This window comes from Leopardus geoffroyi, chromosome B1 (assembly GCF_018350155.1).
Source record: "Leopardus geoffroyi isolate Oge1 chromosome B1, O.geoffroyi_Oge1_pat1.0, whole genome shotgun sequence".
NCBI classification, from domain to species: Eukaryota; Metazoa; Chordata; class Mammalia; order Carnivora; family Felidae; genus Leopardus; species Leopardus geoffroyi.
Window position 1 is genome coordinate 26951673 of NC_059327.1, and position 72089 is coordinate 27023761.

General features: G+C 42.5%; 1 long non-coding RNA gene across 1 annotated transcript; it reads right to left on the reverse strand.

Moving 5' to 3' along the window:
* Positions 1-26496: 26496 nt before the first annotated feature.
* On the reverse strand, positions 26497-46109 carry LOC123582683. The gene is made up of 2 exons (XR_006704515.1): positions 45106-46109; positions 26497-26614 (listed from the first exon to the last, which is right to left on the reverse strand). It is a non-coding gene; the product is annotated as an uncharacterized LOC123582683 (long non-coding RNA).
* Positions 46110-72089: the final 25980 nt, after the last annotated feature.

Sequence of the window (72089 nt, forward strand, 5' to 3'; positions counted from 1 at the left end):
CTGTGGTCAACTGTTTCCAAACATCTGTATTGCTGGTAATTCAGATCTCTCATACTCTATTCTTTTGAACTTGAAGATATGTTACATTCATAACCATTATCTTGCTGTTTTGCTCATTATTCTCATCTATTCCATCAGTTAAAAAAAAATTGGTCATGCCTTCCTACTTCATGTTGCATATGCATCTGATGAACACACGTCATGCAAATTATTAACAGTGGAACTGGACAGGTCTGAATTATCCAGGCAGGAGTGGCCCGTGTATACACATCGCTAACATGGAGGAGACTTCTGGAATCAATGAATGTTAAGCCCATAGCACAGAACTCCTAAGTTGTGTGATTTTCTTGGTATGGAAATGAAGTGGTAATGAAAGCAGGGAGGAAGACAAGGGTGGGGCATTATATTTGTTTTATAGCCCATGTAACAATCACCCACAGGCTTGGTGTCTTAAAACAACACATTCATTATCTCAGAGTTTCTGTGGGTCGGAAGCCCAAGTGCGGCTTGGCTGGTTCTCTGCTCAGCATCACACAAGGCTGTGTGATGAAGAGGTACTCTAATCTGGAGGCTTCACTGGAGGATAATCCTCTTTCAGACTGATTCAGGTTGTCATTGGGATTAATTTCTTGGTGACTATATAACTGAGGGCCCATTCTTCTCCTGGCTGGCTATCAGATGGAGGCTGCTAGCCTCCTGGAGGCCACGAACAAGCAGTTCCTTAACAATCGCATTACCTCAACATGGCTGCTTATTGCATCAAGCCAGCAAGGAGAAGCTCTCCAGTGCATGGCAGCAAGATGGAGCCTCATCCATGTAGAACCTAATACAATCATGGTAGTGACATCCCATCACCATTGCCACATCCTATTGGATAGCAGCACCAATGGATTCTGGAGAGAAGCAAGTCCCAGGCACCACCCATATGCAAGGGTAGGGGATTATAAAAGGTATGGACATGGGGGTGACCCCAGTGTCTGTCCATCATAGGCACGGAGTTTTCCAGAAGGACTCCTATAGGACACAGGCCTGTATTTTTTTTTAAAGATGGAAAATAATGAAAGGGAGATGTGAGATTACCTAGAGCCCCAGACTGAAGAATGATGGGAAATAACCTTGGCTGATGTATTAACTCCTATAGCAACAGGCTTAAACCGAATGGTGTGTTAGACTGGATGCATCCTGGCTCACAAGAACGGAGTACTGAATTTTCAGGAAATTTGCAAGTCAGTTTTAAAATACAGCCATTATTATGATTCATTTTTTATTTTTATTTTTTAGGTTTATTTTTTTTTTGAGAGAGAGAGAGAGAGAGAGAGAGCATGTGAATGGGAGAGAGAGAGAGAGAGAGAGAGAGAGAGAGAATCTCAAGCAGGCGTCACACTCAGAGCAGAGCCTGACGCAGGGCTTGATCCCATGACCCTGGGATCATGATCTTACCTGAAACCAAGAGTCAGATGCTCACCAGACTGAGCCCCTAGGCACCCCAATACGACAATTATTAAAATTAAGTGGTATAAATGTACAATTATATTACAAAGATAATAAATATACAAAAATCCTTACATCCTAATTATTTTAGTACATTTGCCATCATCTGTGCTCCCATATTATTTGCATCTATTTTATTTTCTAGTTAGAATACTATATACCAGTGTGGTATTATGTATCTCTTCTCATCTTTGCATTCAGGGACATCACATTGGTAGCTTGAAATCAGCTTCAGTGGGAGAACTTATACAACAGAAAATAGCAAATGCTAAAAATCTGGGCTTTTTCTCCCCTGGGGGAGCTGGAAGTTATCATTTACTAATACTCCAAGCCCACAAGTTTGTTTATTTTGATTCCTCATGCATCAAGAAATCTGGGCACAAGTGATGGCTACTGTTAGCTCAATGGCCCAAGGATGTCGGGGCCAAGGTCTCTGCGAACTCTTGGGTTTTCCTTCATGGTTCCAAGAAGCCTCTGCAGTGCTTAACATCATGTCCACATTCTAAGCAGGAAGAAGAAAGGAATAAAGTGGAAGAAATAGTACCCACATTTATGAAAGCAAACATCTCCAAGAAGACTTTTGAGATTCAAGGAGGGATAGGATGTATAGCTTGTTTAGCTGAGCACAATGCCTTTCCCTCCCCAACACACCTGGGTATCTGTTAGTAAATGCAATGGAGACAATAGATTTTAGGTAAATGGTGGTCAGTCTGCCACAGTTGGGTTGTTGAATGGACAGATCATACTTCACAAGAGTGTAATGCTTTATCATTTACATGTATAAACACATTCTTCCTTGTGCAAGCCCCCCGCTTGCCCCATATTGCCACAGAATTTCAGTCCCATATTGTGAAGGATATTGAAATCTAGCAAGAAGAACTTATAATGAGTTCTTAAAAATCTGACAAAAATTAGAAGGACAGACAAAATATCAAAAATGGGAGGGCAGTAGAATGAAGACCAGAGGACATGTATTAACACTTTGCTCTTTTTTTGTGCCAATACTTGATATTTATAGCTTACTCTCTCACAGTTACTTCCTGCTGGTAGAATCGAGGCCAGTGGTTTGATGCAATTGCCTCAGGGCTTTCACATTTGCTTCCTGAAATTTGTTCTAGGTAGTTCATAGTTCATGGTAATTACCTAAGTCCTATTTCAATGCTGGCCTTACCAAGTTCTGCTTATTCTGTGAATTAGTTAGGGCTCATTCCTTGGTCACCCGTAATTAGAAACCTAGATACATGAGGAACTGACAAGATCAGTTGTCTTCACAAAAACAGCAAGGTGAAAAAAAAAGTAAATTTTGTTTTCCATGGATACTTACTTTCTCTACTATGAAACAGTATTTTAAGAACTACTTTTAAAGGGGTAAAGCTGTGCTATACCCCTAAAATATTTGGTTTAAGAGCTTAATCTCTTAACCACTGAACTATGTTGCCTTTCAAATTAGTGCATAAAGTGCCAGTTATTTATTAGTATGGCTATGCAATAGTTCATTGAATGAGGGGTACCTGGTTGGCTCAGTTGGTTAAGCGTCCAACTTCGGCTCAAGTCACGACCTCACGGTCTGTGAGTTCGAGCCCCGCATCTGGCTCTGTGCTGTCATGACAGCTCAAGAGCTGGAGCCTGCTTCATATTCTGTGTCTCCTCTCTCTCTGCCCCTCCCCCACTCACACTGTCCGTCTCTCTCTCTCAAGAAGTAAATAACTATTAAAAATATTTTAGGGGCGCCTGGGTGGCTCAGTCGGTTGCGCGGCTGACTTCGGCTCAGGTCACGATCTCGCAGTCCGTGAGTTCGAGCCCCGCATTGGGCTCTGTGCTGACAGCTCGGAGCCTGGAGCCTGTTTTGGATTCTGTGTCTCCCTCTCTCTGACCCTCCCCCATTCATGCTCTGTCTCTCCCTGTCTCAAAAATAAATAAACGTTAAAAAAAAATTAAAAAAAAATTTTTTAAAATAGTTCATTGAATGGAACTGAATATATTTACCAGTTCCCTATTGATGGATTTGAGGTTGTTTGCATTTTTGCTAGTGCAAATAATGCTTCAATGAATAAACTTGTATAAGTGTGTATCAACCACGGTTTCTTATTTTCTGTATTCTTGATGCTTGGGCATATGGGGCCTTACCAACTGGGGCAAGCCCCTCCGGGGCTAGCCAACTCTCGGAGCGAATGGCCCACTTGCGAGTGTGCTTTTCAACTGCAAGCCCAATAGTCCAGAGTCCATATCTCTCAGCCAGGTCCTTTCTTGAGCTCTCGTTCTCCTGGGCTGCTACCCATCTGCCCTAATCGTGCCGGGGCCAAGTGTTAGACAACTAGGGGTCGTCTTTATGCCCAGAGCCCACAGAAATTACTCACACTAGTTGATCCTAAACCTATCTATCCTACTTACCTTGCCTCACCCACTCTTGCCCTCAAAAACCACAACAGAGGGGCTCCTGGGTGGCTTAGTCGGTTAAGTGTCTGACTTCGGCTCAGGTCATGATCTCGTGGTTTGTGAGTTCGAGCCCCGCGTCGGGCTCTGTGCTGATAGCTCAGAGCCTGGACCCTGCTTCGGATTCTATGTCTCCCTCTCTCTCTGCCCCTCCTCTGCTCACACTCTGTCTCCCTCTCTTTCAAAAAGAAATAAATAAACTTTAAACAAAACAGCAGCCAAAAAATAGCCACAATAGAGACTCTTGCTTATCTTAGCCTTCACTCCTTCTGCCTCCTGGCAGATGCTAGTGCCTCTCCATATGACCCTGCATGGTGTGGTGTGCCTCCTACCCGAAGCCCCCGGGCCTAAAACCTTTCTCCCTGACAGTCATATTTGCGTCTGCACGTCTTAGCATACCTGATAAAAACAACATGCTATTTTGCACACGGGTGAGTAGGATAAATTCCTAGACGTGGAATTTCTGACTCAATAGGTAATGTGCATTTTCAGTGTTGACAGAGAATAGATATGGCCAAATAGCCCCTCCAAGAAAGTCTATCAGTTTACCATCCTACCAGTAATACATGAGAGGCCTTGCTGACAAAGGGCGATCAACTTACTGATTTGTCCATTACGAGAGGGGTAAGAAAATGGTGTACCTTTATGATTTTAATTTGCATCCTCTCACTTTGAGTGAGACTGAGCGTCCTTTCATACGTGTAAGTGCCATTTGTTTTCCTTTTCTGTCAATTTTGTTGCCCTTCTTTGCCCATTTTTTTTCTATTGGGTTATTTGTCTTTTTCTTCATGGTTTGTAAAGACTGTAAAGCAGTCTTTACTGCTGATATGGATAGTGTCCTATCAGTTTGTAGCAGCCCTCTGTGATACAGGGTCTAAAGACAAATGCAAAATCTGAAAAAGCCTGGAAAAAGACACAGAGACTAATTCCCCTATGCAGAGCAACAATTGGACTGACAGCTGGCTTCTCGGCCACAATACTGGAAGCCAGGGGACAATGGAATGATGAATTCAAAGGACAGTAAAACCTTGGTTTGCAAGCATAATTCATTCCAGAAACATGCTTGCAATTCAAAGCACTTGCACATCAAAGTGAATTTTCCCATAAGAAATAATGGAAACTCAGAGGATCCGTTCCACAACCCAAAAATATTCACATAAAAATGATTACAATACTGTAATATAATACAAAATAATAAAGAAAATACAAAATATCAAGAAAAATAAGCAAATGAATCTGCACTTACCTTTGAAAACCTTCGTGGCTAGTGTGAGAGAGACAAGCGAGAGGAGGGTTATCGTGTAGGAGGACTTTCACTATCGCTAATGGAACCACTGGTATCTATTAGCTCAATGGAATCTTTTTCTTTTTGTGCAACTTTCATAAAGAACCTATCCAACGACCTAGAATGAAGCAAAGTTTTTGTAAGCTTACTCTCGTATGGAAAGGCAAAGGCCTGTCCATAGGTGCTTTAAAGTGACAAAAAACACACTAGGTGCCGGCTGTGGGCACCTTCAACATCCTGAAAAACCACTGATTTCTGCCAAACACCATGGCCTGAGATCAAGCATCTGAGCATGAGAGACAATCACCCACAATCCCACAGTGAGAGAGAGAGAGAAGAACCATTGGCTAAGTTGTGATCACGTGACAGTGTCACCTACTACTCCTATTGTAAGACATTGCTCGTTTATCGAGTTAAAATTTATTAGAAATGTTTGCTTGTCTTGCAGAACACTCACAGAGCAAGTTACCTGCAATCCAAGGTTTTACTATACAGAAAGTAAATAACTGAACTTGGAATTCCAGACCCAATGCCAATGTCATTCAGAAACAAAGAAAAAACAAGCCATTACTTTTAAGAGAAATGGAAACAATCCATCATCAGCAGACCTGAAGGAAATAGGAAAGGGAATTCTTTTAGGCAGAAAGAAAATGATCCTCAGCTTAAAGCTAAGAGATGCAGAAAGAACAACCTGAAAAGTAAATATATGGGTAAATCCAAATAAAAATGGAATATATAAAATAATAATTAAAATGTTTCACAGATTTGTAAGTAGGTATAACTCAAAAGGCATGAAACCATGGTACAAAAGCATGAATAATTGAATGGAGTTAAAATGTCCTAAGGTCATTGCCTTGGCCAAGAAGTGACAAAGGAGTGGTTTACATTTGACCTAAGTGAAGGGTAGATGCCTCAATCTCTAGAGTAACTGATGAAAGACTGGTTTTTTGAAAAGTATAATTAGAGAACAAATAGAGCAGAAAACTGGAGTAATGCAAAGCACTTAATACAAAAGAACATATGAAAGAAAAGGAAAGGAACGTAGCATAGGTAGGACCTGGATGCCTGGGTGGCTCAGTTGGTTAAACGTCTAATTTTTTATTTTGGCTCAGGTCATGATCTCACCATTCGCGGAATGGAGCCCTGCGTAGTAGGGCTCTGCGCTGAGAGCATGGAGCCTGCTTGTGATTCCTCCTCCCTCTCCCTCTGCCCTTTGCCTGCTCACATTCTTTCTCTCTCTCATAAAAATAAATAAACTTAAAAATAAAAAGGAATAGGTAGGACGAATAGAAATTAATGGTAATGTAGTATGTTAAAATAATCAAATGTGTCAGTAATGATAGTAAATGTAAGGAGATTACTCCAATTAAAATACAAAGCTTATCAAGATGGATGAGGAAATACTCAAATTACATGCTGCTTATAAGATACTAAATATAAGGATACTGAGATGTGAGATGTAAAAAAATACAAAAAAAACAAAAAAAACAAAAAAACAAAAAAACAAGAAAAACCCACCAGGCAATCCTATTAGACAAAGTGCTGTATCAGACAAAATAGGCTTTAAGGAAAGAAGCATGATTAAATTAGAGGGGATATTTCAGAAAGAGAAATGTGCAATCATGGAGACATAATAATTCTAAATTTGTAAGCACTAATAACAGTGCACACACACACACACACACACACACACACATACATATATATGCAATTGACAGAACCGAAGGGAGAAATTGACAAATAATCATTGTGGAAATTTTAACACTCCTCTCTCAGTAACTGACAGAAGTAGCTAGCAAAACCAAAACCAAAAATTCAGTAATGAAAAATAAGATTTGAACAATATACTGAACAGAATTGACCCAATCAAGATTTCACTCAACAAGTCCAGGAATTATATTCTTTTCAGAAATATCTAGAACATTTACCACAATTGGGCCATAAAGTCATAACAAATTTAAGAATGAAATGGGAAAGAATTTCAGAACACTGTAGAGAAGAACACTCTTAAGTCACAGGGAGATTTAGTAACAACAACGAGAAAAGAAAATCCCTGAGCACTTGGACATTAAGTGATGTGTGTGTACATAACCCATGGATTTAAGAAAAAAGCATGTATTTTTTTCTTTTTTAAAAAAAACTTAGTTATTGGTGTGCCCGGGGGGCTCAGTCAGTTAAGTATATGACTTTGGCTCAGGTCACGATCTCACAGTTTGTGGGTTTGAACCCAGATTGTGGTTTATAGCTCAGGGCCTGGAGCCTGCTGTGAGTTGTGTGTCTCCTTCTCTCTCTGCCCCTCACAAGCTCGTGCTCTGTCTCTCGCTCTCTCAGAAATAAACATTAAAAATTTTTAAATTATATATATATATATATATATATATATATACACACACACATGTATATATATATGTATATATATTTGAGAGAGAGAGACCTCAATCCCAAGACCCTGGGATCACGACCTGAGCCGAAATCAAGAGTCAAATGTTCAACCGACTGAGCCACCCAGGTGCCCCAAGAAGAAGGTATATTTATAAGGAAAATAAAAATATTTTGAAAAGAATTATAATGCAAAATGTATCAACACTTGTGAGATGCACAAAAGCTGTGTTTAAAGGAAAATTCACAGTTTTAAATGTTTATATTAGCTGAAAATCCATGATCTAAGCTGATATACAGGAAGTTAGACAAGTAACAGAAAATTAAAGTGGAAGGAAGGAAGTAGGGAAGAAAGCAGGTAAAAGGGAATAATAAATGTAAGAGCAGAAATCAGGGCAACAGAAAACAATGTACTTAGGATCAAAAAGCCAAAAAAGGGTCTTTAGAAAAATCTAATAACGTTAATAACCCCCGGGTGAGACTGATTAAGAAAAAGAAGAGAAGGCAGAGATAAACAATATTAAGAATTTTTCAAAGCAAATTGTAATATTCTACAGAGAAAAATAAAGAGATGAAAAAGAACATCATGGACAACTTTATGCTACACTTTTAGGAATTTAGATGAAAGGAATATTCCCAGAGAAACATCACTTGGCAAAATAGACACACACAAAAATTGAAAATCTCAATTGTCTTGTAGCTACCAAAGACTGAATCTCTAATTCAAACCTTCCTTCAAAGAAAGCATCAGGCCTGGATGATTTCACCAGTGAATTCTTTCAAGTCTGTTAGGAGTAAGGAAGACTAGGCTTTTTCAGAGAATAGAAAAAAAAGGAAATACTTCCCACCTTAACACCAAAACCTGACCAGGACGTTACAAAAGAACAAAAGAAGTAAGTATTGGTCAATATCTCTTAGAAACAGAGATGCAAAAATTCTAAGCAATATACTGGAATTTGAAAATGAAATTCAGAAATACATAACATAGCTATCATGACCAAACTGGATTTATCCTAGTAATACAAGGAAAATCAGTGCAATTAACCACATTAGTAAAATAAAGAAGAAAAATCATACGATCATCTTAATAATGCAGAAATAATATATTAAATTTAACACTCATTTAAAATAAAAACTCTTGGGGCGCCTGGGTGGCGCAGTCGGTTAAGCGTCCGACTTCAGCCAGGTCACGATCTCGCGGTCCGTGAGTTCGAGCCCCGCGTCGGGCTCTGGGCTGATGGCTCAGAGCCTGGAGCCTGTTTCCGATTCTGTGTCTCCCTCTCTCTCTGCCCCTCCCCCGTTCATGCTCTGTCTCTCTCTGTCCCAAAAATAAATAAACGTTGAAAAGAAAAAATAAAAAAATAAAATAAAAACTCTTAGCAGAGTAAGTGTAGGTGTATTAATTGTCTCTCTTTTTTTTTAAATGTTTATTTATTTTTGAGACGGAAAAAGACAGAGTGTGAGCAGGGGAGTGTCAGAAAGAGGGAGACACAGAGTCAGAAGCAGGCTCCAGGCTCGGAGCTGTCAGCACAGAGCCTGATGCGGGGCTCGAACTCACGGAGTGTGAGATCATGACCTGAGCCGAAGTGGGATGCTTAACTGAGCCACCCAGGTACCCCTGTATTAATTGCCTTGGCTTGGAATAAACCAAGTACTCCAAAACTCTGTGGCTCAATACAACAATCAACACTTATCCTTACATTTTCAATGGCTTCAGAATGTGGGAACATCTTAAATTGGGATTCTCTCTCTGGATCTTTAATAAGGGCTCAATCAATATGTTGGCTGGGGCTGCAGTCGTATTGAAGAATAGCAGAATATGACACCCCAAAATAAGACCGCAGGGGTTCACGACATGCCACCCCCAAATATGCTGCTTTGGTATAGTGATTACTGTGAACTGTAGGCACCTGGAAAACAGCAAATGAAGGGAGAGGCTTTCATTGAACTTCCCTTAAATGCCCAACGAGAGATCCTTCAAAAAAAGCTCACCTGTTGTAAATCCCCTCCCTGGAAGTATTATCCACCGGGGGGGGGGGGGGGGGGGGGGGGGGGGGGGGGGGGGGGACTGACTCCTGCCACTGGAGAGGAGACTAGAAGTCAACACCACACCCACACACTTTTCCACAAACTACCACCCCTCCTCTTTATTATTCAAAGGGCCCATTCATCTTTCCTAAAAATCATTTCCTCTCCCCTAAGTGGCCTACATCCCTTCTTTTTCCCTATTAAGATGATATTTAAGCCTGAATTCCAAGCCACCTAGGGGAATTACTCATTATTTCCTGGGTACCTCTCACATATGCATAAGGAAGACATGATCATACATTTCTACTTGTTTTTCTCTTTTTAATCTGTCTTTTATTAAGGGTCTCAGCTAGGAACTCAGGTTGAGGGAAAATCATTTTTCTTCTCTGTCAATATCAAGACTTGATTGGGAAGCTCTGCTCTCATGGTGTCTCACATGGTTAAGAAGTTGGTGTTGAGGGGCGCCTGGGTGGCGCAGTCGGTTAAGCGTCCGACTTCAGCCAGGTCACGATCTCGCGGTCCGTGAGTTCGAGCCCCGCGTCGGGCTCTGGGCTGATGGCTCAGAGCCTGGAGCCTGTTTCTGATTCTGTGTCTCCCTCTCTCTCTGCCCCGCCCCCGTTCATGCTCTGTCTCTCTCTGTCCCAAAAATAAATAAACGTTGAAAAAAAAAATTAAAAAAAAAAAAAAAAAAGAAGTTGGTGTTGATTATTAGCGGAAGCATTCTTCTTATCATTATTATCACATGTAAACCTCTTCACATGGCTGCTTGAGTCTTCTCAGGAAGTAATGATTGGTTTATTCCAGGATGAGTGATCCAAGAGAGATTAAGATTTCCAAGAGGTTAAGTGGAAACTGAAATGCTTTTTTTGTCACTAATTTTGGAAATCACTCATTATTTCTGCCATATTCTACTGAACACACAGGCTAGCTATGATTCTATGTAGGAGAATACTATACAAAGACTTGACTACCAAGAGGGAAGAAGAATTGGGGACCATCTTAGAAGCTGGTTTCTGCAAAAAGGAACTTCCTTAATCTTACAGTGTGTGTCTACAAAAATCCCATAGCAAACATTATACCTGACAGTGAAATTCTGGAACTTCCTCCTGAAATTAGGGCTGAGACAAGAATGCTCAACTGTAACCACTTCTACTATACATTGTCCTGATGCCCTACCCAAAAAAAGGAGAAGGAAAAGATGTCAGAGAGTGACTATATTAGGATTGGTTCAACAGGAAGAAAAAAAATGTCATTAATCATAGGTAATACAATATTACATAGAAATTCCAAGTAATCTACAGATGTACTTTTAATATCAATGAGTGAATTAAGATCACTAGATACAAGATCCATATATAAAAACTAATAGTTTTGCCAGCAATAAACAATTAGTAATAATATTGAGTATTCTCATTTAGAATAGTTAAAAAAAATCAACTACTTAGGAATAAATTTAAGGAAGACATGCAAGACAGCTATACGGAAAACTACATTATTGACAGAGGGGCACCTGGGTGGCTCAGTCAGTTAAAACGTCTGACTCCTGATTTCAGCTCAGGTCATGATCTCACAGTTCATGAGTTCAACCCCCACATGGGGCTCTGCTCTGACTGTGCAGAACCTGCATGGGATTATCTCCCTCTCTCTCTGCCCCTCCCTTGCTCGAGCTCTCTCTCTTGGTCTCAAAAATAAATAAATAAACATCTAAAAAATATTTTAAAAGACATTACTGAGAGAAATTAAGGAAATTTAAGAATACTGGAATAAATGGAGGACATCATATAAAGATGTCAATTCTCCTTGAATTGATACCTAGATTTAGTGCAATCCCAGTAGCCTTCTTTTGTGCGTGACAGAATGGACAAACTGATTCTAAAATTATGTGGAAATGCAAAGGGACAAGAATAGCCAAATAATCTTGAAAAATGAGGTTGGAAAATGTATGCTACTGATATCAAGACTTTATTTAGCTACAGCAATTAATACAGCATGTAACTGGTGCAAGGATAAGTAGGTGAAATTGATGAACGGAGTCCAGAAAGAACTGTACATAAATGGACACTATATTTATGACACAGGAACACTGCAGATCAATAGGGAAATGACAGTCTTTTCAACAAATGGTGTGGGGTCAATTGGATATCCGTGTAGAGAAATTGAAACTTGACCCCTACCTCCTACACATAAAAATCTATTTCAAGTAGACTATATCTTTTAATGTGAATGGTAATGCAACACATTTTCTAGAACACAGCAGAATATCTTCATGACTTCGACGTGAGCAAAGATTTCTTAAACAAGACACAAACCAAGTATTAACGGTCAATTGTATTCATCACAGATGTCTCCACAGAAGGGAAGGGCCACTAACACTGTGGGCGAAAGTATTTGCAACACATAAAACTGGCAAATGACTCATATCCAGAATACACAAATTATTGCTTACATGTCAGTTAGAAGAAAAGACAGATAACACAACAAAGGAGCAAAAGAACTGAAAAGTCACTTTATAAAAGAGAATATCCAAATAATATAAAAATATTATTAACATTTGTATTCATTATGTAAGCCATATATAACCAGAATACATATGAAAAACATCTAGCCTCGTTAGTTATCACTCGTCACCAGGAAAATGCTGGTAATGCTTTATTTTATATATCGATATGGGTGGTGGTTCCATGGGTATGCTCACTCTGTGACAATTTATAATTTTTTTTTTCAACGTTTATTTATTTTTGGGACAGAGAGAGACAGAGCATGAACGGGGGAGGGGCAGAGAGAGAGGGAGACGCAGAATCGGAAACAGGCTCCAGGCTCCGAGCCATCAGCCCAGAGCCTGACGCGGGGCTCGAACTCACGGACCGCGAGATCGTGACCTGGCTGAAGTCGGACGCTTAACCGACTGCGCCAGCCAGGCGCCCCACTCTGTGACAATTTATAAAGATGCATACTTACAACTTATGCATTTGTATATTTGTTGTATTTCAATTAAAACATTATTTTAAAAATCGCTTTCCAGTTGAAGGGGCTTTAGATGGCCTTGGTCCTTTTCAGTACAAGAAGTGACAGAGGTCTCACAAACCCGCCGCGTGCACCTACTTACCTGTGTCATAACAGGAGTGCAGACAAGCAATGTTAGGAGTCTTCTTTTCTTGGTATGTTTCTGACTGTTTTCATGCAAATACACTGCGTCCATGAGCCAGAAGCCTTCCCAGATTCTCAGGAGAATGATCTACACTGGGAGCCCAGGGGAAGCTTCCCCGACTGCTGGTTTGCTGGCTTCAGCCGGAATCATAGCTTGAGTAGTGTTGCAGGGAGACTGTCATCTAGTTCAGGGAGCACCAGGTTGATTTCTTTCCTTTCCTTTCCTTCTTTCTTTCTTTCTTTTTTCCTTTCCTTTCCTTTCCTTTCCTTTCCTTTCCTTTCCTTTCCTTTCCCTTTCCCTTTCTTTCTTTCTTTCTTTCTTTCTTTCTTTTCTTTCTTTCTTTCTTTCTTTCTTGGCTTTGTTGATTGCATTTCCATTTCTCCATCTCACAGTAGTAGTTCCACAACTACTACTTTTTGGGTCTTGGAAAATCTGATGAGCTCTCTGCAACCCATTCCCAAGACAAAAAAGTGCACATCGGTGCTTTCAAAACAATTTTGCCACAGTTTGGCAGATGGGGGTGGGGAGAGACCCCAGGAAGTTAAAATAGTAGAGGATTCGTGTAATTGGTTTCTCTGCTAGGCAAAGAACTCTTTGGGATTGCTATTTAAATTCCAGCCATCACTTTTTTTTTTTTTCCCCCAACCTTTTGGGTTGTAAATGAGGCACTTACAGATCCAGCTAGGCAACACCATGTGGGCCGGGGGTGGGGTGGGGTGGGGGAAAATGATGAACCGGAAGCTACCTTCCAAACACAAACCCTAAGTCCTGGGTGTGTCCTTTTGCTGCTTTTAGAGAAGAGAGACAATTGCTACTTCTGGCCTCAGAAGCGCACGTTCATTAATGGAGAAACTGAAACAGAGAGCCCTGAGGCTTTTTCGGGTGGAGGCCTTGGGGGTGTTGGTGTCTCAAAACTCGGTAGCTTTCTCAGAGGATGCTTTTCTTTAATAGGATGTGGGAGGAGCATCTCGGTGCTCAGATCTTCCCTTCTGTGAACCCACCCCAGGCTGGCCCTCTGGAGAAGCGTGCCGGCTTTCCAGAACCCGAGAGCTACCTGACCAAAGGCCAGGGGCCCGGCCGGTGCCAAGTAACCATGTGTATTGAGCTGCAGGACCAACCCCCTTCTCCTCTCCCCTAAACCCTTTGCTAGCAAAGGGTAGCTGAGGAGGGATTCATTTGTGTGGTCACTTCGTACTTAAATTTAAGGACGGGTCTGCTTTTTCAATTTTATCCCGTATAGCTAAAGAGGAATTTTAGTAAGGGGGGGAAATCCATCGCGAATAATTAAAATAACAACACAGTCCTCCCACTTACGTTGCCTCATATTAAAAGATAAACGGAGACATATTAAAAGTTTTAGGAGTGTATTTGAGCCAACATCAAATCGAATCGGAGAGTTCTAGCCGGAAGTGGGTAGGGGCACGACTTTTATAGAGAAGATGGGAAGCAAAGCAAGGAAATTATTTGATTGGCTACAGTTTAAGCAGTTGCTTGATTTGAAAAAGGCCTAGTAGGCTGTTTGTCCTTGGTTGTCCTTAGATTTAGATTTCTTAACCTTGAGGCATTTACCGACTTCGGTTTTAGTTTGCTTACATGGGCTGCTAAGGTATTAGAACCACCTCAGTCTAACGGTCTCCTTGTTTAATTAATTTAACACCCTGTACTGAGTATTTAATGCGTAAGAGCTTTAGAAAATGCTTTTCCTCACCTCCCTGTTGGAGAGTGAATTATGAGCCTACTTCTAATATCTTGAGGTGCCGCCTTAACAAAATACCCGGATAGAGTTAGTCATGAAGCAAATCGACAGTTCCTGATGCTGGTGAGCCAAATTGGTTACAGCATGTTTGCTTTCAAATAGTGTCTGTAATCAGAAGCAGGTTCTCTACCCCAGACAGAGTAAAGGGGTATTTGGGCAATTTAGACACCAATCAAGCAGCTCATTTGGGATGATTCCAGCTGGTTTAGCCTTTCCTCATGATTCTATAACCTGAATACTTGTCTATGTTTGTATGTTTTAAAATCTAGAGAGGCTTGAAATCCAAAGGCATCTTCCAAAATTAGTTTGGGCTTCAAAACACGTGAAGAAAATGCTGTTGTTTTAAAAAATACATTCTTTGAATTGGTCATAAATTCTTAGAATTTGAGATGAGCACACACACTCCCTATTCATATTTGCATTTTATGACCTGAATAATACACTTTGCATGAGGTCGCAGATACATAGGAAGTGGCTGACAAAGATTATGAAAATCAATGGTAATAACAACCAGACCAAAATCCTTAAACATCAAAAAAAAAAAAAAATCTATCACAATGACTTAGAGACTTTTAATGATACTGGACGGGTAGTTTTCATTTTTAGAGAAATAAAAAAATTTCTTTTGTATAGATGCAAATTTAGACATTCCAGGAATGCAAATGACTTCATCCTTAGTACCTTGTTGACTTAAAAAGTTATTTTCTCTATTTCTGTATAGGAAAGTCCAAAAAGAAGCTATGACATAGTGAGAACTCTCTTTTTAAGCATTAGGAGTTCAGCAGTAACGATATTACTATCTGTGCTTTGTAAAACCAAACCCAAGCAGGGCGGCAGCCCATGGGCTCAGAGGGAAATGGTTGCCTCAGAAAGGCCCTTTGCTGGATCATGTTTTAGGCCAATGCAGATACATTTCTTACTAAAGATACTGCAGACACTAAATGCAGATACTAAACCTCCAGTGTAATGTGCAGTATAGCATGAATCTGAGAAGAAGGAGAGCAAGAAAATTCTTGGTCTAAGGCTATTCCTGTTGTAGGACACTGTAGGAGAGGGGAAAAAATCTTTTTCCTATACCCATCTTAGGTTTCAGGCAGTGGCCCTGCAATTAGACTAACAAACTACAGATGCACAAGAGAAAAAACGAGCTGAAGTTTATTAACAGGTGCATTGATCATAAACGTGGGAGCACCCAGTGGTGAGTAACTCATAGGGCTGGTTAGAAACCTGCTGATACAGCATCTTCACAAAAGAACATTTTCGAGAAGTGACAAGACCAAAGAAAAGGACTTTAAGTTTCTTTAGAGCAACAAATTGTGGGAAGAAAAATACATGAGGAAACTAATGGTGGAGACAAGGGCTAGTTTTACAAAGTTTGTTAGGTGGATTCCTCTGCTGTTGTCTCTGGATGGATCAGGGTCTAGAGCTATCTCTGGAGATTGATTTCTGCCCTTCCTGGTAGAGAGGGGAGAAGGAACGGACACCTTTGTAAATTTCTGTCCTGCTTTTAGGGGAAGAGGGGAGAGCAGAGAGCTTTTCTTGTGTCTGCTTCTTCTCCATTGTCTTCAGCTCAAAATAATCTTTATGCCCACATGGCATGCCACCCTTCACCACTCCCTTGGTTAAAATATTTGTCCAGGGCAGCCATGACAGGGGAAATGGCAAAATAGAGCAGAAGTTTACGTGTGATGAAAGGAAAATAGAGGGCTCTAGTTAAAAAGAAATTACATTTGAATCCTGATGCATATGCTGACCTGGAGCAGGTCGGCTAATCTCTCAGAGGCTCAATTTTCTCACCTCTAAACTCTAGATAGGATAATGTCTGGGAAAAGCCTTTCTAGACCTTAAGTGCTGTACGAGTAATAGTACGACGGATTTTTATTTAATTGTATTTTGTAGGGAGGTGGAAGAAAGTTGAAGAGGTAGATATGGATGGATTTTCACATCTGTGTGTGTGTGTGGGTGTGTGGGTGTGTGGGTGTGCGCGCGCGCGCACGCGTGTGCCTGTTTTCATGAGTTTGTAAAATATACACCAAAGAAATTAAATGAGATAATTTGTTGTGTATAATTTTTATTTATAAATGATTGAAAGTAGTCACGTTAGTTTTAGAATCATCCGTCTCTATTCTTTCTGGCAATAATTAGATTGTAGGGCCAGATGTCCATTCAAACTATAGTTAGGAATGTGCATTTGTATACAAATAAGTATATAATGACACTAAAGGTATTTTTAGCTTTATGGGAACATCCTTTCTTTCTCTTCCAGCCTTTTTTTCCCTGTTATTGCCCAGTCCCTCCAAACCCAAGCCTCAGATAACTGCCCTTATTCTGGCACCACGCATGAGACTGATTCCTAGGGGAAAACCTTGATCCAAACCACCATGGAGCAAATAATAATCCAAGTCTGTGGCTTCCATTTTTAGTTACTTTTAGCTGGTACATTTGGATGAATCACTTCACCTACGGTTAACCCTATGGAAGTTTGTCGAAGAATATTTTCGTTATGTTTATAAAAGACATAACTGAGTGTTCTTAGAAAATCTATTTTGGACTCTTGCCCAGCTACATTTCACATTGCTGCTTGAAAGAAGAATTCTTCTTCTCACATGGCCTGGCATATTCACGGCATCTGGAGGAAATAGTGGGTTTTGGAAGCTCTATGATTCTCTAATATTCACGTACAATAGATTCTGTTTCTTATTTCTGCCCAATAAATTTAGAAAGCTAGGGGAAATTCATAGGTTTTATAATCTGGCACTGCTGTACTGATGAGCCAGCCTCCCCCCCACCCCACTGCCTCCTCTACCCACAATTAGTCCTGATTTGTGCTACATGCCAATTTCCCTGGTACAAATACTTTCACCATGGCTAATTTCAAGCTGACATCAGGTTAACAATGGACTGTTCAGAGCAGGTACAAGCTGGTTTCAGCTTCACCATAACATTTAGTAAGACATCACTTCTCAACAAAGAAAGGCCAAGTGAAGAGGAACGGGAAGAGTGGCTGTTTTTGGTTTGAGCTCTTTGGCCTAGGCTGTACGCATTGGGAAGATGTAAGAGTCACTTTTCACAATAATTAGTTCAGGAAAAGTCAGTGTAGTTCACTCTCTCCAAATTCCCCATTATTTTTCCTTCCCATCACATCTTTTCAAACTTTAAAGAACCTCTAAGAAAGAACTGTTTATTAGAAATGATAATATAGATATGGTTTACTTTTTTTTTTTTTTTTAATTTTTTTTTTTCAACGTTTATTTATTTTTGGGACAGAGAGAGACAGAGCATGAACGGAGGAGGGGCAGAGAGAGAGGGAGACACAGAATCGGAAACAGGCTCCAGGCTCTGAGCCATCAACCCAGAGCCTGACGCGGGGCTCGAACTCACAGACCGTGAGATCGTGACCTGGCTGAAGTCGGACGCTTAACCGACTGCGCCACCCAGGCGCCCCTATGGTTTACTTTTTAAAAAAAAAAATAAAAAAGCAGACTACTTAACACATAGATGTGTATAAAAATACAAATCCTCAAAATGTGTGTGATGCAGCAAAAGCAGTGGTTAGAGGGAACTGTATAGCATTGAATGCATATGTTGGAAAAAAAGAAAGATCTAAAATCAATAGTATAAACCTTCACCTAAGGAAATTGGAAAAAGAAGAAATCAAATCCAAAGTAAGCAGAAGAAAATCAATAATAAGAATTACAGCAGAGATGAGTGAAATTGAAAACAGAAACTCAACAGAAAATATAAACAAAACTTAAGTTGGTTCTTTGAAAAGATTAGTAAAATCGATGAACTTCTAGCTGGACTAACCAAAGAAAAAAAGAGAGAGGATACAAATTACTGATATCAGAAGTGAAAGAGGGGCTATCACTACAGATCCCATGGACTCTAAAAGAATAAGAAAGAAATACTATGAACAGTTCTATGCCTCAAAATTTGATAACTGAGATGAAACGCACCAATTCTTTGAAAGACATAACTACCAACACTCACACAGGAGAAATAACTTACTGAAAAAGCCTATAGCAGTGAAAGAAATTGAACCAACAATCAACAACTTTCCAAAACAGAAAAGATTAGGCCTAAACGGCTTCCTTGGTAAATTTATTTTTTTTTTATAAAAAAGATACTAAGTCTGTACAATCTCTTCCAGAAAACAGAAGCAGAGGGCACACTTCCTAACTCATTGAGGAAGTAGACCCCTAATACCAAAACCAGACAAAGACATTACAAGGAAGAAAACTATATACCAATGTCTCTCATGAACATTGATGCAAAACTTCAGCAAAATATTAGCAAATAGCATCCAACAATGAAAAGATATATAAAAACAAAAAAATTCTCACCATGACCAAGTGGGATTTAACCCAGGTATGCATGGCTGGTTCAACATACAAGAATCAATTAATAAAATCTTTTACATCAACAAGCTAAAGAAGAAAAATTATAAGATGATATCCAATAGATGCAGAAAAAGCATTAGACAAAATCCAATACCCACTCATGATAAAACGTCTCTGCAAACTAGGAACAGGGAAACTACCTTAACTTGAGGAAAAACAGCCATAACAAAACCCTACAGCTAACATCATGCTTAAAAGTGAGATACCAGATACTCTTCCCCTGAGATCACAAATAAGGAAAGGATGTCTCCTTTCACCACTCATGTTCACCATTATACTTCAAGTTCTAATTAACACAATAAGACAAGAAAGTGAAACAAAGGTATACAGATTGGGAAGGAGGAAATAAAACTGTTTTTGTTCATAGATAACATGATTGCTTATGTAGAAGATCTCAAAGCACTAATAAGCATCTTATGGTAAGGTTGCTATATATCCTTGTAAATATCCAAGGTTAACATACAAAAACCAATTGCTTTCCTATATATCAACGATGAACATTTGGGATTTGAAATAAAAAATATGACACCATTTACAACAGCACCAAAAATTAGCTACACAGGTGTAAATATAATGAAATATGTACATAATCTATATGAGGAAAACTAAAACATTCTGATGAAAGAAATAAAAAATAAATAGAAAGATATTCCATGTTCATGGATAGGAACACTCAATTTTGTTAAGATGTCAGTTCTTCCTAATTTATCTATAGTTTCAACACAATTCCAATCAAAATCCCAGCAAATTATTTTGTGGATATTGACAAACTAATTTTAAAGGTTATATGGGAGGTAAAAGACCCAGAATAGTCAGCACAATATTGAAGGAGAAAAACAAGGTTGGAGGACAGACAGTACCCAACTTCAAATCTTACTATGAAGCTCCAGTATCTAAGACAGCATGGTGTCAGTGGAAGAATAGACAAATAGATCAGCAGAATAGAACAGAGATCCCTGAAATAGACCCATACAAATATAATTAATCTTTGACAAAGGGGCAAAGGTCATTCAATGGTGAAAGGATGGTCTTTTGAACAAATGGCAGTGCAACAACTGGACATCCTTAAGCAGAAAAAAGGAACCTAGACACAGAATTTACATCTTTCACAAAAAATATCTCAAAAGAGATCATAGACCTAAATATAAAATGCAAAACTACAAACCTTTAGAAGGTAGCATAGATAAAAAATCTAGATTACCTTAGGTTTGGTGATGAGGTTTTAGACATCACACAAAAAAAGCACGGTCCATGACACAAAAAATTGATGAATTGGGCTTTATTAAAATTAAAAATTTCTGCTCTGTAAAAAATAACATTAAGAGAATGAAAAGACAAATCACAGACTGGGAGAAATACTTGCGAGCACACATCTGATAAAATACTTGTGTCTAAAATATATAAGAATGCTTAAAACCTGATAATAAGAAAACAACCCAACTTAAAAATGGGCAAAATATTTGAACAGATAGCTCACCAAAGATCTATGAATGGCAAATAAGCATACTCAACATCATATGTCATCAGAAAATTGCAAATTAAAACAATAATGAGATGTTCCTACATACCTTTTAAAGTAGCCAATAGCCAAACACTAACAACATCAAATACAGTGAGGATATAGAACAACCGGAACTCTCATTCACTGCCAGTGGGAAAGCAAAATGGCACAGCTACTTTGGAAGACAGTTTGATAATTTCTTACAAAGCTAAACATATCTTACCATAGGATCTAGCAATCTTTGGTATTTTCTCAAATGAATTGAAAATTTACGTCCACACAAAAACCTGCACATGAATGTTATAGCATCATTTTTCGTCATTTCCAACACTTGGAAGCAATCAAGATGTCCTTCAATGAGTGAATGGATAAACAAACTGTGGTACATCCATGCAATGGAATATTATTCAGTGATAGAAAGAAATGAGCTATCAAGCCACAACAAGACATGAAGGAATCTTGAATACATATTGCTAAGTGAAAGAAACCAGTCAGAAAAGGCTGCATACTGTATGATTCTAACTATATGACATTCCTGAAAAGGCCAAACCACAGAGACAGTAAAAAGATTAGTGTTTGACAGGTGTTTCGGGAGAAGAAAGGGAGGGGTGAAAAGGTGAAACACAGGAGATTTTTAGGGCAGTGAAACTATATGCTGTATGATACCCTAACGGTGGATACTTAACACTATGCATTTGTCAAAACTCATGGAACTGTACGACAATAAGAGTGAATACTAATGTAAATGATGGACTTTAGTTAATAATAATAATATCAATATTGGTTTATCAACTGTAGCAAATTACTACACTAATGCAAAATATCAGTAACAGTGGAAACTGGGAGGGGGAAGCTATGTGGGAACTCTGTACTTTCTGCTCGATTTTTCTGGAAACCTGAAACTGCTCTAAAAAGGTAAAAGCTACTAATTAAAGAAATGTATAAAGTCGACTAACACAGAGACATGTATTTTTTTTTCTCCTACAGCAGAGACTGGCACTTTTTCTGTACAAGATCAGATGGTAAATATTTTAGGTTTTGTTGGCCACGTAAGCCTCTACCATTTCCTCTCCTTCTCTTCCTCTTTGTTCTCCTCAACCCTTAAAAAATATAAAAAAAAAAACATTGTTAATTTGCAACCTGAATTGGGCCCAAGGACCTTGGTTTACTGGTCTCTGCCCTAGAACACTTTCCCACTTTCTTTACCTCTATGCTCATCTACATTTGAAGTGGAAACTTGTGATATTTAAATCCTCTCCATGTGATTCCCCCTAGTATTTGCCACGCTTTTAGACAGAGTAATTTTGAAAGCTTTGTAAGAAAAATCAAGAGTGAAGAATTAACTGGAAGTAAAAGAAAGAGCACTTTTTGTTCTCTGGTTTTCAATTCCTCTTACCATGGGTTGGGATATTCATCGAGAGGAAATCTGCTATAGGTATTGGACTTACCCTGTGCTGAGAATATTTTATTCAAAATGTTTTAATTCAAATTATTTTAATAGAAGCACTATGAAACATGATTAAAGAGTAATTTAGTAGAAATTGTGAAAATGTAATTCCATAATCCTAAAAAAGCTTGTTTTGCATATTAATTTTGAATTGTATACATTGGTTTATTTTCCATGGTGTACATATTTCTTAGTATTTTGTTACTTTTTATTAGTTTATGATACAAAATGTTTCAAATTTTTAAATGTCTTTAAAAATTATTTTCTTGGGGCGCCTGGGTGGCGCAGTCGGTTAAGCGTCCGACTTCAGCCAGGTCACGATCTCCTGGTCCGGGAGTTCGAGCCCCGCGTCAGGCTCTGGGCTGATGGCTCAGAGCCTGGAGCCTATTTCTGATTCTGTGTCTCCCTCTCTCTCTGCCCCTCCCCCGTTCATGCTCTGTCTCTCTCTGTCCCAAAAATAAATAAACGTTGAAAAAAATTTTTTTAAATTATTTTCTTTAATAATACATATGATTCTGTCATATTAACATATGATCATATATTAAACAGCTCTCTCCCTTGGGAATTATTTATGCTGCCATGAATATTTTCATACCTATATCTTTTTGCTTAGCTGAATTAGTTTCTTATGATAAATTGCTAGAAGTAAAACATCCATATTAAATATGATGATTATATTTGTAGTTCATGCTATATATTTCCATTTCTCCTAAGGGACAATCTATGTATCTTTTTTACTAGAAAATTAAGGATTACATTTAGGGAAATGATTGGAATGTAAATTTAAGTTTCATCTCTGAGAATCACTTCTGAGAATTCAATAAGCACTTGTGTACCAAAGATGAATTAACACTTGGTTTCTGCCCTCATAGTATTTACTGTTCAGTGGGAGAACAGAACCAGGGCAAGGATATGATATTTAAAGGGGTACCAAAAAACTCAGTAATCAAGATAAATAGTATTTTAATGCAATATAAAAAAATCAGTTTGGCAAACCATGGCCCATGGCTGGCTGCCCGTTTTTGTAAATAAAGTTTTATTGGAACAAGGGCCAAGGTTGGTGTAAGACAAGTGAGGCAAGGTTGTACAAGGGACAGGTTGCATCTTGTTATTTAAACCTTCAATATTTTGTTTGTCATGGATTGTTTCTTTGCATTGAATTTTATTTTCATGACTATTGCATTAAACTATCATTTATCTTGGTAATTGAGTTTTTTGGTATCATCCTAAATTTTGTTCCCAAGATGAGTGCCTCACTCATTGCACCCTAGTTCTGTTCCTGTTGGGGAGATCCATGATGCAGTATAGTGAAAGACAGTGGGTATGATGAAACGTGTGTGCGTGGTTGTGTGTGTGTTTTCCAGTGGTGATGGTTTGTATTTCATCACCCACAAAGACTGTGGTGCTAGGCAGCATGTAACAGGAGACATCCACTTGTGAGCATGTTCTGTCAGCTAGAGTCATTGAAGAAGGCTCCGGTTCATCCTCAGCATAGCTGGCTGCAGATGTGCTTACCTCTGTGCAGGATCAATTATGCAGACTGAAAATCTAGGCCAACCATTGCCACCTAGTAAGGGCCATTTGTACTTTTTGATTGACTAGTTGGTATAATCTTTATTGTCCCTTAATGCATTAAACATATTATTATGTTCTTTTAAAAGAAATGTAATAGTGAGAACGATTCATGTAGAGTGTATTTGAAAAAGCTAGGTCAAAAAAGCTCTCGCAAGGCTTATCCTTGTCAAAGATTACTACTTGCCAAAGCATTATCAGGAAATCCTTTCTTTTGCTTAAAAATTGTTTTAAGAAATAGTTTCTATATTTGCTAGGAAAATGAACGGTTTTTCTCAAAGTCCAAATAGGGCAGACTCTGGGTCCTTAAACATATTTCCCTTTCTAAAGCTCACTTACTTTATGGTAAAATCAATTTCAGGAAATGCTGAAAACTAAATCGTAAGTACAGCTACTGTTCCATTTTTTTGGACTTCTATTAGAGTATAAGACTACAAATAACCTAGGATGTTATAGAAAGACGTAGACTTTAAGGCTAGTCAAGCCTTTGGAATGAAAAAGATACTTAATATTATATGGTAACCTTAGGAGGGTTCTTGCAATTCTACAATTCAATAATTGTATGAAATTTGGGCTGTGGGTCAACTTTGTCTGAGAAACAGAACTTGGCAGAGAGGCAAAATATTCTGGTAGTCCTTCTACTGGACCGTTATGAAAGAAGAAACATCCTGTGTTTGAATAGATGCAGAAGAAAGTCATTTCAGAACTGTTGTAAGGTTTTGTTGTATTTATATTACACTAATGGTACTCCTCACTTGGGAAAAAACTTCCATCAGATTCCTGTGTGCTTTCTCCTGGCTCAGCAGTTTGACATGAATGGATAGGGTTGAATATGAAAGTCTGTGGAAGGAGAGTCAGTCTGCCTTTCCCCAGACAGGAAACAGAGAAGATTAAAGATGCACTGGTGTCTGTCCCGGGCTTCCCTTAGGCAATGAAAACAAATAGAGCACAGAATTAATATTCTTTCTGCAGCTTGTGGAAGGCCTTTAGGCAGAACATCAGTGACCGTTTTGCTATCTATATTCAGGCTACGTTTTGACGCATGATATTTGGGGAAAGTGGCAAGCACTGTGTAATCTGGGATCATCTGTAAACAAATGTCAGTTTTCTAAACTAGATGAGAGCCAGTTGGGGGTTGCTGTGTAGTCAGGGCCAACCTGTTCAATCTCAGAGATGTGCAGAGAGGAAAAGGAGTGGTGACTGGTGGTGGATAGAGGGAAAGCATCTTGAAGGGGCCGGTTACTGTCAGGGGCCATAGCCTGCCCACTGTGTACTCTGGTCACTTTCACATCAGTTCAATCACTACATCTGGAGCACTTCCTGCATGCCAGTCTCTTTGCTAGTGTGAAGATACAAAAATAAATGACACACGATTGTTGATTAGTGCAGAGTCTAATGGATGCAAGGTAAGAGGAAGAAGGTTTCTCCGAGATTAATCACATCAGAAGCCCCACCACCAAACTCAAGCTGCAAAGTCCTTCCCCACTTGCAATGGCACTTCTGACTCACAGGATTCAAGAAGTTTGTGGGTGACCAGTGACGTCCCATTCCTTCTTACCGTGTGTGCTTTATAAATGCAGTGAGGAAAGCATGGGGTTTGCTTTACCCCCAAAGTCACAGTTAATAACTATGGGAACCAATTTCCTGGTTCCATCTGTGCTCATTAGGGAAGGAAGAAACCAAGAAATGGGCCTTGTTGCTGGGGTCCATGTTCACCCACCCTGGGCCCCCGGCCAGCAGTTCTTTCTTTTCATATGAGGGTGAAAAGTATCCTGGGCTGAATGTCTAGCCCTATTTACATTTTATGAGAAAGATAGATTAGCATAAAGGTATAATACGGGCACTGAGGAGGGCACCTGTTGGGATGAGCACTGGGTGTTGTATGGAAACCAACTTGACAATAAATTTCATATTAAAAATAAATAAATAAAACTGTGCACGGAGTTTCCTGATTAGTGCGATTAACAGGATCGAGTACCATGTTAACACAGTGCTTCGCAGTGTGAACTAGAAAGCATGTGTCCAAGGTTTACTGGCTGAGACTTTAGGGCTTAGTTAAGCCATGGTGCTTTCCCTTTGCAGTTGTAGGGCAAAGACAATAAAAAAGAACAGCTCCCAGAAATCTCACGAGTCCCGTCTCAGCAGATGGAGAAAGACGTGTTAGGTCTCCCTTTGGCCGATCAGAGGTTGCTTTAGAATTCTGCTGTGTCTGGGTCTGTCATGGTAGATGGTGCCTATTTGACTTCAACTGAACTGGCTACTAAGAATGTGTGTATGTTTGTGTGTGTTTATTGGCATGTCCACACTTCAGATTCAATAGTCCTCCTGGTAGATGATGCTAGATGAGGTTCCTCATCTTATGAAAGGAGTCCTTCCATAGATTAAAGTTCCTTCTAGCTCTCAGATTCTGGGAGCCTATCATTCTATATTAAGTTTCATAGTATGCTCAGCTTTGTTTGTTTGTTTGTTTGTTTTCAGGTGTGGGGAAAGGACAGACAGGGAGTAGGTTTATACCATTTATCATCAGGAAGTTTATCAACGTTTTTATTTATTTTTGGGACAGAGAGAGACAGAGCATGAACGGGGGAGGGGCAGAGAGAGAGGGAGACACAGAATCGGAAACAGGCTCCAGGCCCTGAGCCATCAGCCCAGAGCCCGACGCGGGGCTCGAACTCACGGACCGCGAGATCGTGACCTGGCTGAAGTCGGACGCTTAACCGACTGCGCCACCCAGGCGCCCCATCAGGAAGTTTATCAAGAAGAGAGACAAACACATATGAAACACCTATAACAATGCAAGTTAGTCTATAACTAAGTTGGGAATTATTTAAGAGGCTTAAGAGTTCCAAAAGATTCCATGGGATCTGGGAGTGACTAGTAGGGGACACTTTGCAGAAGACATGGTCATATAGGACCTTACCTGGGCAGAACTTGATGAATGAAGATATGAGCATTCCCAATAACTAAATATATAGCACCTGAAAACAGAGTTAGATGGACAATATTTATAGATATTCATTTAGTTGTGTGGCTGTTGTCCTTTACCTGTTTATTTATCCGAGGAGATGCAAATGGCATATCAGTTGTAGAATCTTCTTTTGGGCTCACTTTGGTTCATGGCATGAATCAAATAGCGTGTGATATGGTGGCTCCAAGAACAATACAGACCGTGTCCTGAAATATAAGGAGTGCTTCAGACCTGGTTGGTTAGCTTTATGAGTTGAAATAGTATAAAGCTTCTTAAATTTGCTAAGGAAAATTCCAAGACTTTGGTCTGAGATGTTCCCTGTTGAGAATGTCTTTTGTCTCCACCACCTGCCCCAGTGCATAATTTTTCTGCAAGACCTCTAGGCTCTCGAACCCAAGCCTGCGTGGGAGAGCCAATTAGGGCAAAGCTTTCATGTACTGTTTGTTGTGACCCCATGGCCCTTCCTGAAGAGATCCACGTATTTCCTTTTTTTCTTTTTTTAAGCTTATTTATTTACTTTGAGAGAGAGAGAGCAGGGAAGGGGGAGAGAGAGTGGGAGAGAGAGAATCCCAAGCAGGCTCCACACTATCTGCACAGAGCCCGATGTGGGGTTTAATCTCACAAACTCTGAGATCATGACTTGAGCCACAGTGAAGAGTTGGACGCTTAACCGACTGAGCCATCCAGGTGCCCTTTTGTATTTTCTTTTTTTAAGAATAATTTTATTTTTAAGTAATCTCTACACCCAGTGTGGGGCTCGAGCTAACAACTCTGAGATCGAGAGTTGCACGGGAGGCAGTGGCCCCTGGGTGGCTCGGTCGCTTGGGCACCCGACCTCGGCTCAGGTCATGATCTCACCACTGTGGGTTCGAGCCCTGCATTGGGCTCTGTGCTGACAGCTCAGAGCCTGGAGCCTGCTTCAGATTCTGTGTCTGCCTCTCTCTCTGTCCCTCCCCAGCTCACGCTCTGTCTCTCTCTTTCTCAAAAACATTAAAAAAAAAAAAAAAAAAAAAAAGGAGTTGCAGACTCTTCTAACTGAGACAGCCAGGCGCCTTGAGAGATACATGTATTTTCCAGACGCAACTTTGACCTCCAATAAATTGTAAAAATTATTAAAACAATGACCACAGATAAAGAATTAGTGCCACCATTTTCTAAATATGTAAGGAATAATATTGTTAGTAACAATAGCAAACACTTATATAGTACTATGTTCAAAGTATTATTCTAAGATTTTTATATCTTTTAACTTGTTGACTCTTCATGAGGACCCTATGGGGCATATGCTATTATTTTTATGTTTCCCACTTTGTAGATGAAAACGTCAAGGCATGGAGAAGTGAAGAAGCGTGCACCTGACCCAGTTTGCAGAGCTGGAATTCGAATCCAAGCAGTCTAACTCCAGAGTCTGTGTTCTGAGTCTCTCTAGCAAAAGGCTGCTGTTTAACATAGAACATTCTTCATTTCTATTCAAACCAATGAAGTTTTTTCCCCCATCTTTCATAATATTGTCTGTAGTCAGAGAAAAGGGTACTGACCCTGTCACTGGGGTGAGGGCTGGCAGCTGCTTTTCTCTCGGTGCTGGCTGCCTTGTTTCTTGCACAATCCCTCCCATGTCCTAGCTGACACTGAGGGCGTTATGCAGGACCCCCAAGGGGTACCAGGAAGGTGCTGTGGTCCTAGAATCTGCTGTCTATCCGCAACCAGGCCAGATCTTTCCCAACCCTAAGCATCAGAGGTGAAGTCATGCCCACAGGACCTGTTTTTAATTTTAGCAAATGCCACCTATAATTTAACCGTCACTGTTGACATTATGGCACTTTTTCACCCAGTCTTTTGTCTGTACATTTCCCCTGACTGTTCCCTTACTATTGAAATTTTAATATGTAAGCAGGTTGATATACTGCTCTTTTGTTTAATACATCACCAGCATTTTCTCCTTGTATTATAAATTATTCACAAATATAATTAAGTTTTTTTTGACAAATGAAGGAATTGCATGCCCACGACAAATATTTCAAACTGCACTGAAAGATATTTTGATGCAATACTAGCATATGTGTGAATGAATCATTTTCATTGACATAAATAGATCATATGATATACACTATTCTATCCGTTGCTTCCCCCTTTCTCTCTCCCTTCCCCCCAAACACAGAGAAATATACGAATTTGGAACTAACATTTTCCTTTTCCTTTTCATCTAATTTCCTCTCCTGACGGTTTTTGATACAAAAGTTAAGACAAGTTTATTGTAACAATGGCAATGGTACAAAGATTTATAAAATGAAAGCGAGCCCTCTCTTTTGGCCTCCTCGCCAAGCCCATCCTCTTGAGCTACCAGCACTAACACCTGCTATCTACTTTCCACGATTTTCCCTTGCTCATTCAAACAGATGCAAATGCATATTTACATAGAGATAGATTCTTTTCTGGTTTGTTTTTACTTAAATATAATTAAAGTAAATGCATTAGTCTGCAACTTGTTTTTTGGTTTTCTTCCCTTGACAACATATCAGGAACATTCCTAACGATTTGAGAGATGTGGCTCCGTTATATTTTTAATTATTTTCTAATTGCCCCACCCCCACCCCACGTGTGTGTGTGTGTGTGTGTGTGCGCGCGCGCGTGCGCGCGCGCACGCGTGCGTACATGGTCTCACAATTCTTCTGTGCAATTCAGCTTTGCAGGCACCTCTGCACCCTTGCTAACCAGCCTGTTGAAGTTCCAGGAGGTTCCTGGATCCCAATCCTATCAGTCTGGTAAAAAAGGGCATTGCCTTACTGAATATACTTGAAAGACCCAGTCCAACTGGATCCCTGTTCCTTGAGGGAAAAAGGAACGAGGGTCCTGTGGCCCACCAGCTTCTGCACACGGAAAGCCTTTGAGCATTTGTTAGGTGAGTCACTGGGTCTATCTCCCCTGTCCTCAAACTCACAGCCTTTGAAGGTGAATGTTATGGTTTTAAGACAGCCAATGAATAAAACCTCTTTCTTCCTGTGAGTTCTGTATCAATCAAAAGATCAAAACAGAAGTCTGATGAAAATATCCTCTGATTAGCCAGACTGAGTCAGCCTAGAACTAGGGCCACAGAGATACTGAATCCGCTTGTCCATCTATCCCCAGACACGTGCGGGCACATAGTCAGAGCTGGACCGGGTCAGGCGCCTCCTGCAAGGTGTGCACCCACACACCTGACAAGGCAGCCTGGGAGGGTGGCGCTCCAGGCACACCTCTTCTGGGACAGGACCCAGGGGTGGCCCTTCCTTCTTGCCAGTCCTACCACTCAGAGGAGCCAGGCTTCTTCTTCTGGTGAGGAGACAGAGAGGTGGGAAATTGGGTAGACATACTGACAGGGAGGGAGTTCTGACTCTAACGGCTGAAGTAGGAAGGCTGGGATGGAGAGGGATGCTCCCACAGATCACATGCTGAAGAGTGAGTCATGCCACGAGAGGTAGATTTATACCTCAATCTGTTGTTCAACAAACACAGTGTCATCATTTTGTCCAGCCCCGTGCAGGTACCACATATTTACGCTGGGATGACGTACATTGCGGGAACACCTCTCACAGCCTTGGTGGCCGGCCAAACGTCCACAAGCCGGTCCCCTCCCACCCCGTACCGAGGTTGCATTAGAAAGACCCAGAAGTTCTGGATGACTGATGAACACCCACATCTCACAGAAGGATGGGGACAGGGTGATGCACACCCAGAGACAGCATCCGCCCCCAGCTCCATTTGCTCATCTGTCAAATGAGGAGGTCGATTGCAACCATCTCCCTGGGGACCCTATTGTGCCAACCTTCTGTGGTTCTGAAACAGCACCTCCCCCGTAACTGCTGAAGACCACCTTGTCCATAAATAAACTGGTGGAACTGTGAACTTGCTGAGTTTCTAATGGCCAAGAGCACCAAAGAGCTCTTTTAGTCAAAATGGAAGCCCAGGATTTTACTTTTTAAAAAAAAATTTTTTTTTGATGTTTTTATTTTTGAGAGTAGGGGGAGGGGCAGAGAGAGAGGAGACACGGAATCTGAAGCAGGCTCCAGGCTCGGAGCTGTCAGCACAGAGCCTGACTCGGGGCTCGAACTCATAAACCACGAGATATGACCTGAGCCGAAGTGGAATGCTTAACCAGCTGAATCCCCCAGGCACCCCAGGATTTTACTTCCAAGCCTAATAGGCAAGATAGGGATCTCTCAAGACCTGGAGCAATAACACACTCCACATCCACAAATACCACCTCTCTGGGAGGATAGGCTGGTACAACCTTTGAAAATATTCATTAAAATACAAAACACACATACACCCCCTGATCTGGCCATTTTACTTCAGGAAATTTACCTTTAGAAATAAACCATGCAACCGTGCACGGATATCTGCATGAGGATAGTTTTGTAGCATTCTTTGCAAAAGCAAAAAACTCAAAATAACTTAAATGTCTATGAATAAAAGATGGATTAAATAAAGATGGTTCATATATAGAACGGACTAACCATGCAGCTATTAAAAACTATAATAAGGGAAATCTGTAAGTGCTGGCAGGAAAGGTGTTCAAGACAGAGTATCGATTGAAATAGCAAAATGCCTATACTATGTGTGGTATGATTACATTTCTTGGTGTGTGTGTGTATGTGTGTGTGTGTGTGTGTGTGTGTGTGTGTCCGTGGGGGCGGGGAGGGGTTCTTCAATATACTTGGAAAATAAAACACATACCCCAGCCTCTTCACAGAGTCTATTTTTGGGAGTCTGGATCGTCTGCATGGGAGTAAGTTCTGTTGGAAAATAAAGAACTTTTTATATTTTACTTTTATGCATTTCTATAATCTAAGTTGTTGGTTTCTTTTAACAAGTACTAATGATTTTTATGGCCCACACAAAGAAAGCCCCCTCAATCCTCAGAGCCTTCCTGCAGAGAAGAGTTAGCATTCTTGTCCCAGAATGTAGGACAGGGCTCTACTGAGTCAGTGGAAAGGAAGCATGCTAAATGTAGAGCACTAAGGTGATATCGTTGTCCAAAGTCTTCAGGGCAATTTTTGGCGATCTTTGGAGGTCCACACCAGGGTGCATTGAACTTGGGTAAACTAGAAGCCAAGGTAGAGGCCCAATAATCTGAGTCCACATATACACAAAAAATGCTGCTCATTTGAATAAGAAGAAATAAAAGCGTGCACACCATACATCACATGATTTAGAATTCCTCTTGGTAGGATGATTTCTGTACCTCCCTGTTCTGTAGCAAACTACATTTCCCATGGTGGGTTCACATGCCTGCTTGGTTCTTATGATTTACTTCTTTTATGTCTGTATCTATGCCACATCATGCACAGTGGTTCACAGAGAAATGAAGAGACCCCTCTTCTGTGAATTGTTCAGAGCTGTCTACAAACTCTTTGTGTTGTTAAACTTCACATTGTCCAACCTTATGTCTCTCAAGAAAGGTAAGATCACATGCCTACGCAGGCCCAAATGTGGCTGGATCTTTCCACTTTCTTGACTGCAGGACCCGAGGCCCCTTTCCATGTCAATCTCCTCCCTTCGGTAGAATGTCTGAGTTCACTGGAGGTCTTCAATCTAAATGATCCTCTTGGCAGATTTTCATCTCACCACGCTGTGTGGGTCTCTTGGCAGATCGCCCCTTGGGACCCTCTGGGGCTACTGTGGCTGCAGACCTGCTCACTGATCTGTAGGGACTGTTTCCTGCAGACCCCTCAGGGCCACCCGAGGGGGGCCGCCCACCCCACAGTTCTCCCCGGGTCTGCCATTCCAGCTGACGGGCACACCCAGCATGAGAGCTCCCTTACCCCAGACTTCTGCTCAGTGCCCCGCCTGCTGCTACATTCCAGACTGCTGATGTTTACTGTTCTTCTGCAAAATACATAGGGACAGGGCTTCTCTGCCTCTGTCTTCCACAAAAGCTGTTGGAGTGGTGGAATGGGCAAAGGATCCCAGGAAACAGTCCCCGTGTTGTTCCAGGGACCACTTCCCTCCACCTCTTACTCAGCTGTTGAGTCAACACTGGCCGCCACCTTCCCTGAGGCTAGAGGCTTCCTTGAGTTCTGGTGCAGTTTGGTTTCTGTTCATCTCTTGCCAACTTGCTGAACATGTCTGTGGTTATCTGACCCCTATCCGTGGACATGCAGGTTTTCCCCTAGGGTTCTTCTAGCTGATGAAAGCAGCGAGCAGGGTACTAGAAGATGCAACAGACTATCAGCTCTACATGCACACTGCGTCTGAACCTCTGCTCTGGAAAGCAGAGGTCCACCACTACCCTAGTGAGGCACGGAAAGACCCTACAGGTTAGACAAGCAAGGGAAAAGAGCCATAATGAAGGAGAAGGAATAGGGCTGAAGACTAAGAGGAGATGGCAGGTAAACTGCCAAGAGAATGATGGAAGAATTTCAGGGCAAGGAGAGAACCTGGGTGGCTTAGTCGGTTAAGCGTCTGACTTTGGCTCAGGTCATGATCGCACAGTTCATGAGTTTGAGTCCCACATCAGGGGAGGTTGTGTCCTGCTTTGGGTGAGCCCTGCTTCTCTCTCTCTCTTTCTCTCTCCCCCTCCCTCTCCCTCTCTCTTTCTCTCTCTCTCCCCCCTTCATGGGATTCTCTCTCTCTCTCTCTCTGTCCTTGCTCATTTGCGCCCCCCCTCAACAAACAAACAAACAAATCAAATTTGTAAACAAACAAACAAAAAAGAATTTCAGGGCAAGTTGATCAAAGGATTGTTCTTCAGTCTTCAGCCGTGGGCCAAATGAATATCTCTGAGAGATTCCACAGACAGGTCTTGCAGAGCAGATCTTTGATGGTTTGGAAAAACACTAGAGCTCTGGAAATCCTCACATATACAATACCATTCTAGCATACGCTGTCACGTCAGAAGCTGGTGTCAGAAGAAAAAGAATCACGGCCAGTGAAGTAGGAAAGCTCAGTAGGAAGGGCCTAGCTCAGATTGGATACTGAGCTAGGCCCATGCTTTAGCCAAGGGGCTGACTTCTTCACAGTCCCCTCAAAGCATGTGATTCAAACTGGTGTCTCCCCAAAGTTACAGATAAGTATGTCATGGATTGTGGGATCGTGTGTCCACGGCTGAAGCTGAGAACATTAAGCACCAAAGTGCTAAGGGCCGAGGGTCCTGTGCAGGAAGCCATGGCTTAAAGCTTCCCCAACTTGTTTCCCATCGAACTTCATTCACCTGAGCGACTTCCCTACAAAAGCTAGCTCTTCAGTCTACACCCAGTATGGCTGCTTGTCACTCTGGGAACCCTTCTAGAGGGGCCCATTTCCTGAAAACTGTTCTCAGCCTCCCCCTGGCTTCAGCCAGGCCTTGAGGAACCAGGGACCAGTTCTGCATTCTTGCAGTTATGGAGAGCCTCTTCCTTGTTCCTTCTTCCTGATGTTCTGTTTTGTTTTGTTTTGTTTTGTTAATAGAGGACAGGGGAAGGGAGATTAGGGAAGAAAGTCTGGCAAATGAGATTCAAGTTATTTGGTGGTAGCACTCGGTGGAAAATTCTGGCTATAAGCCCAGTTACTTAAAATGATGTTTCTAGATATTCAAAAATATAATTCTAAAGACGCTTCTATTTTACAGATGGTCAGCCCCCTAACCTTCACGCGCAAGAGATAGAAATGAAGAACCAGGCCAGTGGTGAGTCACTGAGGTGAGTGCAGAGAAGGATCTGAGGGCATCTAGGAGGTGGTGGGGGTGATGCTGAGTCCTGGCTCACCCAGCGTCAGAAGCTGTGGGTTTCCTTTTAGCTCTGTCTCTAACTAGCTACGTGATCTTGGGCACATTACTTTATTTCTTTCCGCACCTCGGTATTCTCAGTAAAAAGATAGGGAGTTAGATCAGATATTCTAGAAGATTCCTTTTAGTTCAATATACTCATATGGATTATTCATATAGATATGAATCTATAGTTTTGATTGCTCCTCTACTCAGAAGTTCCTTATAGGATGATGGTTTAAGACAAAGTCACTGATCTATAGAGATGACTAAATGGTGTCAGATTTAATGGTGGATAATTGATTCAAATTTAATCAGTGATTTGTCTTTTGTTACAAGACAATGCACACTAAAGTTGTGGTGTTATTTTTAAAGAATATTTTTAAAATATTATTTATTTATTTATTTATTTATTTATTTATAGAGCACAAGCAGAGAGGGGAGGGGCAGAGAGACCGAGAGATTGAGAGAATCCCAAGCAGGCTCCACACTCAGCGCAAAGCCCTGTGGGGGGCTCGATCCCACAACCCTGGGAACATGACCTGAGCCGAATTCAAGAGTCGGATGCTCAACTGACTGAGCCACCCAGGCTCCCCTAAAAAATCTTTTCATTCACTTTTCAAAGTGCTTTCACTTGTATAATTTTTAAAAATCTTCTAGTTACAAAGAAGGCATTAAAAGAGGCTGAACTAAGCCCACAAATTTTCATCATATCCTTCCCTGCCTTTGCAACAGAGAGTTCCAAGAAGTGTTCTTGTAGGGCTCGTAAATTCTTTCCAGGTAGCAGGTGGCCACCACAGAGTGCGCCTGGTCATCTTGATCCTATTGTCCTGCTTTGCAAGAGGAGAGGTGGCCCCAGTGACCTCCTCCTCCAGGCTGGCCCCACTGCTTCTGGTTTTCAGACAAAAGTATTGACCCTTAGCAGTACCTAGAAGCCTCAACAATGTACTGGACTTTAGCCTCTTCCTGAGAGGAGTTATTTTTCATGGAACGTGTTTCTAGACTAGGTGGAATTCTTAGCAATGGTTTCATCACACACTGAATTCGCTTCTCCGTCAATGGCTTTTTGGCCAGTGATCTCTGTATAATTGCTTATGAGAGTTTGCTAATAGGCTACACAGGCCCACTTGTTGTGTTGGGTTGTTTGCCCGGGATGTGGCGTCTCTGGCTGACTTCAGGCCCCATGTCTAGCATGCAAGGCAGACCAAGCCATTTCATCTGGTGCTGTAAAGGTTAGGAACCATTTCACACACTGTTGAGACAGTCACTTGCTTCCTTGTGACGACAACTTTTTTTATTCCACTGAGTCTGGGTATGTGGAGAAATTGGAGAATGACCAAGAGCTATTTGCTTTTATTTTTCTTCCAAAAGAGTTTCATGGACTAAATTCATTAATTTATAAAAACTTCATAGAACAAAACTTGGTAAAAGAAGCCCTCACATTTATCATCATCATCATCATTACTTTCGTAGACTACCCAATACTAGTGAGGGGCAAATTGCATAGCAACTGAATTTAAAGGGAGAATCTATGTATCTTGTAGTCTAGATTCCTGCTCTACAAATGGGGGCACTGAGTTTCAGAGAGAAGACAAGATTTGCCTGTGGTCAGAGTTGACCGAAGCATAAAATGGGATTAGAACCCAGGTTAAAAATAGCAACTTAGAAATTTCATATCTTTGAAGCCAGCCAGTACATCCCAGAAGTTTTTGAGACAGATAAAGTGACAGGATAATCCTGGAACCCTCAGACAAATTTTGGAGAGTTTTTTTCTTTTTATTATTATTTCTTATTCCACTGGCCCTTAAGGTCCTATCTACAGGCCCACAAGGAGCCCTCACTTATTGTGGCCCTCGTTCCATCAGAGGCGGCTGGTCATGCATCGCTGGGAATGGTTGTTGCTTTTGGGAGTGATGGAAGTCAGGTTTGTTGATTGGAAGCTGGATCCCTCAGCTGGTTGAAGGAAAATCAGGAAAGCTTTTTCTAATTTTTCATGAATTCTTCCCTTTTAGGTGACATTATTTTGTGGAAGGCATACATATTTGGTTTCTTAGGGCTGCTGGAACATAGTACCACAAACTAGGCAGCTTAACCAACAGAAACGCATCCATTCATGTTATGGAAGCTAGAAGTCCAAGATCGAGGTGTTGGAAGAACTGGTTCCCTCTAAGGCCCAGGTGAGAAAATATTTCTATGCCTCTTGCCTACTCTCTAATGGTTTCCTGGCGATTTTCAGGGCTCCTTGGCTTATAGAAGCATCACCCTGATCTCTGCCTACATGTTTGCCAGGCGTCCTCCCCGTGTGTGTGTCTGTCTCCATATTTCCCCTTTTTATAAGGACATTGGTCATATCAGATTAAGGTCCACTCTAATGACTTCATTTTAACTTGGTTACCTCTGTAATGACTCTGTCTCCGAATCGGGTCACATTCTGAGGTACTGGAGATTAGGACTCTGACATCTGAATTTGGGGAATGGGCACACACCACACTGAATGCTTCAGGCAAGTAGGGATCGTCTGTCTCACATACCACTGAGTGCTCCAGGGTCCGGCACAAAGCATGGTGCCTATCAGACCCTCAGAAATGTGTTGAACTAACGAACACACTTAGCTAGCCTCATCTAATTATACTAGGGGTTTTCAGATTGGCTTTTCATAAGGTGTTAATTTTCCCTCCAAGATGTTGATTATCCTTGGTGATGTGGGGATTGGAAGCTGCATAGGCAGTAATCCCCAATCCTCAGTGGAGCCAATTTAACGTCAGAGTCTTCTCACATGAGCACTTTCAATTGCACTGTTACCAAGTAGAAAACCAACGGACATTGACTTTTGTCTGTCCTGTCCGGAGCCTGGGGGAAGGTGTACTGGGCAACAAATCGATCAGAAAGCAGCAGTAGCAGAAGGCAGAGGAAAAATGCCTGAATAACAGAGTTGGCAGACCTCTCTTCCTGTCTGGGAGATCCTATTCTGCCTTTGACTTCTGATGATACCAGGATAGGTTGACACATGAGCATCTGTGTGGCACCAGCCATGGGAACGCTGCCCGGGCAGACGGGGAAGTTCTCACAATGTCACTGGGGCTGGGGGAGAGCCAGTTCTGAGATATCTGTGACCCATCTGCAAGAATAGTAACTCCTTACAAATGAAAGCTGGACTCAGAGGCCCAAGTAGTAAATCCTGTGTCAGTCCTTTATATTTCCCACTAGAATTGTTCATGCACATAAACAACAGATGGAAGAGATTAATGAGACACATTATATTCAAGTAGAATAAATTGGTCTGAAATGTGGATGTACTGCTCTCATTTGGCCGAGTGTAATATCAGCTCAAACGGAAGATTGTAGCACACTTCAAGGCTGCCTGGGCAATTGTGGCACAACCTTCTAGCACCCATGCAAGAGGACTGAGTCAGGAAGCAAACCCATTTAAAATATCTGTGCCCTTTCTGCAAAATATTGGAGCATCCAAAGCCTGTCCCTTGAGTTGCTTCCAAAAATGGATGCCTTTAATAAAAGCAAAAGAGCACATGACACAGGATCTAGTCATTTGTTTATTTTTGTGTGTTTGCTCTGTTGTATTTTGAAGTGGGCGAGTTGGCTTGTGAGTGTGTGCCTACATGGCCATCTGGGCAAAAACGAGAACAGATTTGGGTCCCCTTGGTTCTTCTGTTTGATTGGAAATTAGCCTCCTCCTTGGACTCTAATTTGCAATGTTTAATGGAATAGAAATGATTGGAAGCTTGTTGTTGATGGTGCGCGGTAGAGACAAAGCTGTACTTAGTGTCACAAACGAGCTCTTTGCCCATTTATTGGTTAGCTCAATGAATGTAAATAGATCACTGCATCTAATCACTTAGACACAGCACTCCAGGGCTCAGGCCAAGACCAAGACTGATGATCTGAATGGCCACAAGATACCCTGAGTTTGCTCCTGGGCTGCTGTGCCTTTCAGGGGATCTGCTTTGGGACCACAGGGCAGTCAGGGCATCTGTGCCTTTCTGGCAAGGCACAGAAGGCTTGACTCTGTGCAGCTTTACGTGGTGATTCTTTTCACGATGAATCTGGATTGCCAGATCTGCCCTGCAACGAGGGTGAGGCCGAGAACCGAACAGCATTTGTCTCTCATCTGAACTTGTATCCTTTGTGGAATACAAAGTGGTCGCTGGCCAGCTGCCACTTTCTAGGATGACATTCCATGGGCGGCTGGCATGCCCCACTGCTTGTAAAATGTCAGAAAGTCTTTTGACTCCGGGCTAACCATCCCAGGTGCATCCTTCTGTTTTTGCTTTTTTTCTTCCCCCGACCTAGTTTGTGTTTGTTGACAGGTCTTGGTCACTGCTTACTTACTAGCCAACCACCTGTTCATCTGTGGTCCAAGTACACACATGGTGCTTCCTAAGGAATCTGCCTAATACAGCTTAGAGTGGGAGCCTTCTTTCCACTACTCTGGTGCCACGTTTCTATTAACACCCTTTAAGATCGTAGTAGGTTTAAATATTTTCATCACGAAATATTTCAAACCTACAAAAAAATACAAAAATCACAAATGCTTATGTACCTGCTTCCCAACTCCGTTGAAAGCTTTTTAATTTTTTTTTTTTTTTTTTTTTTTTTTTTTTTTTTTGCCATAAAATCTTAAGAGCCACACTTGGTGTGTCCTGGGAATCCCATTTCATATCCCTCCCCTACTCCCTGGCTTCCTGACTCACACTCTCCCTCCCCGGAGGTAATCATTATCCCAAGTTTCGTAGGTTTCAATTGTATGTGTGTGTGTGTTTTTTTTTCTTTTTTCTTTTTTTACGCTGTTACTATACATGCATATATTCTTAAAAATTTACAGTGGTGTTTTGCACATTTTAAAACTTTACATACATGTTGTCAGTTGGTAGGATCCTTTTCTAACTTGGTTTTCATCTAGCGTTTTGTTTTTTGGAGATTGTTCCGTGTTGCTGCATTTTTTGTTATACTGTCATATAGAATTGCATTTTATGAATATAGTGTAATTTGTGTATCCACTCTCCATTTGATATTTATGCTGTTTCCTTTGCCTTTTACACAACGCTGCAATACATTTCTAGTGCCTTTTCCCTAGTTTGCAGACGAAACATTTTTTTCCAGCATATACACCTCTTGGAATTGCTGGATCTACGAATATTGCCAAATACACATCTGTGAGTACGCGTACGAGGTCCCGTTTCTCCGCAATCTAACCAAATGTTGGTGTTACCCCATTAACATTTCTTTTTTTAAAAATTTTGTAAAGTTTAGAGAGAGACAGAGACAGCACGAGTGAGGGAGGGGCAGAGAGAGAGGGAGACAGAGAACCCCAAGCAGGATCCGTGCTGCCAGTGCAGAGCCTGACATGGGGCTTGAACTCACAAAACCGTGAGATCAGGACCTGAGCCGAAAGCAAGAGTCGGGCGCTTACCAAACTGGGCCACTCTGGTGCCCCCATATTACCATTTCTTAAGACTAATTTTCTTTAGGGCAGTTTTAGGTTTACAACAAAACTAAGAGGAAGGTCAGAGATTTCCCATATACCTCCAGCCCCTAAGCATGCGTAGCCTTCCCCATCATCAACATCACTCACCAAAATGGTATATTTTTTATGCTGACACCTCATAATGACCCAAATACCTGAGGGTTCACTCGGTGTTGCACACTCTCTGGGACAAATAGGTAAGGAAAAATGTCCAGGATTATAATATCATACAGCATATCTGCACTGCCCTAAAAAAAGCCTCTGTGCTCTGCCTCCGCATCTCCCATCCCCCACCCCTGACAATCACTGATCTTTTTATTGTCTCCATAGTTTTGCCTTTTCCGGAAGGTCGTGTCGCTGGAATCATACAATATGTAGCCTTCCAAGGTGGCTTCTTTCACTTAGTGATGAGCCTTTGAGGTTCCTCCACGTTTTCATGGCTCCATGGCTTGTTTCTTTCACATTCACATTCTTCACCAATCTGAGGGTATCTCAGGGTTGTTTTAATTTGCATTTCCCTTGGGGCACTTGGGTGGCTCAGAGGGTTGGGCGTCCGACTTCGGCTCAGGTCATGATCTCACCGTTTGTGAGTTCAAACCCCATGTAGGGCTCTTCGCTGACAGCTTGGAGGAGCCTGGATTCAGCTTCTGGGTCTTCCTCTGTCTCTGGCCCTCCCCCGCTCACATTCTGTCTCTCTTAAAAATGAATAAACTTCAAAAAAAAAATTTAATTTGCATTTCCCTAATTATCAGTGCTGGCGAATATGTTTTCCATATGTTCATTCTCAGTGTTCTTCTTCTGTGGTTTGCCTCTTTTGCCCTGGATATGTTTGTCTTTTTTCTTATTCATTTGTAGGAATCCTTTATAAATTTTGAACATAATCCTCTGTTAGCTTTAAATGTTGCAAATATCTTTTCCCAGACTGTGCCTTGTCTCTAACTTTGTTTATGTGTCTTTTGATGAACACAAAGATTTAAATTTAATGTCGTTAAATGTGTTGTAAAAGGTTTGCCCTCTTTTTCTTTTTTTTTCCTGTCTTTTTAAGGAAGTCTTCCTACTACCCACCAGAGGTCATAAATCTATTATTCTATATTTTCTTCATTAAGTGTTATGGGCCTGCCAACCTTAATTTAGGTTTCTAATTGACCTGGAATTGAGTTGTGTGTGTGTGTGGTGCAGGGATTTAATTTTATTATATTTTTCATAAGGCTTATGAGTTGCCCCAGAACATTTTCTTTGCATAACACCCCTTTTCCTCCTGATCCGGTTCTGCCTCAAGGTGCAAGGATAGGGGATGGTGTTAGAGGAGACTGGGTGATTCCTGGAGCTGAGGAAGAGGGGCCACCCACAAGAATCACGGTCTAGACAGACGTAGCCCCTGACAGAGGAGTGCCAGAGTGGGAGGGGGTGTGGGAATAACCTCCTCCTCTCTCTTCTCAGGCCTTCTGTTCTTTGGCCGTTACTTCCTGTTGGTCAGATCCCAAAGGAGGTCAGAGGACATCAGCCAGAGGGCTGGTGCCTCAGCGTGTGGGATCGCCTCCCCAGGGGTCAGAGCAGGGCCGCGAAGGGATCTGTCGGTGGTGCAAATGGAGACCAGCCAGGCCGGTCCTCTATGGCACTCACCTACCTCATTTTATCGGTTCTCCCAGAGAGACACCACTCGGTTTCACTAGAGTTTTCCAACCTGTACACATCCCAGTTCAGGACAGTTCAAAAGCAGATTTTCCAAAACTGGGTAGCCAGTCCAAAGCCAGCCGTGCAAAGAAAGAGCAGTATTTCCCCTGCCAGAGAAGACAGGCTAAATAGAATCTTCAAGTTATGCGCGGGCTTCAGATTGCTTGAGAGTTTATGAATCCCTTTGGGAGGACGTGATCCTGGGTACCTGCTCATATTTAACAGTAGAGATCTAAAAGCTGGTTGGAAGTATTGAGAGAATAGTGAAGCTGGTCAGCGTTTATCTTCACTGCAGAGTGATCGAGGGGGGCTGTTGGAGAAACACCGAGGTCCTCTCGGACTGTCAGGCTCCCTAGAGAAAAGTTTTATTTATTCTTTATTTCTTAAAACGTTTATTTCTTTATTTGGAGAAAGAGAGAGAGAGAGTAAGAATGAGAATGCGAGGGGGGAGGGGTAGAGAGAGAGAGAGAGAGAGAGAGTCCCAAGCAGACTGCACTGTTAGCACAGAGCCCGATGCCGGGCTTGATTTCACGAACCGTGAGATCATGACCTGAGTGAAATCACGAGTCGGATGCTGAACTGACTGAGGCACCCAGGTCCCCTTCTTGGAAAAAAGTTTTAGAATTGCCTGTGTTTACCAAGTGGCAAAAGAGGGCTGGGACCTCAGTGTTCAGTTCCATAGGCCACTTTATCTCTCTTTTTGGGGCAGGAGACTGGATCATTCCCTCCCAGCTGCTATAACGAAATCACCATAAACCGGGAGGTTTATAAACAGCAAACATTATCTCACGGTTCCGGAGGCTGGGAGGTTCAACATCAAGGTACCAGAAGATTCAGTGTCTGGTGAGTGCTTGGCTCCTCATCTTCTTGCTGTGATGTCTCATGGTGGAAAGGGTGAGGGAGCTCTCTCAGGACTTGGTCTGAGGCTCTGTCCTCATTACCTCATCACGTCCCAGAGGCCCCACTTCCTAATACCATCACCTTGGGGGTTCGGGTTCAACATGTGAATTTTGGGAGGGACACAGACATTCAGACCATCCCAAATACCCATGCCTTCCACTGTCTCAGTGGCCCCCAGCCGAGAAGACTTTCTGGTCAACCACCTGCCTGGTCATCTGCAGTGTGGAGAAGAGGAGGGGCTCTAAGGGTTAACTTATTCCCAAACAGCTTTCACCAAATCCTCCTTAATGTAGTCCCCTTTCTTCCCAAGTCCAGGGACCTGGTGCTGCCAGTGTCTGAGCCCATGAGGGTGCTGGCCTGTGAACCAGCCTTGCTCACAGCTCCACCCACGGCCAGTGGAAGATTTGGGCTGAGGCCAGTCTGCAGAGTCCTGTCTCATTATCCACCTGTGTTCCAGCATCCACATCTTAACTGCTATTCCCACCTCTCCTGTCTCCCTGTGCTTGTGCATTTTTGTCCTTGTAAGCAGTCCCTTCTCTGCACTTTCATAGTGGATCCTCTGGAGGGGGAATAATTAGGTGCATGGGCTCAAATATCATAACCCAGAATCCTTTCTTCCATTTTCTATAAAAGTATTAGCTTTGGGGCGCCTGGGTGGCTCAGTCAGTTAAGCATCTGCCTTCGGTTCAGGTCATGATCTCACGGTTCATGGGTTTAAGTCGCACATTGGGCTCTCTGCTGTCCGTGCAGAGCCCGCTTCTGATCCTCTGTTCCCCTCTATCTCTGCCCCTTCCTGCTTGCACTCTCTCTCCCTCTCTCTCAAAAATAAATTAAAAAAAACTTAAAAGTATTAGCTTTGAGACGTGAATGGTCTATTCATTTATTTCAGTCTTTCTTGCCTTTTTAAAATAGATGTATTCAAAACTATCAATTTCCCTCTGAATATTCTTCCTACGGGTTTTGATATTTAGTACCACCCATTGCTGGTGAGTTCCAAATATTTTGTCATTTCTACTGTGATTTCTCCTTAGGTGTGCAACTTACTTTAAAAACAGATTTTTAAACTTCCAAACATTATAAAAGAATCTTTTCATTGCTGATTTCTTATCAACATGTGGTCAGAGAAGATGGCTTATACGACATGGATTCTTTGAAACATGCTGAGATTTCTTCTGTCCCTGTAGTCATGGTCAGTTTCTGTGTATGCTGCCTTCTCTGCCTGGAAAGAATGTGGTCTCCATTTGTTGGTGAACGATTCTATGTCTATTAGCTCACATTTGTTGGTTTTATTCTTCTAATTGTCTCCGCCCTTACTAATCTTGTATTGGCACAATCAATTTCTTCTTACGTGGGTAGATTGGCATGAATATACATATTTGCAATTGGTGGATTTTTCCTATTAAATTATATATAATGTCATTCTTCGCCCCTAAATTAAGGCTTTTGCCTTAATTTTTGTTTTGTCTGATTTATTCTCCAGCATTCTTTTGTTTTTTACATAGTTTTTCATAGTATATATTTTCCATCCATTTATTTTCAACATTTCTCTCTCTCTCTCTCTCTGTGCGTGCATGTGTGTATTTTTGGTATGTCTCTTGTAAGTAGTGTAGAGATGCGGGGTTTTTTTTTTTAGTTTAAATTTTATGTATTCTTTAAATATGTAATCCAGCATAAATTACCAAATTCTAAATATACTAAAGAGGAAACAGTAAAAACTCTCCTTCTCATCTTCCCAGATTCTCTCTTCAGAGGCAGCCAAAAAATTATTAGTTTTTTCCAAGTAAGATCACTGTGAATACAAATAAATATAGTAGCTACATTTATTTATTTTATGGTGGCATTATATGTACTGTTCTGTACCTTGCCTTTTCAGATCTCAAAGATCTACCCTTAACATACATAAAGAACTTCCTCATTCTGTTGAGTGACTGCAGTTGATTCACTTTTGAATGTATCCTGGTCTGTTGAACTTATCTCCCATCAGTGGATTTTTAGGTAATTTCCAAATCCTTTACAAACAACGTTGTGATGAATAATCTTGTACAAACATTATTTAAATACGTGCGAGTGTACGTATAGAAGAAATTTCCAGAAGTGGAAATGCTGGAACAAAGGGTGCATGCTTTCATAATCCTGACGGATCTATAGATGTCACCCAATTACCCTCCACAGAATTTTGTCAGTTTACGCTCCCGCCAGAAAAGAATGTTCTACCTCATTCTGATGCCCACCTGCTGGTTTTCCCATTTCATCACCAAATCAGCCAAGGACCAAGGACCAAGAGGACCAAGTCAGCAAAGAGTCCTCTGTTGGGATTTTAAACATGGTACTGATGAGCCGAGAGATGGAAGAGTGAGCGAAGTCAAACGTGGGGTGGTGAGGCGGGAACCTGTAGCTCCTTGAGGCCTGGCAGGGAGGCAGTGTGACTGGACCCCAGGAGCCGGGCTTTGGAAGCAGCTGGAAGGATGACAGGCCTGCCTAGCAGGAGCTGGGAGGATGGGAGGGGGGGCGCTGTCAGGAGAGAGCTGGAGGATAAGTAGCTGCCCCTGGATAGAGATAACCCCCCGGGCAGCCAGGGAAGGGGAGAAATACCCTGGCTTCTCCCTTCCACTGCCTTCCAGACCGCCTGCCAATGCCTCACGTTTCTGAAAAGGACCCGGATTCAGCCAGAGCTTAGGAAATGCATTTTCCCATGAATACAGACCAGAGCAGAGAAAGAAGGGGAGCAGCTCTGAGAGCAAATCAGGCCAGTGACTGGCACAGCCCAATCTTTTTGTGCTCAGTCCCGTTCTCACCGGCCGCCCATATTTAATGGTCATGTGACAATGATGTCCTGTGCAGTGTGACAGAGCTCAATGATCCTTTGTACCAGCACTCAAGCCCTTCCCCCCAGATGAGGACGTATAAAGCCCCTCACTTACCACAGGTGTCTCAAAAGCCTAGATGTTCAGGTCTGGATGTTTCTTCTGATTGTGAACTTAAGTACCATTGGCATCCCTCATACATAATCATCAGGGAGTGAGAAAGAAAAAGAAAAAAAAAGTTAGCTAATACATACCTACAAAGGCAGACACAGCTGTTCAGTCTTCATATCTGTAGCTGGCCATGAGGCTGCAGGTGATGTTTATGACTTTCTCCTTCCATGACCCGTTCAACATTCCCTTTGTCCTTTGCCAACATGTGGCTGTTTGGGGAATCTTTACCTGGTAGAGTGGCAGGAATCTTTTCTTTCCCCCAAGAGTCTGATTTCTTAATAGTCCCGCCTTTATTGAGTAAAGTGCCTTCCATTTACTACGGGTCATGTGGTACTAAAAGGCACCAAGAGATTGCTTTCTGCTCCAGACATAGCCTTCCCTGCTCGTGGTGTATCAGAAAGCCTATTTCCTCTGGGTAGATGAGATTATTCCCCTCCACCAATCTGATAACCTCTTTCCCTGCCCATTGGTTCCAAGTAGCCCAATGGCAATCTCAACTTCCAGTTCTGTGCAACTATTCTTGTGTTGCTGGTGGACACATTCCTCTGTTGGGAGTCAATACTCCTAATTGGGCAGAGCCCAGCGTTGCAAGACTGGAAGCTTTCTGTGATGGGCCATCAGGTATAGTGAGAAGTCATTCCTCTATCTCTGCTCCTGGGCACCATGGGGGAAACCACACATATACGGGTTTCTGGTTCAGACCACGTACTGCATCCTGTCGGGACGGTATCCCAACTGTACAGTGTCAAGCTTCCAGAAGGCCGTCCTGCCAGATGCTTCTTGGTGATATGGTACATATTAAAACGAGCCAGGAAGGAAAGAGTTGGCAATGGATTTGACAGTAAAATAGGCGAATGACTGGCAAGCTCACCGATGTGGTGCATAATCCAATGTATTGGATCTTTGCCAGTCTTGTAGATGAAAACCCTTAATGTGTTTTTATTTTTCATTTCTTTTGAATGTCTTTTTATGTATTTAGGAGCCACTTAGATTTTCCTTTTTGTGAACTCTTGATTTTTAAACAATTTATGTTTATTTATTTATTTTAGTAAGTAAACTTTACCCCCAACATGGGGCTTGAACTCATGACCCCCAAGATCAAGATTTGCATGCTCCACTACTCCACTAACTGAGCCATCCAGGCACCCCATGAACTTTTGATATTTGTGCTTATTTTTCTTTGGAATATTGATGCCTATCTATGTTTTAGTGAAGTCAGCCCCTGTCTATAGATTTTTTCCCCCAGATTTGAAGTGCTACTTTGTCATATACTAAATTAAAAAAAAATTATATTGAGTTCTATTTCTGGACTTTTAGACCTGTTATCTTGGTCTATCTTCTTATTAATGTATTAATATTACCTTATTTTATTTCTTGTGCCTTTCTATTGTAATGTTTGCAGGGCTAATATCCCCCCCCCCCCACCCCGCCACCCTTGGTCTCCATTTAAAAAAATTTCTGGATAACCTGGCTTTAAATTTTTACCACATTACCTTCATGATTAGCTTGTCTAGACCCCAAAATAAGTCATGTTATTTTTGTGTTGGGATCACATTCCCAAACACCACTGTCTACTGGGCCCTGTACAACATGGCCCCTGGCTTCCCCTCAACCTCATCTTCTGCCACGGTCCCCATATTTCCTCTCTTCCACTCTGGCCTCCTTGCTGTTGCTCAAACAGGCCAATTCCTTCATTTGCTGTTTTTACTTCACTCTGTTCGGCGAGCTTGAGAGGCCCCCACAGTGAACCACACTCCCGTCCGCAGTCATCCGGAAGGGAGCTCTGCCTGCCTGGGATTTTAGGGGGTAGCAGGTCCAGCCTCCCAGTCAGTGAGCAGTTACTTCTGTTCCTGGCCTTGGGGCTGAGTCTTAATACTCTCCAGGCACTAGAGCCACCATTGCCCATGAAGCCACAGCCACAGCCCCGGGCAGCGGGCTGCCCCCAAGTTCTCAGCCACGGCACCACTTCTGGCTCAGGCAGGAACCCGTTAGTCCCTGTTTCTCCAGGCAGCTGACCTCTTAGCTTCCACTGCCTGATTCAGACCCCAGAACCCAAGAGGCTCAAGGCTCCAGTTCCACCCGTTGCTTTGGTTCCCATCTGCTTCTGGTCTGTGGAGATGTTTAGTTTGTTTCTGAGGCCAGCTGTGTTTTACTGGATTTCTCTTTTGATATGTTGTTGCTCATTTTTATGTGTTTGGAGCAGAGGGGGTGTGACGAACCATGAACTTGCAGCCCCATCTTGAATAGACCATGCACTTAGACTTGCAGCCGCTCAGTTACAACACTCTGAAGTCAATTTCACACAGGCTACTGCTAACATAATACATCGTCTACCCTGTACCTGTGGGGTGGTTTGGGGCACAAATGCTGGAGCTTAGAGCAACTCCTCAGCAGAGCAGTCGATGCAGGTGGGCGTGGCTGCAAATCTGAGGTGCCCAATCTTCTGCTGCCCTTATGCTTGGCTGGCTTCCTCTCTGTTTGCTTCAGCCCTTGATCTGGCCCCTTCCCACAGCAAATACTAATAACAAAACCATCACTGTTATTATCATTATGATCCAGGCTGTCAGCTTAATCTCCTGTGGCAACTTTCACTCTTTTAAACAGGATGCATTCTTCCTTCTTTGTGTCTCAGGGGATTCTTTTCTTATCTAAGGCTTATTCTTCACACTGTCGTCATTCCTCCCCCTGGCCACCACCTCAGGTTGCCTGAGTCATCAATTTCCCCTTCATTTTATGCATGAAAACTGTACAGTCCATATATCACGCCTGGCTCTTTGATCTCAGCATATTACCACGGGTGAGTGTCTCTCATCTTCAAAACAGTACATGACTCCGCACCCCTTTCAGCTACGACCTACCTTCCCCATCCTCTGTGGATCATGCTCCGCAGACCAATCTCTGCTTGCCACTCCCCAGTCCTCATGTCCTTCTTTAGGTCGCTGCAATCAGGCAGCGATGGAACTCCCATTGTTCCGCTAAAACCATGCAACAAGTACGTCATGAGCTTTAATTGCCGCATCTCCTGGTGCCTGCTTGGGTTTTATTGCTTGGCTTTTCTGTAACATTTGCCACTTCTTCCCTCTTGAAACCCTACGATTCCATGGCTTGTATGGTGCTCTCACCTCTTGTTCTCAGGACGGGTCTCGAAGAGTCGCATTTTGCCTCCTTTCATGTTTGGAATGCCTCCTCCCACCCCCGGCTCTAGCTTTGGTCGTCTTCTTTCCTCACCCTGCACACGCCCTCTAGCTTTCTTGTTATGTGCAACAAGTGTCCTGTGGCATTTGTGTGCACGTGACACCTGTACTGGATTGCATGGTATTCTCCCAAATTTGTGTTCACCCGGAACCTTAGAACGTGATCTTACTTGGAAATAGGGTCTTGGCAGGTGTAATTAGTTAAGACGAGGCCATCCTGGGTTGAAGTGCTGCAGTTAAGAGCCACCCAGTTTGTGGTGTGTCGATACAGCAGCTGTAAGAAATAAATGCATCGGTTCTCTCCGCACTTGGGGAGACTTCCCCAGGGTGAGGAGGCTGTGCCCATGCAGGGCAACCCAGTACCTCCTTATAGCCCCTTCGGTCTGCTGGCTCAGCTCTCTCACATTTACAGTTTTAGATCAGAGATCTTCTATTTGACAGAGGCAGTAACAGAGGGAAAAAAGACAGGACTTGTCTTAAGTGCTGTGAATCCCCGAGCAAGGTGCAACTCCTTTCATTGTTCAGTGGGAGGCTTTAGTTTCTGTCTTCCTGGGTTTCAAGATTCAGTGAGACGTCTCAGCATATAGTCGAGCCCATAAATGAGCCTTTCTTTGGAAGGCACCTACAGAGCAGCAGTGGGTGGGGTTCTGCTTTTTCTTTGTCTTTCATTAACTTGACACCATCAGCCTCAAGCTTCAGTTGGCTCTTGTCACTCACACAACCTTCGAAGAGCCCGTTTGGAATGTGATACCTTTGCGGGAGTCCTCTTTCTGGGCTAAAATGCCAAGGCATCTTTTGGGTCCATGACCTTGAGGTTTATGCTAGGTCAAGTGCCCCTGTCATCGCCATTTCCCCCCACCCCTTTCCATCTTACAACAATTCTTACATTTTCTTAAGAATTCTGAAGTCGTCAAGAGAGCCAGCCTCCTGCTTCTGTAGTAATACTGTTTTCTCCAGATGCTTGCTAGCTCCCTTCTAGCTCTCCACACCTGGTGATTTACCAGCCTGAAAGCTTCCTGGGTGAGCTCGTTTTGCTCCTAGAGTTGAATGACAACAGCTACGAGAACACTGATGACCACACTTGCGTAGCATGTCCTATCTGCCAACATATATGTCATATATGTTCTTACATATATGAACTCACTTGTTAATCTTTTGTGCCTTCTTTATAATCGTCTTTCATGTTCAACATTTTTGGTGTGCCATTTTAGTGCCTCTGTTGGTTCTGTAGGCAATTTTTTTAGTTATTTTCTCACGGTGGCCCCACACTCTAGGTAAATACTGACTTAATTCTGGCAAAGTAGAGCAACTTTGTCTCACTACATCCCCACCCCAACCCTATGCTATTATTGTCATATATTGTACATTTATATATATTACAAATGCAGCAACAGTGTTATAAGTATTGCTTTATACAGTCTGGTGTTGTTATAAAAAGTCTAAGAGAAAAAATATATTCATTCCTTCCTGTGGATTCAGGTTAGTTTGGTGTCATATTCTTTTAACATGAAGGACAAGGAGAGAAAAAATCCATTTAACGTTTGTTGACCCCAAAATATCTTTATCTTGCTTGTATTCTTGAAGAATAGTTTTGCTGGATATAAAGTTCTTGGTTGACAAGGACAGGCTATTTATTTGTTGCACTTTAAATATGTTGTCTCACTACTTTCTGGCCTCTATTGGTGTGATGTGAAGTCAGACATTAATTGTATTGTTCCCTTGCACACGATGTATCACTTTATTCTTCGTTTCTTTTCTTTTCTTTCTTGATTTTTAGCAGTTTGTGGTGTATGTGGGTGTGGCTTTCTTTATGATCATCCTATGTGGGGTTCTTTGGGCTCTTTGGATCTATAGGTTAATATTTAAAATTTTTTTTAGCGTTTATTTTTGAGAGACAGACAGACATACAGAGTGCAAGTGGGGGAGAGGCAGAGAGAGAGAGACGGAGACACAGAATCTGAAGCAGGCTCCAGGCTGTGAGTTGTCAGCACAGAGCCCGATGCAGGGCTTGAACCCACGAACCATGAGATCACGACCTGAGACGAAGTCGGATGTTTAACTGATTGAGCCCCCAGGCAACCCTGTAGATTAATATTTTTAGAATCAAGTTTAGGAACTTTTCAATCATTATTTCTTCAAATGTTTTTTCTGCTTTTTTTCTCTCTCTTTTTCTGGAACCCTCATTACATGTATGTTGTCTTTCTGGATGTTTTCTCTCAGATTTCTGAGACTATTTTTTTTTTTTTAATTTTTTTTTTTCAACGTTTATTTATTTTTGGGACAGAGAGAGACAAAGCATGAACGGGGGAGGGGCAGAGAGAGAGGGAGACACAGAATCGGAAACAGGCTCCAGGCTCTGAGCCATCAGCCCAGAGCCTGACGCGGGGCTCAAACTCACGGATCGCGAGATCGTGACCTGGCTGAAGTCGGACGCTCAACCGACTGCGCCACCCAGGCGCCCCAGAGACTATTTTTTTTTTAATCTTTTCTTCTCTCTGTTCTTCAGATTGGAAAATTTCTATGAATCTGTCTTCAAGTTCAAGTTCACTGATGGTTTCTTCTGTAAGCTCAAATCTGCTTTGAATCCTACTTTTATTTTACACGTGGAGAAACTGAGTACTAAAGAGGTTAGACAATTGCTTAATGCAAAGGTGGGCAAAATAGTAAATATTTTAGGTTTGCATTCATATGGCCTCTGTACAACCACTCAGCTCTGCCACTGTAGCTCAAAAGCTACATAGACAATATGTAGACAAATGATTGCAACTGTGTTAAAAAAAAAAAAAAAAACAAAAGACTTTTATTTACAAAAACATGGGACCAGCCTGTGGGCTGTCGTTTGCTGACCTCAGGCCTGAGTTTTGCAAATAGCAATTAGCATAGCTGGGATCCAAGTGTCCTTTCTTCAAAGTCTGTGCTCTTTCCATTGTCTCACACTGCCAACTACGAATGGATTGTTCTAGTCTTTTCAGTGGTGAAATCATCCTGGGGGAACCACAAATACTAGACAGAGCATCAGATTTATTTTTCATCACTTTCTTTACTCAAGGATTTAGAACATCTGTTGTAATAATAGATTCTTTCCCTATCTTTGTTTCTCTCTACCTTCTTTCCTTCTTCCTTGCCATTCTCTCTCTTGCCTTCCTTTTTCCTTCCTTCCTTCCTGCCTGCCTTCCACCGTTCCCTCCTCCTTTCTTTTTTACTATCAGTCACCTTTGCAGAGTGACTGTACTACCTTTCTTTCTTTCTTTTTTTTTTTTTTAAGTATCTTTATTCTCCACTGAAATGTTTTCATTTTTTGCCTGGGGGAATTGCTGGTGACATTCTGTGTTATAATCCTCACATAGAAAAGTAGTAATTAGAAAAGAAAGTAAGGATGTGAATGGTGCTGTTGGCGTTCCCACCTATAAGCTATAAATAGAATAGAAGTAATCTATTTTACTTTGATGATCTTTGATTTTTTTTTTTCATAGCCTCAAGAAAAATCTCCTAGGGGGGCAGAAAGTAGGGAAGGATGCAAATTTCAATTTCTTCTCAATTTTCTAAGGATGATTCCTTTCTAGAATAATTTCTTTTCCTCAACCTGGCTTTGTCATTCACAACCGGACATGTACTGTTCCGGCCAATCTTGGGCTGCATCAATGGCTGCCCTGGGCTTCTAGGGAAAAACTTCCATCCCTTGTGTTAAAGATCTGGTACCAGCTCCAAAAGGTGAATTGGATCCTAGAGTCATAACTGTCACAGCCCTTCTGTGGCCATGAAACTTGGGTACATCCAATAGAATGTTTTGAACAGAAAGCAATAGAATACCCAAGTGAAAGTAGCTTAAATAATACACTTTTGAAACCATGCATAATAAAAATTTCTTCATTAGGGCATTCCAGATCACTTCTGTCATTCAACAGTATTACCAGGGACTGTATTTTCCCCATTTTTCTCCTCTACCCTCTTCCCTGTAGTGGCTGCATCCTTAGAATTATCTCCTCAGGGTTAAAAGTTGGTGGCCAAGGTTGAAGGGATCATCTGTAGACAAAACACTTTGACTAAAGAGAAACCCTTTCTAGAATGGGTCAGACACTCAAGCTCTCACTGCAGAGGCAGTTGTTAAGAAAACTGATGCTTTAGCTCTCTAAAATGGAGTTGGTTTCCACTAGAATAGAAGAAGTGGGTGGGAAGCGGAAGGTTAGGCTGATGACACCATCAGTTTTGTAGGAACCTATTTAGTCCAGATGGTTTTGCTCCAGGAATGTTTTCACCAGTGGGTATGGGATACAGCCTTTCCCTGTTAACCACACTCAGCCATATTGTTGGCTGGGCATGAGGTGAAAGGGAGACAGCATCTCCACTGTTCTTTCTGTCCTTTGCCTCCTTAGCAATCCCTGGTGAGGTGTCTTTCCTTTTAGGTTCCTTTTGATCTCTGTGAAGTGTTGGCAATATGTTCTCTCTTTGCAGAGAATTTCCTTTTGTTTGTACCAGCAGTAACAACTTAATGTAAGCCCTGCAGTCAGACTTTCAGAATTTGTTTCTTCATTCAATCATGTACTCAACGTCTGTCACATGCCAGGCACTGTGTCAGCCACTGGGGTTACAAGATGAGTCAAAGAAATGCCTACCTTCAGGGTCACAGTTCTGAGCTTTGAGTGGTGCTAGGTTTTCTTTCTGGGCCCATCACTCTGTGACTCTGAAACTTTTTTTTCTTTTATGCTCTGGACAAGGGCTGATATCCTTCAGATAGTACTGCAGGAAATCACCACTAGTCAATTCGAACCAGCTCATAAGATGAGAAATATTTGTTCTTCTTGTCCAATCTCTTTATCTTTCAGTTGGAATGCCTGCACGAGTCTAGTCAGCTCTGAATCTTCCACAGGATATAAGGCGGGACTAGAAATGGCCACAGTCCTCAACATTAGTTGGATTCTGACTGGAAGGTTACGTGAGAGAGGCATTACCTGTCCGGCCATGACTTGGCCTCCAGGACAGTGGCGTGAACGATCCTGAAACAGACGCAGTCTGTAGTCGCACCCAGAATACCGACACCAGAACATTTTACAGTAGAAAGGTTACCAAAGCTCTCTGCCTCATCCTGGAATTGGATGTCCTTTCCTCAGACCAGGAACTCAGCTGGGTTGGGACATAGGAGAGAAGAAGCAGGTGACATTGGTGGGAAAGGACCCCCTGCCTTTTCCCTCACCACTTCCCTTATCTCAGTGCTCAGAGCAGCACATAAAATGATGTCACAAAGATCCCTTTGGCATCTCAGAACAGAAGCTTCAGGCCATTGGAGGATCTGCTTTGGTTTTTCTTTGTTTCAGCGAAAAGGGAAAATTAAAAAGGCAGCTTGATTTCAGAGATGGCTGAATGTCAATGGACCTGTAATATACATCGTGAAGAATGTTCTATCAAGTATGGGCAAGCAGGGACTCATGTATATGGATTTCATTAGAAAAAGAAATCTGTTACTTAGTTTGGGATTTGGGTCATCTATATTATTTTTCTTGAATTTGAAGTCACTTTCCTAGTGGAATATGTGTTTTGAACTTGCTAGGGAGAGGAGGGCACTTCTTTTATTTAGATTTAAGTGCACTTTGGCTAAGAACAGGGCTGGTGAACTCAACTATGAAATGCTCTTTGGTTCAGACATCTTTATCTCACCCACATGGGGAGATAACATGGAAATTGACCATCTCACGCCTTCTGTCAGAGATTGGCAGCTCCAATCTGAGGTTTGTGATTTGTGAGGGAACCTGAGTAAAAATGGCACACACGGCCAAGAAGATGATCCCAGGCATGCCACTCGCTATACTTTTTTGCCCAAACTTCACCTGATGGTGAAGACAACGTCTATTTCCCCATGCACCAATTCTTACTGAGATTCATGTCTAGAAATATTTATCATCGTACTATTTGTAATTCAAAATAATTTGCAAAGGGCCATAACATGCACTGATTGGAGAATGGTCAATAAATTATGGTTCAGCCATACGATAGAAGAATTTTACAGCTATTAGAAATATTATTAGGGGCGCCTGGGTGGCTCAGTTGGTTAAGTGTCCAACTTCGGCTCGGGACATGATCTCACAGTTCGTGAGTTCGAGCCCCACATCGGGCTCTGTGTTGACATCTCGGAGCCTGGAGCCTGCTTTGGATTCTGTGTGTCTCTCTCTCTGCCCCTCCCTTGCTCATACTCTGTGTCTCTCTCAAAAATAAATAAAAACATAAATAAATAAATGAATAAATAAATAAATAAATAAATAAATAAATAAATAAAAGAAATATTGTTATAGGAGGATATTTATTAACAGGGAACAACCTTTTTAAAAAATTTATTTATAATGTTTATTTATTTTTTAGAGAGAGAGAAAGAGCACTAGCGGGGAAGAGGCAGAGAGAGAGGGAGACACAGAATCCAAAGCAGGCTCCAGGCTTTGACCTGACCTGACCTGAGCCGAAGTTGGACACTTAATCGACTAAAGCACCCAGGGGACAATCTTATGCTATAATCTTAACTGAAGAAAACATTAAGTGAACTATAATGGCATGACTTCAATTTTTGAAATCACATAAACATAATTATATGCACATATACATATTTATGTAGTCATTTATTCAACAAGGATGGATGGAGTGACTTTTATCTGCCAGATACTGTGCTGGATGCTGAGGATATGAGCCAAACAAGGGTAATTAAATCCCTGCCTTCATGGAGTTTATAGTCTCTTATGCATAGGAAATGCCATGGCAGCAAATACATCATACGTTCACGGTAGTTTTTCTGGTTACTCGGTGACTTAAACTTTTTTCTTTATGTATTTCTATATCTTCTAGATTTCCTGATAAAATTAAATATCTTTTATAGATTAAAAAAAGACAACAGATGTCTTTTTATTCAAATGAACAGAACTGAGGGGCACCTCGGTTGGTTGAGCATCCAACTCGTGATATTGGCTCAGGTCATGACCCAGGGTTGTGGAATCAAGCCCTGTGTCGGGCTCTGCACTGAATGTGGAGTCTGCTTAAGATTCTCTCTCTCTCCCTCTCCCTCTGCCCCTCTCCCCTGCTGGCACTCTAAATACATACATACATACATACATACATATGTAAGCAGAGCTGAAAACCTGCCTCCTGGCATGAGACGCTGTCCCTGAGACTGAAAGGTCAGCTCGACAAATTGAAAGAGCTTTGCCTGGGGACCAGGAGACTGTCATTAACCCACTACATGACCGTGGACAAGCGACTTTCCTCTTTGGGTCTCCATTTCTCTTCCCGTACGATGACAGTCTGACCCAGATGATGTTTAAGGTCTTTCCAGCTCTAATGTTCAATGCATGAAACAGTACTTGCAGAGACTTTAGATAGGAGGAGAATTTCCACAGAAGCAAACCTACAGGTCAGTATAGCACCTGCTCTCACCATACCAGCACAATTTTGTTGTGGCTTCTTATCCCACACGCAAATGTTATCTTTAATTTATGTGCAAATCATTTTTTCATGCATTCTAGTCTCTTCCTCCTCTATCCTTTGCCTTTTTCATACCCGGGAGAAACTAGGGGGAAAATGATAATGATGATCCTAATCTTCTCTTTGTCTAATTCTCTGTGTGCTCTAAAGCAAATAGTTTTTCATCCATTACTGACTATCCTTCCTGGTCCCCTCATAGATGCAAGAGACGATACAAAGTGAGAATCAGACATGATTTTGACCCTCGGAGCTTGAAACATCCATGGAGAGACGCGGTGAGGGCTTACGAAGCAAGGTGAGAAGGGCATAGCAGTGCATGCCAGGCTGGCCCGTGTTCCATCACAATATTGCACAGGTATTGACAAAAAGGAGACAATGGCATGAGTGAGACTAGTCAGGAGAAGATTTCTGCAGCAGGCAAAGTGTGATCTAAGCCTTACAGGATGGGCATGATTTCAATAGATGCAAGGAGAGGAGATCATTTCTAGCAGCATAACCACAGTGACCAGGGAGGAAAAGCCATTGACACTAGGGTTGTGAGACTGGGCAAATAAAATTATAGGATGCCCAAGTAACTTTGAATTTCAAATAAACAGTGAATGATTTTCTAGTATAAGTATGTCCCGTACTTAGCACATACTTACACTTAAAATTATTTGTTGTTTATCTGAAATCCTAATATACCAGGTTTCCTGTATACTATCTGGCAACTCTAACTGGCGTTTGTTCATGTGAGTATGCATTAACATCTAAGGAAACCTCAACTGTTCCAAGAAGATGATTCAAATTCCTATCCCACCATCCTGGACATTTAGGGACCTGTACTGGCTCTGCCACTGAGTGTCACTGGGTTCTCTCGAGTGAGTAATTCGTGGACTCCATTCCTTGTTGCACCATTTACAAAATGAAGCGTGTTGTACAGATGTCTGTGTGTTCCGGGCAGGGTATTAGCATGAACATTTTGATATTAGATAAGGGAACCAGATCATGCCTGTCATTGCCCAGATAGGAAAAGCTGATGCCCCTCTCTTTCATTTCTAGCCCATGACATTCACTGATCCATGCTAACACTTTGTCTCCTGTCCCTCTGTCTGAGCACAGCTGGAGTCCCTCAATTCACTTGCGTTCTCAGAACCGTCTGCGTCTTCTATGTGTGATGTGACTGCCTTTTCTTCACATTGTTGTCCCGCCCTTCTCAAATTCCTCCCCAGATGCAATGGTCCCTGTGACCTCTCTTGAATGCCTGCTGGAGAGGAACAGAAAATATTAAGATCCCAGTTCTGTCTTCTCTGTCCCTCAAAAAAAAAAAAAAAAATTGCCACCACCATAAAAGTCAGCACAAGGGAAGGCAGCAGGGGCAGATAATCATCTGCTCCTTCTCAGCAGGATGGAATCAGCCAGATTTTCACTTGTGGAAGTCACCCATTTTCCAGACGTGAGCATCATTTTTCCTTCCGCCAGAAAACTGCAGGAAAGGCCACGCCCTGTCCCTGTTCTCTGCAGCACCTGTGTGGTGTTGGCAAAGGACTGTTTTTCCACAGTAACAACAACAAATTTTGAAATGTGTTCCCTCTTCTCAGTTAAGTGCTCATTTACATGAGGCGAATTCTCTTTGTTCAAGAAAACTGGGCCTCCAGAAAAGGTCATTTGCTTCCATGAAGCTGCTCGCCCACTTACAACTCTCGAGCTGTCCCCAGCACTCTTGGCCTTGGTGACCTGACGGCCTGGCAGGACCACCAAAGCCTCCGAAGCGGCCAAAGCACAGGCTCCGCACCAGGCAGAAACCCGACTTTGATGGGATTTGTTCAAAGTTGGCTCTGGAAACAGGCAAGTCATTTGCGTATTACCTGCTTCCGGGTCAGGATTACTTTACAGTAGATCCAGATGACCCCATCCTATCGTGCATTCTTTTTGGATCACAAGCTCTTTAAAGAGAGCTCATGAGGTTCTAAGTGGCTGAATTCTGCACCCACCGTTGGAGGTGCTTTAGAGTTCAGCTGGAGCTCAGTTGAACCCCCAGCAGTGAGTATATTTTGCCCGCTTTGCTCTGACCCGGGCTTGCATCTGGTAGGAAAAGCGGCCTCCTGAAGCCACCGAACAGCAGACGTCACTGGGCATCCAAGAGCTTGTGTGTAGATTCTGGGGAAGGACCTCAGAGTCCATCTAATCCACGTGACTCCTTGCTCAGAAAAGAGATTGCCTCCTCTTTAGACCATTAGGAAAGCTCCACTTTCCCAGACAGACTTACTTTTCACCTACCCAATGCCCGCGGCCCACGCGTCCAGGTATGTGATAGGGTAGCTGCCTGGAGGAGCGTGGGCCTACTGGCTTTTGAGAGAGGCCTGTGACTTGGCAGGGTGGTGGCACCTGATTTGGCAAAGGCCACGTACTTCTTTTGTCTGTATTGAGGCCACATAGGAGAATTAAGGAACATAAATTCTGAAAGATTAGATTGGATAAGAACAAGGCAGCTGTTGTTTTGCCAGGGCCTGAAGGGTATTGCAAAGTTTGTTGGACCCACTCCTATTCTATTTAGCAGTTTCCCCGTCTTAGTCAGCTCTGGCTGCTAAAACACAATACTATAGATGGGGCGTATGAAATACCATAAACAGACACTTCTCCGAGTTCTGGAGGCTGGGAAGTCCAAGATGAGGGTACCAGTGTGGCTAGGTTCTTGGTGAGCGCTCTCTTCCTAACTTTCTGTTGACTGCCTCCTTGCTGTGCCCACACATGATGGAGAGAGAGAGAGACAGAGACAGAGACAGAGAGAGAGGTTTCTCTGGTATCTCTTCTTATAAGGGCACTAATCCCAACATGGAGACCCCACTCTCATGACCTCATCTAAACCTAATTACTTCTCAAAATTCCACCGTGTTGGAGAGTAAGTTTCAACACAGGAATTTTTGGAGGGCATGAACATTCAGTCCATAACACCTCCTTTCTGGTTCAAATATTACTGCTGTTGTCCCTCCCCTGCTGACTAAGTGCATGGTGTGGCTCATGAAAAGGGGCGGAAGCTGTATCTGAACTTCGCTGAAAGGAGGATGGACAGCTGTTACACTTCTGGGGACTCAGTTGGGCAGTGGTCAGGGGCAGCACCAGAAAGATGGTCTCCCCCTGCTCAGAAGATCCCAAGCCTGTGAGCCTATCTGACTAGTCAAACATGGCTCCAGACTAACTTTCTCTCCCAGATCTCATCTGGACAGTTAGGACATTTCTAGAAAAGGATGGAGTAAAATTTTAGTATCTCCTCTCCCCTTTCTTTTATCTCTAGCGAAATGAGTTGAGGGTGACTAAATGGATGCACTCACTCTTCCAGAAGCTCTCTTAGTATTGACTTAAAATCCATGAATATCACAGAAACTGTCATGGTGTCACCACTCCTGCATATTTCATTGTCTCCCCTTATACTGGTCTCTTCCAGGTGCTGCTGTCTTAGCCTAGATCAGGCACCCGAGGCAAGTACCTTCTCTCATTCTGGATCTTCACCAGAGTCTGAGGCACTCTTCTTCATTCAATGTTGGAATGTCGCTGGTCTGGAAAGGTCCTTAGAGACATCCAGTCTGTTTCCTTTAAATAAATAAAAAAAAAATGTTTATTTATTTGAGAGGGTGGGAGAGAGAGAGGGCATGAGTAGGGGAGGGACGGAGAGAGAGAGGGAGAGAGAGAATCCCAAGTATGCTCCAGGCTGTCGGCACAGAGCCCGATGTGGGGCTCGAACCCACGAACTGTAAGATCGTGACCTGAGCCGAAGTTGGACGCTTAAACGACTGAGCCATCCAGGCACCCCAAGATCCAACCTGTTTCCTTAATTAATTAATTTTTAAAAAGTCTTAAATGTTTATTTATTTTTGAGAGAGAGAAAAAGAGAGAGAGACAGAGACAGAGTGTGAGTGGGGGAGGGGCAGAGAACAAGACAAAGAATCCGAAGCAGGCTCTAGGCTCCAAGCGTCAGCACAGAGCCCGACATGGGGCTTAAACCCACAAGCAGTGAGATCATGACCTGAGCCAAAGCTGGATGCTTAACTGACTGAGCCACCCAGGTACCCAGGAAATTCAATACTTTATTCTGATTTTCAAATGCCATAAACTTAGCCAGTACATGGCTACACTGTTTAAATATGACCAATGGGTCAGGGCCTTACCTGGTCTCTCCCTGCGGGGTTTTAGAATATTCTTTGAAGCCAGGAGCAATCTGGATGAAGGGAGTTTGGGCACGTGGGGGTCATGAGTGTCTGTGAGAACAGTGGTTAAGTTTTGACCCTCTTTGAGAGGGCCACGCACACTGCAGGAGGAGGGGGCTTTGGGCTCAGTGCGGTGTACTTGTTTCCTGAATTCTAGGTGTGCAAATCATTCATGGCCAAATGTTTACTGTTCTCTAGGAAAATTCAACCCTGTACTGAGCTCAGGGAAGGTGTCTGTCTGTTTGCTTGTTTGTTTCTTCTTGTAAAATTGTAAATTCCTTCTGTTGCATAGAAAGCTCTCCTAAATCCTCCACATTTTAAAAAGCTTAAATTGTGTGGTTGTGTTTGGAAATCATCTCAGGAAAGCCTCTGCAGGTCTGGATAAAGGATTAGTATAAGATTTTTCATTTAGATGGAACTCATTAAAAGTCAGGCATGTGAAGGCTGCTTTCACTATTGCACTGGAATAGTTAACAAATAAGTCAGAACCACAGCAACAACAGTAAGTCAAACCTACCACTGCAGTTAACATTTATTTAGCCTTTGCTGTGTGCCAGACATTGTGCTAAATGCTCTGCAACCCTTATTTCACTTAATTCTTGAGACCCATCAAGTGGTTATCTTGGCAAAGAGGCAGCCAAGGAATCTTGTCTCTTAGATATTTTCCAACTTCTTAGCCCAAATCGCAGAATTTTAAGTCATGTGGTAGAGTGAGGTGAATAAGTGAGACTGCTCCTCACTCTTTTCTCAAAGGAAGAAATCATTTGATTCTTTGGAAAGGGCATTGAAGTCCATTTGGCTTGGGTATACAAAAACAGTGCATTCTGGGCTTCCCGCTCTGGAAAAGGACAAATGGGCATTCAAGGACTGGCCATGTGCTCAGTCATTTCCTGAATAATATTTATTAGGTGTCCATGGTGCCAGGCATGACGTTGGATACTGATCCATTGTTGTCCATACACTTAGTTTAGAGATGCTCTTGGATCTGGAGCACGAATTGAGTTCTAAGACCTTTATCTAGGGCCATGGAAAGCAATAAATGCTTGATAAGGTTTCATGAAAAAGGCTAAAGAATATGGAAAAGGATAAATCAAATGGGCTCAGAGGCCCCTCCCACCCTCAAGAATCTGTTGCCGGGGATCCACTCCTTTCACCCCCAAAGTGTGATGTTCTTAGGTAATGTCTCTTAGCACAGCACAGATCTATGTAGAAGGCAAAGCTGTCCTGACAGGAGGGACCATTAGGACAAAACAGTGTTGGAAGTTACAGAGACATAAGTTCGGTCACATCAGCTGCAACCCACCTGATTTATATCCCTTAACGCATTCACCGCATCTCTGTAGTTTCTCTCTCTCGCTCTGGGTTTCCATTTTCCTTTCCTTTCTTTCCCAGATAAAGCCTCTTCTTCCTTTTCCCTGGCCAATAAAGAAGTACGATCCATTCTGGCTGTGTGCTTGGGCCTCACCTTTGAGGTCAGATTACAGCCTAAGTACCTGAGTCTTAATAGTTTCTTGTTTTCCCCTGAGGCATTTCCCGGGATTAGTCTTTTCTTTGCTTTGCTCACTGCCTCTGCTCTTTCTCTTCTGGTTGTTACTTTTTTTTTTTTTTTTTTTTTAATACCTGACATTTTAGGTCTTTATTTTATAATGAATATATCTTATGACTGTAAAAATGCCATCACATCATACTTTGGTCTTCTGTAGTTTTCTGAAAAGTTCCTTTCATGCCTATTTTTTTAAAAAAATGTATACCATTTGAACTTATTTAGGAGGTATGGCACGGTGACCTAGTTTTTGCTGTTGTTTAGGGACAGAGTTGAATTGTCAAAGACAATACCTTATCATCTGGTTTTTTTGTTTGTTTGTTTTTGTTTTGTTTTGTTTAGCCAGTTTCCTAAAAAAAAAAGAGCCTAATGCACAGCTACAGTGCTAATACTTTATTAAGAAATGCAAATCCAGGGTAACCAGAATTGGGGAAAAGAGAAGTGAGGTAGAGAAGCTGCTACGTCATAAGGGATACAGCTAGCTGCTCAGCCACATGGGATGAATCAAGGCAGGTGACACAGAAATATCATGTTCGGAATAGTCCCCTGGAGGAGGAATGGAGAAGCAGTTTATTTGTTGGCTCCCTTCTATCTGTTGTCTCTCATAGATCAAGGTTTTTCTCGTGGGAAGTTAAGCCCTGCATTTGCAGGTTGCACAGCCCAGCTCCAGGGGAATCCAAAGCTCCTGCCCTGGGTTTGAACTTCAGGCAAATGCAGGCATGGTGGGAGCAGCTCTGGGAGACTTCAGGGCTAGCCTCAGATGGAGCAAATAGTGGGGGTGCCCTAGAGAGGGGAGGCTGATTAAAGGGGGTCTCCTAATTCCATGGTGGGTCCAGCCCAATCAGGAGGTGGGAGATGGCCCGGGTGGGGAGGGAAAAACACTGGCTACCGTGCTGCTTAAAAAACGTTAGGGGTCAGAATTGGCTCTGTCTTCAGGACCTTCAGGACAGCAAGAGTCAGTGAACTTTTTCTTAAAAGGTCAAATGGTAAATATTTTAGGCTGCAGGGATTATGTGTCAACAGATAAAATGAAGGCTATGATGCAGGTACTTATGTAACTATTTAAAATGCCATCGTTTAAAAGTGTAAAAATCATCGGTGGCTGGCAGACCTTAAAAAGTAGGCCCGGTTTGGCCGAAGGGCTATGATGTGCTGATCCCTGTTTTAGAGAACAGATGTCTAAGGGTTCCACTCAACCTCCCTAGAAGGTCTCGGATCTTCCCAGGCACCAAACAGAATTATGTTTTTCTAGGCCTTTTGTGAGACCCAGGTCTTGGAGAGGAGAAGTCACCTGGGGTTGGCCTGATGGGCCAGTGTGGTTTGGACTCTGCCTGAAGGCTTCACTGATTGGTTTCAATTTTGCTGGGGTGTGTGCAACGCTGGGCTGCCATCGGCTCACGCTGGCTTGCTGAAGCTGAATCTGCACATACTTCCCAAGTCCACATCCGGAGGTGGCGCCTCAGTATCTCGACCTTGGCCACAGCACGAAGAGCTATACCACGGAACTCACCGAATGGTCCCCGTCGGGGCTTCCTTGGGAGCGGGAAGAAGAAGCACTTGTAAATATTTACCAGTCCACCATTGGCCATTTGCCTTTCATTCATTTTTCCTGGAGCGTTTTTCAGCAATGGTTAGCCTATCACTCGGGGGGAAACACGGAGAGCTGACAGGAGGGCTGAACGAACAGGGCTGCTGGTTTAACCTTGTGGGGAGAAGCCAGATGACCTGAGGGAGCTCAGGGCCTGTTAGTCATTTGCCTACATGACACGGTCCCTTGCGTGTGCCACAGTGCCTCAAAGTCAACCAGTCCAAAAGGGTCTCAGAGCTTCCTCACCCTCAATAAATGGCACCACAGCTACCTGGATCGTCTCTCTCCCTCTCCATGTCTTTCTAATTCCTGCCCGCCAGTCAAATGAACCCTCACGTCCTGCCGACAACGCTTCTTCTGCATGGTACCCTCATTCCCGCCCTGCCTGACCTGTTAGCTGGTCTCCTCTCACCGGTTATACCCCCTGCTGGCCCATTCTCCTGCCCAGAATAATTCTAGAATGTCAGTGTGCCCTTTCTGGCTTTAAACCTTTCAATTATGCTGCTTCTAGAATCAAGTCGAAACTCCTGATCATGCTTTACAAGTCCATTTGAGTCAGCGAGGCTGCTGACCCAGCCCCGTCTCTAACTCCTGGGTTCTCACCGTCTTTCTCTATGTTTTGGTCCCGCTGAACTTCTGTCACTGGAATGGACCACGTTCCTGCTCACACGCTGTCCTCTGCCCACGCCAGTTTATCAGGCGAGTTCTTTACACCCTTCCCATTTTAGCTCACTGAGTCTGACTTTCTTTGAGAAGTGTCCTTCACCCTTCTGCTCAGGTGGCAGGGCCGGCTGCTTTGTCTCCAGCGGGCAGCAGGTGTCCGGGGCCTGCTACTTAGCTGCCCCCGGAGCCTGTGCCCCCTGAGCTTCCAGCCTAGCCGTGCTCACCGCACGGTTTATTTGCTCGCTCTCTGTGAACCCGAGAGGGAGACCCCAAACTCTGAAAGCTACACCACAGTAAGACATCAGAACACCTTTAGAACTAACCGAGTGGCTCCCGGAGCCCAGCGCTTTGTAGCAGGTGGATGTGGCTCTAGTTTGGGGGGATCCCTGGCATTACGACACGGTCCTCAGGCTAAGCAAAGGCAGCCGGAATGGTGTACCGTGCTGTCCGACGGTTTCTGGCCCATGGGAGCTGCTTCCATCCTTCTCCCAGCGGTCTGTGCATGTGGGTTTAACACTCATGACTTTTTGGTGATTGGGGAGGATCAAGATAACAAGGAGCCTCCGTACATGGGACACACGCATAATACATTTGGGGCGTTGCTGTTGCAACTGTAGTTCTAAAAACGGTAGCACTTGAGACCCTTTCAGAGGATCAAGTTTGAATGAAAATGAAAACAGTTCGGGGGCGGGCAGTAGTCTCAAGGGCACAATCCTGCATGTCCCACGACGGTGACCGGGATTAAGGTAGTGTTTGCTAGTCCAGGCTGCCTTCCTCCTCGGTGCCGCTCGCCATCTGTCAGCTCACAGCACTCTCTAGTATTTAAACAATTTCCAATTGCAATCTCTTAAAATAAAGCTTAATATATTCACATCTGGTGGTTTCCTGCTCCAGTTATGCTTAGTTTTGGCCTTCATTTTTAAAAAACTATTCTGTGATTGCTTTGTGTTGCTTTGGGAGGGTTTCTGGATTAGGGATTTGTGACTCTCTTTGATTGCATTGTGATTGCATTTGCAAGTGACAGAACAGAGAGGAAATCTGAAGGCTGTTTTTACCATGCGTCTGTGGGTACCAGCCCTGGCTGCAGATCAAAACCATTAGAGTGATTTTTTTTTTTTTTTTTAAAGTACAGATTGCTGAGCCCTGCCCCATACATCCTGAACAGAATCGCCAGGCATGGAGCAGGACATTTAGTTTATAAAGCTCCCCAGGTGAGTCCGATGTGCAGCCAGGAATGCTAACCGTAAATACTAGTGATTTTCAAGTCTTTTCAGAAATTGTCAGTTTCACAGCTCTCTCTTGAAGAATCCTTTCTTCTGTGTTGACAGTTGACATTTTCATTCTGAGTATTAACAATGTGGAAATATCTGAATTCACTGTCTAAACATCAGGAAAAATGGCTCAATAATATGAGTCTTCAAGGGGACTATGGAGAAAAGCATTTGAATTGGGACTGCCATTCACATTAATTCCTAAAGGTAGGAACAAGTGGGCTTCCTATGGGAACACTGGTAAGTGATAGCGTACCGAAGGGTATACACTCTCCTCCTCCCGCCTTCACGGAGCAAAGGAACACCAGTTGTGGAATCAGATTGAGTTGAGTCTTGGCTATACCAGCTTGTCAGTAAAATAGTAGTCTCCACAACTGTAAAATGGGTCTAAAAATAATTTTCTTGAAGGATTACAGTAATTTCTAGAGATATGAAACACGCCTGGCATTATACTAGTTGCTAAATAAATAATAGTCATTCTCCCCTTGGGTGTAATGAAAATCCCAGAGTTTATGGGTAGCTGTGAACACTTAAGTCCACCCATTCTTTCCTGGGGGGGCTGGTGGCTGAAGTGCTGAATAAGGGTCTTGCCTCTACTGCATTCTGTTTCAACTTTTTTCAGGTCCAGTGTTCCCATTTGGTATTTTCCCCAAGCATTTGAAGATGGAAAGAAACTAGTGTTGTACTTCTGGACAGTAACCTTTTCTGGTGTTCTCTCAAATTTAAAGCTAACAGCCGGCCAATGGGGTGGAACATCTCAGTTTAAAGCAAGCTTTGGCATAAGAGACTCTTAAAAACGGAGAACAAACTGAGGGTTGATGGGGGGTGGGAGGGAGTGGAGGGAGGGTTGATGGGGGTGGGAGGGAGGGGGGTGGGTGATGGGCATTGAGGAGGGCACCTGTTGGGATGAGCACTGGGTGTTGTATGGAAACCAATTTGACAATAAATTTCATATTAAAAAAATAAAAAATTAAATAAATAAAAATAAAGCAAGCTTTGGGGCAAGGCCGTCTGCGTTGCTGTCCCTCCCCTCGATACAGAAAGACAATTTCTGTATCTGGGATTTCTCCGCTAGCCAAGGACTCTCTCCCATCTCCTCTGATCTTCAAAGGGTTTCCTCCCTCACCTGTCTGCCTCACCAGGGAAAATGATCCTCCTCTTGCCTTGCTTAAGCTCCACGGCTTCTTTTAATTGCTCTTCTGAAACTTGGAGCTTTTTTTTTTGGCACAGAAGCCTTTTGAACAAAGCAAAAGTTCTTTTTGCAAAAACTCACCGGAGAGGTGTTACAAACCTCAGCAGTTGAGTGAATGGAGCAGATTGCGTATCTTGATAAGACCTGTTCTCTTTCCTTTGACAGGGTAAAGCCCCTTCTGAGGAGGAAGGGAAGAACACATTCCCATTCTTGCATGAATTTACATTCATGAATTATAATGTCAGACTGTTTCTCTGGATCTTATTTTTAAAAGCTGCTACCTGCTGTTAGTCACATACTCCACCACCCTAGAGGAAAGGGTGTATTTGTTAAAGCAGAGCAGTGGCGACAATGTTGCAGGGCAGATGGAAATTTTGCAAGATTTTACCAGATGGGGAGGGGAGGAGGGGAGCGGGTGGGTCTGGGGTAAAAAATCTCCCATGAGAACACTTTGGATAGGACCTTACAAATGTGGCTGAAATGAACAGATGAAGAAGGAGGAAAAGGCAGAGCTCAGCAGGGCAGCAGCAAAGGGGGTAGGGGGCTGGAATTCATGGGTAGCCCAGCAGTGGTTTGGGCTGAGACTAAGAAAAGAGCTCTAACTCATCTAGGAAAGGCAAGTGCATTAGACCTAAGACAGTCTGGCTGGAGAGAGGTAGAGCAAAATGAATGGAAATGGCTTAAGTTGAGGAAGTACCCAGAAATCTACGATGGAAGACAACTTGCTTCTTGCTGACTACAAGATAAAGACGTGACCCTGGACGTGACACACTGGGGTGAATTTCCAAAGGACAGGAAGGGAGTCAGAGAGAGACCGAGAGAGACAGAAACAGATAAAGACAGAGAAAGAGAGGGTTTTTAAAAAAATTTTTTCTAAATGTTTATTTATTTATTTTGAGAGAGAGAGAGTTAGCACGAGTAGGGGAGAGGCAGAGAGAGGGAGGGAGAGAATCCCAGAGAGGGAGAGAGAGAATCTTAGAGAGGGAGAGAGAGAATCCCAAGCAGGCTCCGCGATGTCCACAAAGAGCCTGACTCTGGGCTCAGTCTCACGAACTGCGAGATCATGACCTGAGCCAAAATAAAGACTTGGACACTTAACTGGGCCACCCAGGCATCCTGACAGAGAGTTTTGTAGATGCAGTATTTCACAGAAAAACAAGAAATAATGAGATTCGGTATTTGGAAAAACTTAGAGGAGAGAAAGAAAGAGGTATTTACTGACACTAACTTGCATATCTGGGTAACATATACACACTGTTTATATATAATACAACAGCCAGGAAATTCACCTGCTGTACAATGTCACAGGAAGAGCAGGGCCATCAGGGATGATTAGATGAGTGACTGTCAATACAGTAGAACAATGTTGACTCAGGGCTAGAAAGGTCCAAACTCCAGCTCGGCGCTCCTGGAACTTCAATCTCCCTTGTCTGCCAAATGGGGACAGCAGTTCCCCCCTATCTCAATAAGTTCTGAGAGATGGAGTGAGAGGTTGGTCCTTGGGTCTCAATCAGTGCGCAAAGATGCACTGGTTGTCCAACAGGGCACCAGATATCTGTCAGATTTCCAACAACCAGTTCAACACACAGGGTAATGGGGATTCAATTTGCTACGCGTGAGCTCTTGCCAAAAAAAAAAAAAAAAAAAATCATGTTTTACAGGGATGTGTAAGAACTTTGCCTCCTGAGCTGTAAACAGTTCTTTTCAACAGTGACTCAGAGTTGGAGAGGGTGGGGGTGGGAATCAGACAAATAATTGAAAGCTAGAGATGCTTTCCAAGGCAACGTTGCAATGATTGACAGCTTGCTTTGTGCTGGTTTCCATCTTTGAGTATGGTCGACTGCTGCATCAAAACGTTTGACTGTGAAAACGTTTGACTCTGAACTACCGTCTGAGCACTAAGTAATGGTAGCCATATGGCTTCATAAGGTTGCCCCAGGTCTCATAGATCATCTTAGGGTGCTTTATTCCACTCTGATTTAATTAATGAGACCTCTTTTGATACAACGTGAATTGATGTTCTACTTTCTTTACTTTTGACCTTTGACTTCACGTTTCTTTCCTGGCGTTTTCAAGATATTTTCGTGTGTGTTAATCTAGAAGGTATGTTCTGCCCATTGTATATCCTTTTTATTTTGGTTTGCTTGTGGAACAGGTGGAATAATGGCCCCCCAAAAGAGGTCCATATCCTAACATCTGTGACTCTTGTGATACATGGCAAAAGAGAATTAAAATTGCAGATGGAATTAAGGCTGTTCATCAGTTGACCTTAAAACAGATTATTCTGAATTATCTGGGTGGAACCCATGTCAACACAAGGTTCCTACAAGTGGAAGACAAAAGCAGAAGTGACTCCATTCGAGAAGAACTCCGTCTGTCTGATGGCTTGGAAGATAGAGAAGGGGCCATGAGCCTAGGAGTGTAGGTGGCTTCTAGAAACTGGAAAAGGTAAGGAACGGATCCTGCCGTAGAGCCTCCAGAAGGAACACAGACCAGCTGACACCTTGGTTTGGGCCCCTGGTAAAACCTGTGCCCGACCTCTGACTTCTAGAACTGTAAGATAATAAATTGTATTGTTCAAGCCACTAAGTTTGTGGTAATTTGTCACAGCAGCCTTAGGAATCTAGTACCATTTGCGTCTCCCACAATGTTAGCTTGGTCAATGCTGCAGCATCGGAGAAAGGGCAGGAGTCTAAAAATGAGCTCCTGTGGTTACAGGGGTACGAGGAGCAGCTTTATCCAGGACTCTCATAGCTGAGGAGCTGAGGGGGAGAAGACCCTGTTGTGGAGAAGCTGCGGCTGGAAGAGCATGAGCCGTACCCCTAAGGAACCTTCCTCATCTTTCCACACCCTCTGCTTGATTGTCATGGGCTCACTTCCTGTTTCGGTCCTTTATTTACCAGAAGTGGCTCTCCTTTTCTGAGAATAAGTCCACTTGACCATGTAGAGAGAAGCTGTTCAGGAAACACGTACTGAAGTTTCACTTTGAAAATCTTAATGTGAGAGCTGACGTTAGAAACCTCAAAGACCCCCAAGTTTAGTAATGGTTTAGAGAACTGGTAAGTGTGAAATGACCCAAAGGTAGGTACACTCGACTTTTCAGAAACTAGTGATGAAAATGGCTATTCTAGCCTTCACTCTAAACGATGGAAGAGTAAATCATTTTGAATAATTGTAGCCTTTTGGCCTGAGGCCAGCCACATTTTTCAGACCTGTTTTTCCTCCTGGGACTTACTTTCACAGAACTGCCCCTCATCAGCACCTTGTATCTGGAGCTCCCCTGAGGTTTGTTGGAAATGCTGGATCTCTGCCTTAGGGTTCCGGAAGTGTCATGAAGTGGATACTTGAGTCATTTGCTGTAAGTTAGGAATGCCATCAGCCAGAGCGATCTGTGGCCCGTGGCCTCCTAAGGGCCACATAAAAGTGTGAAGGGAGAGATCTCGGCTTCTCCAACAGAAATGGCACCACCCAGTCACACAACGTCAGCCCGGGCCCAGTTATCCGTGGACGGTCCACGGAGAAGTCTCAGAGATTCTCTTCCAGAAGGATTAGCCCTGTGAGTCACTTTGGGATGTTATGGCTTTCAGTGACCCATTGATACATGTTAGAATTCAGTGAAAATCGAAATAAAAATTAAAATTAAAAAAGAACACAAATAAACTAAAAAATAATATGAAATAAAAGCCTACAAGGTAGATCCTGGACTGTCTATAAAGGGGAGAGAGTATTACACAAGCCATTATATTACAGTATGATAAATGCCATGATATGAGAAACACAGGTCGCCTCCCTTCCCTCTCTCTCTCTTCCAGTTTCCTTTCCTGCTCTTCTTTCTTTCTCCTCTCCCCAGTTTTTCTCTTTTCTCTTCTTTGCGGAGACCCAGAGCTACTTGAGGACAGATGATATTTTAAGGCCTTGCTTTGTAAGTGCTCAGAGTATCGTTTGTCTTTCCCTCCGTGGTCTGTCTTTTTAGAAAGTGTTTTATGTTTTCTACTTTAGATGAGGGTGGGTGACTACCTATTCCATTTCATTCTATTCTATTCTATTCTATTCTTTCCAGCTTTATTGAGGTCTGACAAATAAAATTGTATACATTTAAAGTATACAACATGATGATTTAATATAGGTACACATTGTGAAATATTTAACACAGTCAAGTTAAATAACACATCAGTCATTCCGCATAATCTCCTTTTGACTACTTGGCATTTTAGAGGGACTCCCAAAAACACTGAAGTAAGTCTTTCACTGAGAAATGTCACATACTTTCACAGGTAGGGGAAGATTTAAGGGCCAGTGTTTTAGGATCTCCTCCGATTATGACACTAAGCCTATTTATCAACCCAGTGGGAGTATTTCTCCAGGCCAGGGTTAAAAAGAAAGTCGTTTTCTGCTGTGTATTTTATGTCACCGAAAATAAAGGACCCAAGTCTGTTTTTTCTTTGGTTGTTGCTATTTGTTTGTATTTGTTGTTTAGATTTCACATATAAGTGACATTGTACTGTATTTATTTGTCTTTCTCTGTCTGACTTATTTCACTTAACAGAATACCCTCTGGGACCATCCATGTTGTCTCAGACAACACAATTTCACTCTTTTTTATGGCTGAGGGAGGTTCCATTACGTACATACATCACATTTTCTTTATCAAGAAAGAAAGAAAGAAAGAAAGAAAGAAAGAAAGAAAGAAAGAAAGAAAAAGAAACAGACCCATAAATAAATACAGAGAACAAACAAATGGTTGCCAGAAGGGAGATGGGTGACGGGATGGGGAGATGGTGAAGGAGATTAAGGGATACAAACTTCCAGTTATAAACTAAGTAAGTCACAGAGATACAAAGTACGGCATAGGGAATAGAGTCAAAATATTATAATAACTTTGTGTGGTGACAGGTGGTAACTACACTTGTGAGCACAGCATAATGTATGTAGTGGTCAAACGATACGCTGAAACTAATATAACATTATATGTCAGCTATATTTCAATAAGAGATTTGAAAATAAAGTAAAATTTTAAAAGTCCCCAATGAAAAAGGAAAGCTCAGAACTTAAGACACGTTCCGTTCCCCAGGGGAGGGTAAGTTCTTTTTTCCTGCGTCAAGCAGTAGCAGGCATCAGCAGGCCGGCAGCAAACATCCGGGAGCTTTGGGATTAGGCAGGATGTCCGTCTGCCAGCTTCATGGAGGAAAGGAACAATGGCTGTTTAATTTGCTTTTTATAGCAAAGCCCATTTGGGAAGAACGAAGACAGGAGGATCTCAGAAGAGCTTCCTTTCCCTGAGGGTTGGCCCATCTGCCTGAGCGTGCTGAGTGCCCCGAGCGTCGCCTCTGCCAGGATGCTGGCCCACGCGGCCACTGAACAAATGACGTGCCCTGGGTGCAGGGAGGGCTGTCAGGGGCTCCTGCCTGGGGCTGAGTCAACTGACTTTTGCCCCTCGGGCATTACAGGGACATATGTTCCCTGAACATCATTAGTACTTTTCCTCCTAGAAAGCCTCCTTTGTCGGGTACTGTTGGGGGAATGAACCAGAACTGAAGCTCACCCCTTGCAAAAGATAAAACGTTAAGGAAAATGAACCAAAATATTTTTAAATATCACATATCTTTGAGCCTTTGAAAGCAGAAAACGGAACAAATTATAAACATCCATGAATGCCCTTTGAGGCATTAATATGAATAATAATTTTTAAACGCAATGAATTGGATTATCACAGTTCTTTTATTTTGGTGTTATGAATACCACATTGAGACTCACAGAGGTATGCCAACTAGCTATAAGCTGCTGGGCTTTTGGGTTTGCAAATATTTTTCATCATCTTCCCCTTCCTCGAGTTTTGA